The sequence below is a fragment of the Mytilus californianus genome, unplaced genomic scaffold, assembly GCF_021869535.1.
Source record: "Mytilus californianus isolate M0D057914Y unplaced genomic scaffold, xbMytCali1.0.p SCAF_2, whole genome shotgun sequence".
Lineage (NCBI taxonomy): Eukaryota > Metazoa > Mollusca > Bivalvia > Mytilida > Mytilidae > Mytilus > Mytilus californianus.
Genome location: NW_026262668.1, coordinates 127,429,405 through 127,501,493, shown reverse-complemented (window position 1 = coordinate 127,501,493; position 72,089 = coordinate 127,429,405). Strand labels below are relative to the sequence as shown.

At 33.0% G+C, this 72,089-nt stretch overlaps 2 protein-coding genes across 2 annotated transcripts; one reads left to right on the top strand and one right to left on the bottom strand.

Annotated features, from left to right (window-relative positions):
- Window positions 1–13,187: 13,187 nt before the first annotated feature.
- On the top strand, window positions 13,188–35,165 carry LOC127730965 (uncharacterized). Its single transcript, XM_052239601.1, has 3 exons — window positions 13,188–13,452; window positions 30,839–31,105; window positions 31,729–35,165. Exons 1-3 carry the CDS (start codon window positions 13,386–13,388, stop codon window positions 32,103–32,105), a joined length of 711 nt encoding a protein of 236 aa, XP_052095561.1. The 5' UTR covers window positions 13,188–13,385; the 3' UTR covers window positions 32,106–35,165.
- A 12,835-nt stretch (window positions 35,166–48,000) lies between these two features.
- Window positions 48,001–58,521, bottom strand: LOC127730958 (uncharacterized). Its single transcript, XM_052239600.1, has 4 exons — window positions 58,384–58,521; window positions 53,670–54,094; window positions 50,696–50,890; window positions 48,001–49,900 (listed from the first exon to the last, which is right to left on the bottom strand). Exons 2-4 carry the CDS (start codon window positions 54,069–54,071, stop codon window positions 49,472–49,474), a joined length of 1,026 nt encoding a protein of 341 aa, XP_052095560.1. The 5' UTR covers window positions 54,072–54,094; window positions 58,384–58,521; the 3' UTR covers window positions 48,001–49,471.
- Between the last annotated feature and the right edge of the window lie 13,568 nt (window positions 58,522–72,089).

Below are 72,089 nucleotides of genomic sequence, written 5' to 3'. Positions count from 1 at the left end.
ATAAAATTGTTCGTATATCCACTAGTGGCATCCATCATGTGGCTCATGATAAGAACGATTGTTCGTAGATCCTCTAGTGTCACCTGTCGTGTGACTTATGGTAATTAAGATTGTTCGTATATCCTCTAGTGTTACTCGACATGTGACTTATGGTAAGTAAGATCGTTCGTAGATCAACTAGTGTCACTCGACATGTGACTTATGGTAAGTAAGATTGTTTATAGATCCACTAGTGGCATCCGTCATGTGGCTTATGGTAAGTAAAATTTTCGCAGTTTCTCTAGTGTCTACTGTCATGTGACTTATGGTTAGTAAGATTGTTCGTAGATCCAATAGTGTCACTCGACATGTGACTTATGATTAATGAAATTGTTCGTAGATCCTCTAGTGTCATCTGTCATGTGACTAATGGTTAGTAAAATTGTTCGTAGATCCTCTAGTGTCATGTGGGTCAAGGTAAGTAGAATTGTTCGTTGATCCTCTACTGTCACCTGTCATGTGACTGATGGTTGTAAAATCGTTCGTAGATACTCTAGTGTCATCTGTCATGTGACTAATGGTAAGTAAAAGTGTTCGTAGATCCGCTAGTGTCATGTGTCATGTGGCTCATGGTAAGTAGAATTGTTCGTTGATCCTCTAGTGTCACCTGTCATGTGACTGATGGTTGTAAAATTGTTTGTAGATTCACTAGTGTCTTTCGTTATGTGCACATGGTACGTAAAGTTGTTCGTAGTTGCATGCGTTTTGACATCTGTAATTCTGATATCATTGGGTTAAGTGCTTTTTTAACGAAGTTATTGTGCGTTCTTTTCTGAACCTTTTGATCTGCATACCGAGATGTAAAAGCAAGAGAATAACCATAACACCACTCCCCTTCCTATCCTTAACTTAAAACGGTTTCTATTTCACAGTCGCATACTCACACCTCCTTATTTTCATCATATAGGATCCAATTCCATTATATTTCCTTATTTCCTTTCTAGTTTCCTGACAACCCATTCTTAAGTAAGTTCACCAGCTCATAATTTTTTTTAATTGTAACAAATTTTATCAAAATACTGAAGGTTTCTGGTAATCAACATCCTTAAAACATATTAACATGTACAGTGAATTACGAATGTATTAGTCGGTATACTAATGTGTTGTGACCATCAGCTATTTATTTCACCGTTGCCTTTCATTCATTTTCCCCGCGTTGCATTGTTTTTCCACAAGGTGAATAAACGGTGCAATATGTTTATCTTCTAGATAGGCTACAGAAAGATGAGCGGGAAAAAAACTAGAACATAAAAACATATCAGGCATAATTGTATTTGTTCTGACAAGATTATTAAGATAAGCAGAAGTTCTTTTCTAGTTAAATATTTTTGACAATTATTAGATATACATAGACGATTGGTTATGATAAAAATGTATTTTGGATTTTAGTTGATGCCAAACACTACACAGAAACATCTCATACTAACCACGTTTATTTTTCTCCTAGACATATCGTCGTTTTAATTTTTGCACATGTCTGTCGATCGTCATTTTGGTCTAAAGAGGGAGAGAGGCAATCACTAATTTATGATTTTTTTTAACATAAAAAGATTGTTTTCAAAAGTGAGAATTTTTGTTGTCGTTTAAGAACAGTAAGACCTTATTTATTTATATTGGAGCTCCCTGCATCTTGCCAGGAATGTGATTTTCGGAGTGTTCCTATTTTGTTTTTTAAAGTTTGTTTACTTTTTAAGTTACTAGTATGTAAAAGAACATGTACCTGTAGAAAACTTATTTCAAACGGGATAGCACATTCTTATGTTGGTTACCGAGCCCGGAAATTTAGATACGATCCGGGTAAACTTATCGATCCTTTAAATAAACTTATTCTAAAAGGTTACCAATTCAACAATGTGATTAGATCTTTGAATATTGTTTTTATTGGTATAAATATTGATTTTGTTATCAGTAAATTAAAATCAAACTAAACATTATTTTTATATGCATATGTACATTCGTGACTTCAATCTGCCGATACCTGTAGCTTGGCATTGCACAAGGGCATGTTTTCCTCTGACTGTAAATGACTTCTTTCCAACAAATCCATTGGATGTTGGATGTGTACTGATTGATATTCTAGTCTTAGATGAGCGATGTTTTTATTAGTTGTTATTGGCTTTGAACTAGCTGGCAGTAACTGCGAGTACTCTCAGATCTGTACTTAGTGTTTTTTTTATGTGGGATGTATTAATACCCTGCCACGCCCAGTCTGTGTTTTTGGTAAAAAAACGTTTTGCTCTGTACCGATCTGACGAGGTAAGCCCTTTTCAACTGATTTTTATAGTTTGTTCTTATGTTGTACTGTTACACCACTGTCTCAGGTTAGGGGGAGGGTTTGGCGCCAGCAAAATGGTTAATCCCCACCACATTCTGTATGTGTCTGTCCGAAGTCAGGAGCCTGTAATACAGTGGTTGTCGTTTGATGCTGATATATCATATTTGTTTTTCGTTATTTTTTTTGTACATAAGGCCGTTAGTTTTCTCGTTTGAATTGTTTTACATTTGTCATTTCGGGGCCTTTTATAGCTCACTATGCGGTATGGGTTTCGCTTTCATGGTTGAAGGCCGTACGGTGACTAATAGTCGTTAACTTCTATGTCATTTGGTCTCTAGTGGAGAGTTGTCTAATTGGCAATCAAACCACATCTTCTTATTTTTATGTATTGACTTTTCAGACTTAACAAGAGAAAGATGAATACATGTTTTGAGATAAGATTTTTTTCTTGATATTATTTCAAGCCTATTATTCATATTTATCCATTCCGATCAGATCTTTATGACAAAGTTATATGTCACAGTAAAACCTTAAACTGCATTGTATATAGCTCAGTGGTGGTCTTATGGTATACAGTAACCCGTACAGGAAAGATCGGAAGCTAGGTGAGGGTAGAGTGTTCATATCCGCTAAAAGTGACCTTATTACAACAGAGGTTAACACAATAACTGGTTTTGAGATAGTCTGGGCAACACTTACTGTCCAAGGAAGCTACCCAATATACATAGGTTCCTACTACAGAAGACCTTCAAGTAAAATCGATATGATAGAGGAACTGGAAAAGTCCATCGAAAAAATAACATCAAGGATGAAGAACAACATGCCACATATTATACTAGGTGGTGAACTTAACTTGCCAGATATCAACTGGGACAACGCCTCAGTGAACACCAACCCACGGTATGGAAAAGAGATCAACTCCAAATTTGTTGAGATAATAACAGAAAACGACTTTTTCATTCAGATGGTAGAAGAACCCACCAGAGGAAAAAACGTATTGAACCTGATGTTTACCACCAACCCAGGGACTGATAGAAAGTACACAAATACAGCCTGGAATGAGCGACCGTGAAATTGTGATTACAGATATCGACATCATAGCAAAAGCATACAGAAAAAAACCAAGAACTGTCTATATTTATAAAAAAGCTGTCATGAATAGTCTTCAACATGATATTGACCAAGCCGTTACAGATCATCTGAACGATAAAGACAATTTTACGAACACAGTAGAAAAGAACTGGAACTTTTTTCAAAGACACAATTGTAAACAGTGTAAACAAACATGTCCCCCAGAAAACCATCAGTGGAAAACAAGATATGCCCTGGATGAACCAAACCATCAAGCGACTAATCAGAAAACGTCAACGTAGATAAAACACAGCAAAATGATATGATACACCAGAAAATTGGAAAAATACAGAACAGCTAGAGACATTGTCCAGCAGACCATGACAGAGGCCCACGATAGATACATTAGGGGTATATTAAACGATGGCAGTGCTGATGAAGAACAGAAAAGGCCTACCATGGTAAAGAATTTTTGGGAATATATCAAGCCCAGGAAAAAAGACAGTCAATATATCAACCCTGAAGAACAGCTCAGGAACAGAAGTAAAAGACAGTAAAGGGAAAGCTTCTATACTTAACGAACAGTATGATAGTGTATTTACAGACGAAAATATGAATACAATGCCATCCCTTGGAAACAGCAACATCCAAAACATAGACAAACTAAAAGTAGCAGAAAATGGCGTAAACAAACTTCTTAGAAAGCTGGACACATCAAAAGCCATAGGGCCAGACATGATACCAACTCGAATTCTAAAAGAGGCAGCGGACCATTTCTGATATACATATTTAAAATGTTTCATCCTTAAGGTGACCAAAAACGCAACCCTGTTGTTCACAACTACAATATGATGGGGTTTAGAACTGTCAGAGGAAATGAATTAGGACCACCATATATCTAAAGCAGCATCAAAAGCTAAACGAACACTTGTATTTTTAAGAAGGAATTTAAGCAAATGTCCACAAAATATAAAAGAGAGGGCATACAAAACGTTCGACCACACCTCGAGTATGCATCTGCAGTGTGGGACCCATACAAAAAATGCCACCAAATCGAAATGGTACAACGAAGAGCTGCCCGATTTGTAACAACAACTTATGTCCGGGAACCAGGAACTGTTATCTACAGACACTTGGCTGGCCAACCCAAGCAACACGCAGAAAAGGAGCCAGGCTCATACTCCTGTATCTTGCACGGAGAAGCATTATTCCGGATTACATCAAGATACCAACCGTAACAACCAGACAATATCACAGAGACAGGTTTTCCAGAGTCAGCACATCAACGGATGCCTATAAATACAGCTTCATCCCTAGAACAATTGTTGACTGGATCCCAACTACCTGAAAGTGCCATCCAAGCCCCCACAACCGACGCCTTCCGGGTCTGTGTGTGGGAGTTCCTGACATACACGATAGTTTTTGTTTAATTTAGCGTGTTCTGGTTGACACACGCGAACAGTATATCTGCGATATGAAAATTTCGACTGCAGATTAACTTCATAGAAGTAGAAGTAGAAGGGGCAGATCCGGAATGTTTTTAAAGGGGGCGTAATCCCAGATCAAAGGAAATAAATAATCTGCCGCGTTTAGCAAGGCAAACAAAATTTATGCACGATTTTATACTAGAAAATTATATTATTCCCAACCAAAGGGGGCGTAGAATATGAATAGGGAAAGTACAAAGACAATATAGCGTTATATATCCAATTCTCGCTTCCGTCCGCCAATCTATTAGTCCATGGTTACAATACAAACAATATAGCGGTATATATCCAATCCTCATTTCCGTCCGCCAATCCATTAGTCCTTGCTTTAACACTGGTATATGTTTTTGATAACTTACTTTTATTGCAAATAAGTTATTGAATTCTTGAGAGTTTATGATATTGACTGGTTGCCAAAGATCAAAACATCCACAGACGATGTAGCAAGTCTAGATAAGTCTTTTCGATGCACCAATCTATCTTGTATATTAGCTTTTAATCCTTCCTGCCGCCGTTTGATGAATCTATGTATTTTTTAAAACAATTATGGATAATTTTTATATTGCATTGGCGACGGTTTGTCCATGCACTACAAATGTTTACTTGAAAGTTTAGAAGTGGTAGCAATTATAAGTGTCTTTCTCATGTAACATAGTTGATGTTATCCAATAACAGGTGCTTTGTACTTTATTCCTGAACATTGATTTCCCATTACCAAAATAAAGGACGGATGTACTTCATTTTACCTACACATTGTCGAAAAATTTAACGAAAATCTATTAATTCAATTAATTTTGTTATGAATTCAGAAAGTTTTTAAAACGACGAATGATGGAATCTTGATTCAGCAGTTGCTTAACGTTTATAACATGTACTATGAACCTAGTGCTAATATAAATATAAATATATATGTAAGACTCAGGTCGACGTCCGGTCTCTAATCGACGTCCGTTCCTCAAATCGACGTCCAAATCTGACGTCACAATAAAAGATTCCAAATCGACGGCCAATTTTATACCCCTCTAATCGACGTCTTTTTTGTTGTTCTCAAATCGACGTCCAATTTTTGGCTTCTCTAATCGACGTCCGTTTTATGGATTTGCCGCAATGACGCATAACTTTATTAAATGACCGATGTATACAGGTTGTAATATCAATTTTAAAATTTAAGAGATTATATAAAAATAAGCCGGTAGATGTGGTATGAAAGCCGATGGGAAAATTATCCTCCAGAGTTCAAATGAGGTGGATGTAAGCAATTATAGGCAACCGTACGGCTTTCAACAATGATAAAAACACATACCGTAAAGTCGGCTACATGTATAAAAGGCCATGACATGAAAAATGTAAACAATTCAAACTAGAAAACTAACGGTCTTATTTATAACAAAATTCCGAAAAACAAATATGACAGACATAAACCAACGACAACACTGGACTACAGGCACATAAAGAATTTAAACATGTTTGTGAGCGCTTAACCCTCCCCTAAAATGGAACAGTGGTGTAAGAGCACAATATAAAACATAATGCCAATTTCTTTTGTATATGTTTACCTCCAGGTGTAAAACTCAGAAATTTGTTGAAAAAAATCTTACAGAGTCCAAATTATAATACTCTCAAAACAGTTGGCTGTACTTCTTTATTTTGTCCATTTATGAAGACTGAATGTTGCCCTCGAGATGTCGTTTGATTTTCTATGTCGTTGGGTTGTTTTCTCATTGACGTATACTCACATGGCATTTATTAATATGAATATGAATGACATTCGACAACGTAGATCGATTGGATTAGTTTCTATCAAGATAAATATTAATATACATGTATATGTTATCAGATGTCAGTGGTTGTCATGTTGTCATTTATCGATGTTGGTCCTTTTATTTTGTTTTAGTTGATTCTTTGGGAAAAGATGTAACTAACTGTGTTGTTCCTTCTCAAACGTCTACTAAGTCATTACGATTTGTATTGTATAAAGACAATAAGTTTCTTAAAACAGCTTTACGTAAAGACAAAACGATACAGATGATATAAATAGAGATCAATCTAATAACAATAATGCTGCGTCGGATAGAAATCGACCTTATACAAATGAATATCAATACACCTGTTACCTATTTCGGGTTGAAAAAATCTCTATGGAAAGTCTGTAACTCCTTGAAAATTGGGTTGTTATAAAAAAAACAAACAGACCAAAATTCATCTTTTATTTCGTATTTGAATGTTCCAAAAATTAATCAACGTCTTATACATCTACATGTATACGTGCAGTAATTTATTATTTATTGATATTGGACATCGATTAGAGAAACTACAATCGATCGGACTTCGTTTTGACAATACATGACGTGACATTGGACGTCGATTAGAGGATCAAAATATTGGACACTGATTTGAGAATGTGACGTCGATTTGAGACCGGACGTCGATCTGAGTCTAACATATATATATGTGTGAATGTTGTATTCGTTGGCATCGCATTTATTTTACCAAAACCGTTTCAATACTTCCATTCTTTTGTATGTAAACAATTTTTAGTGATTTTCATAACCAGTTAGCAAATGACCATCTTTTAACATTTTTCTTTGTTAGATTAACAGTTGCCGTTGTCTCCAAACTTCTTGTCTTCAATGCACAAGTATAGTATCATTCAATAATTACATCGATCTGCTATATAATTCTATCTTGAAAATAGATAGCATGTTGTTCTTTATTGTCGCAACAAATATGAATACTTAAAAACAATCTGCAAATTTCTTCTCATGAAAAATAAAGTGTAAGGGATGCAGACATTACTGTCGATTGAACGGTATACTTAATGTATGTCAATCCTCTGAAAATAAGAAGATCTGGTATGATTACCAACGAGACAACTGTCCACCAGAGTTCAAATGACGTGAATTAGCAGTTATAGATAAGACTGCTTCTATTACCGAATCTGAGCGAAACTGCTTGTAAGATATCGTTAGAATTTGCCACAAATCTACATGTACTACTATAAACATGTACATAGACTATAAAAATATGTCCTTAAATAACCTGACTGCTTATAAATTCCAAACAGTGTTATCTGCAGGTGTACTGTCACTGAAGACAAAGTGTTAAAGATGACTGTAATTAATTATCATCCTCGTGTTCATTAACACGTATATCAAAATGTTTTATTTTATACTGTATAATTTATTTTTCATGTCTGACATGACCTTAAACAACCTGGTATGTCCTACATTTAGTTCAATTATACAAAAGCATCTGTATTAAGTAGGATCCTACGATCTTTGGAAAGTATGCCGTTGTAAACTTGTCAGTGCTACAGGTAACAACTAAGGTGCAAAAAAAAAAATAGACAAGAAAACAAACTGTATATTACATTTTCGTCAAGTTATATACTTAGATAGCATAAACATGTCTTTAATCATTTGCTTTTTTCAGAACTATTTACTTTTGGTCGAGCAGTTTTTGTTATTTTGTGTTTTAAAAAACATCAACACAAATACAGATGTCGTCACCATACAAGATTATGCATTCTTGGAATTGTATACAAAATCTAAACTTATAAATAATTACTTTTCCAAGTTACATAAGGCGTGCACTATGTTATAAAAACTAGAATCAAACATTGTATTAAATAAGATTTTAACAAATAAAGAGTTTTACTAAGGAAGAGCAGCTGAGTTTACTCAGAATAAACAATGTAGATGAGTTATAAGTAGGTGAATTTACTCAGAATAAACATTTATTATGAATTATAAGTAGGTGAATTTACTCAGAATGAACATTTATGATGAATCATAAGTAGGTGAATTTACCCAATAAACATTTATGATGAGTTATAAGTAGGTGAATTTACTCAGAATAAAAATTAGTGATGAATCATAAGTAGGTAAATTTACTCAAAATAAACATTTATGATGAGTTATAAGTAGGTGAATTTACTCAGAATAAACATTTATGATAAATTATAAGTAGGTGAATTTACTCAGAATAAACATTAATGATGAATCATAAGTAGGTGAATTTACTCAAAATAAACATGTTTGATGAGTTATAAGTAAGTGAATTTACTTAGAATGTATCATTCGAATAACAAAATCTACTTTTCAATGGAAATAATTTAATTCTGGATGTAACACGTCTTTTGATTGGCTGCAAGTGTTTTGTCTATCAGCTCATAGACATAATTTTGTCATGTGACCGTGACGTTTTTTTTCAAAACTTACCCCTTAAAAACGAATTTAGAATTAAATTATAAGGAATGACTGTAATATTTTTTCTGTCTATTCGAAATAACATTAAAAATATGGTGCACACTTTTAAATAACCCGCTACACGAGAGTTATTCAGTATGCACCACATTTTTTATGTTAATTCTTCATAGACAGAAAAAATGTTACAGTCATTCCTTAAGGAGACAGAATTATTTTATAAGGCAAAGGCGTTTAGAAAATAAAAACAAATTTCACATTGACGAGTAACCATGACAACACTTATATACATATATTGTTTTACGTCTTCTTTTACGTATATTGTAGAACGCATACTGGAAAAGTATGTGGGCGCCCAAGAAACAATTTTACATTTGGTACGACTATAGAATTAACTACTAGAATAAAGGTTCTCTAAATTCATTTTGTTGTTTCTTGGCTTCGCACGGTGTTTCCAGAAAGAAATATCGGTAAAAAAAAATGCATAAAAAAATTGAAAACAACACGTTTAATAGTTTCATGCGTCCGAAGCTTCTAAGCGCATAAACTCAGCATTTTCATGAATAAATTTCGCACATCATGACGTACTTGTTACGTCATATCATCAAACATCTTGTGTAAAAAGTAAAATAACAAAAATATCGAACTCCAAGGAAAATTCAAATCGGAAAGTCCCTTATCAAATGGCAAAATACATCTTTATTTCTTGACTTTATATATTTCCATATATATATTATATGCAAATTTTTAAAAAGTTCGCAAAAACTTCATTATTTTGGGCCAAAAACGGACCTTAAATGTTTATACTCCTTTCGTGTGTTTTTTCCTATTTACTATATATAATGATTCAAAAGAGATAAAACGAATTAACATTAGGCCTATATATTGCTATTTGAGTTAAAAGTTCAATTTATCAATATATAAATAAAAAGAGACATGAAGTATACGAAAAAGAGACGACAAGTTCGATGTTACTTTGGAGGTATCAGTGCAAAATACAATCAAAAATGGAAAGAGAGAGAGAGGAAAACATATGATCAAGCAAAACAGACAACACGTATAGCTTTAAGAATTGCAAAGTACCTCAAGGTAAAATTACAGAAGATTCTGGTACTTAGTATACCAAATTTGACAGGTACTTTAATGAAGGGGTTACCATTATATCCTGGTATTGCTATCAAGTGTAAAGAGGTTCGGTTTAAGAAATTGTACACGATATTACCAGATTAAACACATAATTTATAGTATAAAAATCGAAGATGTGTGTTAAACTGTGTAATTGCATAACTAACAAGTATCTGGTATTATCGTTACACCTGATTTCGATAACCATAAAGTATACTTTTACCTTCGAATTTCGATTTATTTTGAAAATAGTTACAAAGAATGTTCCAATGATAGATCTGGCACTACCAAATTGTGAAAGCATCAATAAGTTGTTTTAATGATGTGGAATTGATGGAATTAGAGGTTATCAATATGATTCTGATAGGACCAAAATTAGAAAGCACCTAGGATTTGTTTAAACGCCTTGGCTTTGTCGTTACTTTTTAAAATGGCTTCACATTTCTGCATGCATGGTAGTGTCGGAATCATTTTCAATTTTAATTTAAATTGTAGTCATTTTATGACATATTTTATAAGTTCTTGGACATCTGTGAAAAGTATTTAAAAAATTCAAATATTACATGGTGACAACTTTCAAAATAAAAAAAAAACAACCTAGTATACTTCCGAATCGTATGCAAGCAGGCACATACCTTTAGAGAAACGGAACTGTTGATATTGCATGGTTAAAACAAAAATCAAGCCGTTTGCCTTCATGCCAATTAAACATCGCAATATAACGAAATAGTATAATAAATACACTACTATAGTATCATAAATAATACTCCAATTCCAGTTTAAATCCGCAAATCTATATAGTTACTACTGATGAAAAGGTACAGCAATATAATGTTATTTCATAGTATTATGAATACCACTGCATGGATTTACAAACTTGGTAAGCAAGGTTTACGAGGAAACATAGACGAATTTGACATAATTTAATCTAATCATAGATACATAAGCAATAACCTAGGAGACAAATTAAAGAGCTGTCAGAAGCCGTCTTGAACTTTAAGTCAGGTATGAGCTTTTGCTCCATGTTGAAGGTCTCATATCGAGATCATGAAGAACAGTAAAGAAAGCGTGTTTGCTTTGCTTTTGTTTTGTCACACACATGTAGTGAAATTGTGTCCTGAATTGATACAACATATATGTATTCCATGGGACTCAGAAATAAGTACCTGGATATTATGTCCAGGATCTATAAAACTGCTGCTACTCAGAAATAAGTACCTGAATGTCATGTACACGGTCTATAAAACTGCTTAATTTGGCAATTACTTTCTGTTGAACATTTCGATAATATTGAAATTGGAAATTATTTCAAAATTGTTTGGAATATGGTGATAACTGGCAATCACAGACATATTATTTTGAAAATTGATTTATAACTGGTGGACATTTGTACCATCATAACAGAAAATCCCATGGCGGATGTTGTTATTAATAAAATGGGGAAAATAACTAATAAATATTGGTACCATCAAATTTGGTAGATGCCTTGTGGAATTGTTCCCATTAGATTTAACAAATATAGGCGGTACTAGAATTATATAAGTTGAGGTTAGATACGGTTAGTGATATTGAAAGAGCCATATCATATACACTTTATTATATACTTAAAACCGATGTTTTTCTTTTGGGATTGATAAAGCCTGTGGAACCGTGACTGGTCCATATCGTCACGGATGGCTAACACAGAGTGATTGTTATTGATCGCATTACAAGTAAAATTTATTTATATATATAATTAAGTATATAATTAATTGTAATATTGGCAGCTGAACTTGAGTTGAATTTAATAAAAAGTACAGGAAGGCACGATCCAGTGAGATGCACAGAATAACTCTGTATTATCATTAAAAACTGGATGTGTAATGCCACTTATTTTTAAATTCCTGACGGAAGAATAAATCTTCAATGTCGACAAAATGTAGCCACTTTTTAGGACAAATTTATATAAAAAATATCTTATCAGAAAATATATTACTTTAACGTGACTGCAACCACATGCATATTTAGATAACAGAAAAAGGTTAACTCATTAAAAATGACCCAATGGAACGTCTTTATCTAAGAAAGGACAATCAGCAATAGGAAAAGAAAAGAAATGGAATGGACATCTGATTCAATCTGCACAAAGTAACTTTATTGAATTTTAAAAATTCGCATCTATCTAAATTTATTATTTAGTATATTTCGAATGAAAAATGACGCCAGAAAGTTACAGCATTCGGTCCAGCGAAACAAAATATTAAAGCTTCTATTATTTCTTTTGTTAGGAGTGCGTGTTAAATATTAAGTAAGTATGCTTTGGTGTATCCTGTCCTATGGATGACAGTACTATTCATTAAAAATGTTATCTATGGATGACAGTACTATTCATTAAAAATGTTATCTATGGATGACAGTACTATTCATTAAAAATGTTATATTTGCCGCCTTTTTTAATAAGTTTCTACAAACTATTATACTGAATGCAAACAATCAGCACATGATAAATGGCATCTGTTATGATGTATATATGCATTCAAAATCGATTTCCATTAAATCAAAAGATACAAACTACATAAATGTTTCGCTTTATTGGAAAAATGTCTATCAAACAACAAAATTTTGATTAATAAAGAATAATTTTATTCATCAAATCTTTATTGAAACTGTGTGCTTCTAGTATCGCGCTATCCCGTGATGAATTGGAAAATTATTACTGCGTTTCTCAAAATTGTTGCTATCACACAAACTGCCAAAAGATAAAATAATTGATGAATTTGAAATAAAAATTTGATTGTGTTCCCATAACAACGAATCAAAAATGATTTATTTATTTCCCAAATGATCGTTTCTGTTCGTTGACATATTATGTCAAATTAGCGTTTCATCTGTCAATATTGGAAAAGAATATACATATTTTCCTCGTCTCGTTTAATATGTAAACATAACCACTCGAGAGTTATAAACACACGACCAATCAGCGCGCCGGAAACCGGGTTGTCGTCTGTCGATTAAAGACCTCCCAGTTCAAATTACACGGCGCTCCGTCAGTCAGAAAAAAACATAACACTTTAATAACCGAATGAACACACAAAAACAACACGTTGTCAGTCGTAACAAAGAAAGTGTTTTAGATTAATATAACTTGTGGATAAATGAAAAGCTTATGAACATTGGATTTTTTAGTTGGATTTATTTACCGCCATGATTTGGTGGCTAAAAATCTTAATTTGTACCTGTATTCATAGTATACTATTTTCCTTAATTACAGGTAAGTTACGATAAATTAGATGTTTGATTCACGTTAAAGAGTTCAGTTTGCTCGCATCACCACTTCTCGATGAAGCACGTTGCCAAGTAGAATATTGCGTTTCCACCACATGTCAAACTTTGTTGATATATTTTACCAGAAAGCTTTTAACATCATTTCCATAAGTTTTTTTTTAAGCAGTACTTTACTTGCTTAAGTTAGATAGAGAATAAAATATGTGGTTTGTGTATTTTTGAATTAAGTATATTATATCTCAATGATAAAGAGCTTTTAACGTTATTTTCTTCGTAGTGATATTGGAATTTTTATAAACAGGAAGGGGAAATATTTTCACTGTCACTTAAATTGTTTTTAAAATTGTAAAACTGTTTTAAAAATTGTTAAATTGTTATGAGCCTTTTATTTCCTCCACATTTATATCAGTATTAGACGCGATTTATTTAAAGTTTAAACATGTATTAAAGTATAGGTATCCATGAACATTTTAGTTGAAAATTTTGCATATATTTTAATTAAAATTCTTATGATAAGACACCAGTAAAGAAATTTCCTAGAATATGTTCTGTTAGAAGTTATCGAAATAGATAACAAGCAGAGCCAAGCCCTTTAGCAAAAGCATCGTTGAACTATGCTATGTTATGAATGTGTATTTATTTGCAATAAAATATTAAACTTATTAGAATATATCCTGATACTTTGATCGTGGTAATGTCGGCTGAATTAACTTAATGAGGTTTAGACGCCAGTAAGTTAATCTAATTTACCTATACATTAGAGAAAACAAATGTTGCCGTCGTCAGCCGCAATCATAAAGAAAAAATTACACGGTTTGTCATAAAACAGAACATAAAAATAGAAATGAAAGTGCATAAATCCTTTGAAATTCTCATAACTTTAAACAAGCTTTCACCATTTATTAACACTACAGTTTTTTTTTGTATTTTGGTATACACTTTCAAGGGAGATGTACTTGGTTCTCAGTATAAAATATAAACCATGTATAAATCACAAGTTTTGAACAAATCACTGTTTTTTGGAGTCGGTGTGTCTTATCTATTCCAAAATTTAAAACAAAAATATTCCTGATACACACAGACAAGAGCTGTGCATTTTATATTTATTGTTTATTATATTGGCCCTCTTTTGTTATGTGGTTACCATGCACGCACCGACTGTTCTGTACTCATCAGGCATCATTATTAAAAGTGTTAATATATATATATATAGAAAGTCATATTTTTAAGATAATTTAAATTTGTAACAATTCACATATGTATTTTTTTTTAAATGCAATTAATTAAATATGAATTTATCAGTGAAAACTGATGTTTGAAATCCAGGGCATTAGTCACATTCAGACACAGATAATTATAGACAAAAAAGAGCCTAAAATGTATTTGGAAACCGAATTGACCAACTTTCTGTAAAGAATAGATAATTTTTTTTTTTGAGATATGAATATCCAACTCGTGTGCCATAACACAAAAACAGTCTGTAATGTCGTCCCTTTTCTGGGACATGACCAATAACCCATGCTCCATATGATAACATAAACTAAACGTTTAACCCATTTGATTTGGACACATAAACCATGTTCTATATGATTAACAAAATGTTTATAAACCCATTTGATTTAGCTATGTAAACCATATTCCCTATGATTAACTAAATGAAATGTTTCCCCTCTTTTTATTTGGCCATCTAAACCATGTTCTAGATTATAAAATCATTGAAAAGTTTCCCTTCTTTAGATTTGGCCATCTAAACCATGCTCTATATGATAATCTTAATGAAATGTTTTTCCCTCGTTTGATGTGACCAAGAAATCATGCTGTAGATAATATAAAATCATGAAATGGTTTCCCTCTTTTGATTTGGCCAAGAAACCATCCTCTATATGATAAACTTAATGATATGTTTCCCCTCTTTTGATGTGACCAAGAAACCATGCTCCATATTTTAAAATCGAAGAAATGTTTCTCTTCTTTTGGTTTGGCCATCTTAACCATGTTCTATATTATAAAATTAATGAACTGGTTCCCCTCTTTTGATTTGGACATCTGAATTATATGCTCTTATATTATAAAATCGATGAAATGTTTCACCTCTTTGTATTTGGCCATCTAACCCATCCTTCCTCTTCCCTGAGATATGCTTATCTAGCACGTATACATCTACGTTATACTATTATTAACACAGTCCCCCTTTTAGGATACGACTATCTAAACCATGCTCGCTCTATGGTATGAAATTTAGGAACTTTCTTTCCCCGTATTATTTTATATGACCTCTGACCTATGCTTTATGTTATAAAATTATTGTTATATGATCCTCACATTTTATCTTCTTTTCTGTTTATTAATTACATTTCTCGTTTTGTTTTAAAACATTCTTGAGAGGATAAATATATGAATCTACATGGATAGATAGTTGTATGAGAATATTAAATGTCAAGAAAACGACGTGTGAGTACACCTTCGAGTTAATATTTCACTACAAGACAAGGTATACATTTCAAACAAAGAAATTCTACTTTTGTAATTTTACCAGCCTTCAGAATACCTCATTTTACTTATCGTACAAATCCAGTCTACGTGGGTTTTAAAACATTAATAGTGTTTCTTGATCGCTAATCTAGTTACTAAACACAATGAAACACGCTAGCTCGGTTCGTTGCCTCTTATTATAGATGAACTCTGCTGATAAAGTATATTTACCGCGGATTTGCACTGTAAAAACCTATTTTCGAACTCGTACCCTGTGTTCTAAGGTATTGTTACCAATCTTTCATGTCGATGCTTATTATTATCCACACAGCAATTATCCAACAAATTATACAAAATCGTTCTCCATTTATAATTTTTTTTAAATGTCTGTGTAAGAGGGTCATATTCGTAATCAGACATCAATTTGAGATATTTTGATATTTTCTTATTTAATGTGACTAAATTAAAACATCTACATAACATTATACGAGCCATTAAAGTTGTAAATCAAAATATATGAAAAAGAAATGTAAAAGTGTTAAAACATACGTCACATGATAGGATAGTAAAATAATGTTGCAAGGTTCCTAAGCTTCTGATTGATGGCGCTATTTTGATCTCTAGTTCTTAACACCTGTCGATATTTTGAAAAATTGCAACTAAATGTAAAAGCTAAATGTCGATACATTTTTTGTTTGATACATGAAGCTTTTTGATTCCACATTTTCATTCATTGAAAACCTATTACTTTCTATGTTAAATATATAGAGATGTTAGTATACCATAAAGTAGCGCAATGATGTTCTGTCTTATTTTTAAAGGTAAACCAAACATATACGGATTTTGCTAATGTATCCCTCCTAATAATCTGGGAACAGTATATCTAACATATATCAATATATGTTCCTGTAATAATGGACTGATAAAATAGAAGTTATTTGACCTCTCTCGTGTGCTGTTCAGTTTTACTCAGTTTGTGCAAGTACGAAGTCACATGCCTGAAGGGATAACGCAAGTACATAGTCTGTTTCCAAGAGATGGTCGTCAGATATCCTGTCACTTTTTCTGTTCACAATATTATCAAAACCTTTTAACATTTAATTTGTAAATGTCATTATAATATTTGGTAGTCATTTATCATTTTAACTACCTTTCCTTTTCTGAGGCTAAATGTTCCCTTTTTGACCTGGACTATTTATTAGGTTGATATACATTTTTAAAATCTACAAGAAAACATTAAAGTAAGATAGACCGTCTATAATTCTCAAATTACTAGTTAAATGTTGACTTTATATTAAAGTGATGTTATAATCTCTTTATCCAGTCTTTCATCCCTGCTTGTATGTATTGAAATTTAAACTGCGATGTCAATAGCAGGGCGGATCAATGCGTTTAAAACGTTTACCTTACTAGAAAAACAAACATTTAGTTAGGCATACAGATTTGTAAAGCTCTGCACAGCAGTTGGTCGTATTAAAGTCTATAAAAGGCTACATTAAAAAATAATAAGCTTTTTCACAGCCGTGAAACATTTATCTTGATCCCTTATGGTTTAAAAAAAAGCGAACAACCTGTCAATTTCGATGTATTGGAGATCTGTGAATATACCTCAGTATTAACCAAATGAACTACCCTTCCGTGGTATATGAAGTAGATGTACATGAGATAGTATCCCTAATACACAAAGAAAGGGCACGTAGTATATGTGTAAATAATATAGAGTGAACAAACATGTAGAGAGTCACATCAGCTCTGACAAAATAACACAATCTATCCTATCACTTAGCTTGCTCTTAACGCATGCTTTTAATTATAAGAAAGTTATGTTCACTCTGTCTCGAAGTAGAGAGGAAATGCTTGTTTGTGTACTTAAAATGTTCATTGAAGTTTGGAGGGGTAATAGAGGGCAATAAATACGCCATCTTCCTGGGTGAAATACTCGTATACAGTCAATTTTTGTTTGTTTGAATTGAGGCAATAAACTATGAAGCACACATTTTGTTTGCTTTCCTGTGACCATCATAGTAGTATAACACGATATATTGTGAAACGACAACACATTTAAGCTTTCGGCAACCATAAATTATACAATCACCTTGAGGTTATTGTGTACAAAGGAGAATGAAATGCTAAATATTTTCAAGTTCTATGTTTCCATTTTCTTTTGAAAATTTGGTATATATTCAGTTTTGTTCAACATACAAACGAAATATCATGAAAAACTGAAAGATATAAAGACATGATTGATATTTACCAGAGGGAAAAAGAAAATGTTCATTTCTCAAAATATGACAAATATTTCGAACATTAACTTTATACATTTGCATTTTTAAAGGCAATTGAACATAGTATATTTTTAGAATGTTGAAAGGTGTGGTATTTTAATTTTTTAACTTCATGGTTCACGAACACATGCTAGCATACTGTCGATTGACATAGCAGCGCCACATTACCGCTAGTTATATATTTTTGGTCACAGACCTTACATTCCACACTTGTATCACCAGGCCGGTTTAGAATGAGAACACATCACGTATTGTGTACTTTGTTTTCTCCATGGAACTGGTGCAGTTATATATTTTGTTTATGCTACTTAACATAACTTAATAACTAAAATATTTATTTTGGCATGGCGATTTGTCATTCTATCAACGATACCCTTCGTTCTGCCATAATCAACTTACACTGTTAGTTTATATAAACATAATAGAGATGCACACTGGATGCCATGCATTGCGATTTGTCTAACAGGATCTTTGTATTTTAACAACATAAGCCGAAAATTGTGTTAAGCCACGGTAGCAGGAATAGGCTACCACTAACATCTTAAGCAATGAGTAGTTTCATAGATATAATTGTATATAAAAATCTATTGCATGTAACCTTGGTTATTGCACTCTTGACTCGTGTATTAAGGGTATTACATTTAGATAAATTGATTAGACATCCTATTTGAATTATTCAGTAATAACGTAATGAGTGGATAGTATCCTAGTTGTCAGCTTTGAAGATGTTATTTTCATTACGCTAGGTCAGCTTAAAATACGTTTATTTATATTGTCCGTTAAAAAACCCAAAAGAAATCTTTTTGTCATGGCAGAGGGATGGGGTTTACAAAATAGAGAATAATGGGCAAAAAAGAAAAAAGAATAGAGAAAAATGGGCAAAAAATATAGAAAAGAGAATAATGGGGTGCTAAAATATAAAATATAATGCAAAACTTAAAGAATTGGGTAAAAATATACTGATAACAGAAAAGAACAATGTCCAGAATACAGTTATCAAGTAATTACAGAATAGCCATTATTTTTAAAGATAAAGAATAATGAGCGAAAAATTTAAAGAATACAGAAATGAAGGACCCCCCCCCCCTTTCCCCAATCCATACCCTCATAGCATGCAACTGTTTTTTTTTCCAATTTTTAGACACAGTAATTTGAAAAATACTCTATATTTTAACTAACGATATGCATCTATTCCATACATCTTTAGTTGACGATTTGCCATCATGTAAAAGGTTGCTATTCACTTAACCAGAAAAATTATGAAACATGCACAGTACCCTATACAAAAAAATAAAGCTTCAATAATTGAGTGTCTATCCTGTGCCACGTAACTAGAAATGGGAATTCGCACACGATCCCGATTGTCTCAATTTATACAAAAATGCCACTGGACGTAAACCATACAACAATCCAATTCAATTATTTTGTTTGTATTCCCAGACTTAATGAATTCCCGTCTCTAGTAACATGACTAACGGTTGACACATGAATATTAAAATTTAACAAATATATGCGTGTAACTGTATGACAAATATAACCTTTTCATTCTTTAATGTTCTTTAAATGGGTTCGTGTTCCTCAGTCTTTAGTTTTCTATTTTGTGTTTTGTGTACTGTTGTTTTGTCTTTTCGTCGTTTTTTGTTGTATTTTTTGCCAAGGCATTGTAAGTTTTTAATTTTTACTTGTGAGTTTGAAAATACCGTTGATGGCCTGGTGCAAAGCTAGATTTTTGCCCCTATCCAATATACCCCATGTTCCTGTGAAATTCCAATTTCTCCACCTTTCATCCAACTGGACTTAAAGCAAACAAAAATTAGTCAATCAGATTAAACCACTAAGAAAACCTACATGTTATGACGGAGTAGTCTATGGCGCTGGATACAGTGCGGTTGATGATGCCGATGATGTCTAAATAAGTCAAGTTAGAATCCTGCTGATGAAACTATATAAATTAATCAGTTCGAATCGAGACATACAATATATGTGTTTGAGTGAGAGTGCACATTTTAGTTGAAGTGACGTTATATTTTGATTTTAGACCTCTTTGTGGTAATGATACACAACTACACACGCAGTTACTTGGCAGTTATGTAACCTTCCTAACACCTTGATCGAGGATATGATACACAACTACACCCGTAGTTACTTGACAGTTATGTTACCTTCCTAACACCTTGATCGAGGATATGATACACAACTACACCCGCAGTTACTTGGCAGTTATGTAACCTTCCTAACACCTTGATCGAGGATATGATACACAACTACACCCACAGTTACTTGGCAGTTATGTAACCTTCCTAACACCTTGATCGAGGATATGATACACAACTACACCCAAAGTTACTTGACAGTTATGTTACATTCCTAACACCTTGATCGAGGAAATGATACACAACTACACCCGTAGTTACTTGACAGTTATGTTACCTTCCTAACACCTTGATCGAGGATATGTTACACAACTACACCCGCAGTTACTTGGCAGTTATATAACCTTCCTAACACCTTGATCGAGGATATGTTACACAACTACACCCGTAGTTACTTAACAGTTATGTAACCTTCCTAACACCTTGATCGATGATATGATACACAACTTTACCCGTAGTTACTTAACAGTTATGTAACCTTCCTAACACCTTGATCGAGGAAGATAAAGAGTTTGATTTAATATTAAGCTATAATTCAACATTTATTCTGGGTTTCTTCACACGTTTGACCCCACGGGTCAACTCAACACAACAACATAAATACTGATAACACCTTAAACGACATCTGTCATAATGTTACCTGCCTTTCAGGTGGCTTCCTGTCGTTTTACATATGTACAAGATACACAATCACGACAGTGGCATTTCTAAAACTCCAAAACCCAGCACGAACTTTCCTTAAAACCCCATCAGTTGTGAAGTTTCAAACACTATGTGAAGATTTTGTTTGACTTTGCATTTCTTTGTTGCGATGTTGATCGACTTGATAAAACACGGAATGCAATCTAATAAGAAACTTGTTTTAACTTTTCTGACGATTTTAAACTCTTATCTACGTTTTATCATGTTATGCAAGAGTTCAGTGAAGAAGCTATAATTAAGATAAAGATTAAATAGGAAAACGATCATGGATTATTCGTACTTTGTTTAACTGGATGGCAGTGTAATTTGCCTTGTCTTAAAATTAAAACAGACATTATTGAGCTATGACATTAATAGTTTTGATTATTTGAAGATATTGAAATTTTGTATTCCATTTATTGTAAAAGGAAATCTTCAACTTGAAACTATTGTACAGACTGAAGCCTGAATAATCTAAGTTCAGCTTGCGTCTTAATCCGTTTGCTTTATTTTTGCAAATAAAGTATGTTTAAACTTAGAAGTACCGTATGCAAACTGTTTTTGATTCATTTTTGTTTTTCTGATCTCATATAGTATTGCTTCACTTTTTCTGAATCAGTCATTGCTGAATTTCTAAGACGTCGGTATATATTCTGTGTTATACACACCCATAGTGGTATAATAGTGGTAAAGTCTAATTATATTCCACGCTTGTGTCAAGAGACACAGCAAAGTTCTGTTTTACGTTTATTATCTGCTCCCGGTTAATTTCAGAGTAAAGTATGATATTCATTGTGTCGCGCAAAAGTTTTACATTTATTTGTCTCAGCATTGATAATATTCCCACATTGTCATATATTTATATAGTATCTAGATTTTCTTTGGCTTCAGACTAATTGTCTCCATGTTCAAAGCCATGATAATACTTTGAGACACTTAGCCATGGTTTTATAAGTCATATTGACTATTATGGTAACGTAGATTGACAATCCAGACAATATCCAAGACTTTTTATTGGTGTAAAACAAAAAAACTTTCGGATCGATTCTGTACATTTGAGATTAGATAGAGCATTAAATGAAACAGTGTCTGACGAGTGATGATGACTTATTAATAGTAAAACACTTTTAGTCCGAGACAGAAATCTTGCAAGTTCTTTGTCTTGGAGAAACAAAGGATAGCCTTTATCCTGTATGTTTATCATCTTTCATAAATTCAGATAGCCAAGCAAAACAGTTAGTTTGTAAAAGTATTGCTGTCAAGCTGATTAAGGTATAGCCAAATTCACGATGTTTACGTGACTATTGCATTCCGAGACTGGACTACAATTATATATCTTGATAAAGGTTATATCACTGATACGAGTAACATTTCGCTCTCACCCCGTATGGAATTTACGTAGGCTGACCCCATATATATATATATCATATCAGGTCATTAGCACACTATGTAACAAATAATATGTCTCCACTCGAGAAACTTTAAATCGGCTAAGACTTAGAGAATACATATGTATAACCGAATGGTATTAGGTTTTTGTTTAAAATGATTCGACCATTTTGAACTCGTTTCCTCATTCGACAATTAAATAAGTAGTTTTAGATGGTATGGTGCCATTTCCTGTCCTCACCAGGTTGCCATAAGGTAAAAAATATCCGAAGAAATATGCAAGCATCAATCATTTCATAACATAAAGATACTATATTTTATTATCGTCATAGAACTTGTAACCATGCTATGATAAAAAAGTTCGAGCCAACATTGGGTTATAAAGATAAGTTTCTGTTGAGATGGGTTATATTAAAACATAGTCTGTCGCGTGAAATCGTGAGGCCATACTTGTATCTGTTGAGATGGGTTATATTAAAACACAGTTTGTCGCGTGAAATCGTGAGGCCATACTTGTTTCTGTTGAGATGGGTTGTATTAAAACACAGTCTGTCGCGTGCAATCGTTAGGCCATACTTCACGTGTTGATTCAGTTACTGTGAAAGCGTGATACTTTCCTGTCATAAATATCAATTTGGAATAAAGATTTTTTTTTATCTCTCATTAAAAAGCGCGTAAACAAACATTGCCTCTGATGATTAAAGATAAAGGTTTTTATTGTAATTTAAACCAGAAGGATCGCCAGAACCTACAATAACCATGACCAAGTATGTCTTCCTCTGAAATATTTTGAAACTTTTCGGTTGTGTCCATTGCCACATTCTTCCTTATGTCGTATACAACTTCAATCGTATCATGTTTCTTTTTATTTTGTCATTTGTTTTCTTCACGTTTTTTTTTTTTTTTTGCTTAATTTTTTTTTATTCAACATTTTTATGTAGGCTCTTGCGTTCGAGTTTAACAGGGATCTCAAATTAATCGGATGTGTGTACATTTGAATGAGACAAGACCATAATAAACGTTCACAATAAGGCGACATTTACCAATCACTGTGCCTACTCAACGATGATCAGCTACACATCGTGTATAAACTATAACAAGCTCCAAATCGTCCATACAAGATAGTACAGAAAAGTTGTGAATTTTTAGAATTTAACTCCTTCAAATTTTATTATAATAAATTTGCACACTATTAAATACTTCAGTTTAAGATTAGGCACCAAATGCACATACTGTCTTTTTTAACGAAAACCTCCAGTTCCTTTGAATCATATAAAACCAGACGAAACAGCTAGAAAGCACATTATGAACTATCGAAGTAATATAAATTCCATAAAACGATGTCATCGCTATCATGAAAAGGGAAACAAATAATCGACCTGTTTGTCGTTAGGTGCTGAAAAGTTTTATGTCAAGGTCCGTGTTGGTCAAGAGTTGCTGTTTAAACTAAAATTGTAAGTGAAAGTTTGAGTAGATAAATTGTGGATAGCCGACATTACAATTAACATATATCAATGTATGTTTCGTTAGTTCCTAATAAAGTTTGACCTTGTATGTAAGTTAAGGGTAGAGTAAAGGTGTCCATGTTGGAATACAAGTAAGTTGGCGATAAATTTTAATTTTGAAATTGAAGAAATTTAGAAGAACTAAAATCAATTGCTTTGATCCCTCCATCTGTATGTTTAAGTCATTCTAAACATAAGTTGCAGAGATCTCTTTTCAAAAGTGCATATCTGTGTACAATCAAGAAGCAAATATCATTGCATATGACAGATTAATGATTCATTACATGGTTTGGTGTTAAAAGTAGCCAAAGGGGACTTTACACTTGGGCAAATATAAAGTACAAAAGTAACAGAAGGCGTGAAAAGGTTAACATTTGCAATTTTTCTCATGTAAAAAGGATTTTGAAATATCTCGTGGTTAATAGCATAGAACAATCTTTAAAAAGTAGAACATATGATTAAGTATTTTCCTCCTGGTTACTGGTGTTTCTTTTAATATTATTTAATGAAATAGAGATATGTATCATTTCTTACAAGAATAAAGGCTAATGTGTTTTGATTGACTGTACAGATAGTTTTACCCTGTTAATGGTGTTACTAATAGCTATCCTATAGATCACCCTAAGCGTTTATACGTGTAGCACTTTCTTTATTTTACTTTCTAAATAATAATTAAAAAAATCTAACCATACATGCTTGAGTTATTATAAAGATACATAAAGAAGATACCAATTTTTCGAGATATCCTTTTTACATAAAGAGGTAAGCCCAATTTCACGGATTTTTTTTTACACAAGGGCTATTTTTGAAAAGTCTTATAAAATTAAGTTTCGTAATTTTGTGTGTATACTTTGAAGTTTAAGCAACATCATTGGTTATTTCAAAACAGAAGAACAAATCGTAAACGCTCGAAGGTAGCTAACTGAAAACAGAACTTTTGACAGATATAGACAAATTTTTGGTCTTTATGAGAAAAAATGTACAAAAAGGACATTCTTAACAAAAACCAAAAGTTCTGTTGAAAGTAAAGTTATGTATTACCTTTAAGGTACACATCAATTCATTTTGGTTAAAGATGTCCTTTGATACAATTTTTTTTACCAAAAAAACTAAATCACAGTTTTGTGAAACTAGTATGTATTAAACCGCAAGATGTATAGCTATTGCTGATTAAGATTTAAATATTATGAAAAAATGTAAACTGCATCTTTAATAAGAATATGGTATATACTCTTTGATAATCAAATTGCTGTAGGTTTTTAACCACTATAAAATGTTGTGAGTGAAATAATTACAGGGGAAATCACTTTACCTCTGGCTTTTACTGTTCGTCAACTAAGTGGGCAAAACCATGTATTTTCCATGTACGGTCAGAGCCGTAAAACTTAGTATTTTATACTAAAAAAATATGCTTTTATGAAATTATCATTATTTCAGTGGTTTGTATTACCAAAATTTGATAAAACATCCTTTTTTGTTTGGATCAGAAAGGTTCACATGTTTTATTTAATATTGTATATATACTTTTAACCCCTCCAAGAAAGCAACAGACTATGAAAATTCTCAATAAAGAATGTTCATAAACTTTGTGGTCATCAGTCTATTTTGTGTTCAAGACTTTGACTTTGACACGTACTATGCCCTGAGCTTAATTTGTTCAATTCAATTCTTTATTTACACGCAGACATAAAATATGTGTTACACGAGGACAAATTACAAATCAAACTCTATAAATGACAGAATACACAGGAAACTAATAACAAAAGTATACCTTCTAAAGATTACACAACTTATAAGGTACATGTATCTAACTAGATGAGAGTAGATAGTTTCTTGATAAATTATGCAATAACTAACAGTGAAATCTTTTGCATTTTCAATACAGATGGGTATGTTGTATAATATTTCGGTATATATTTCTTCCGAAGTTTAGTGATAGTAGTTTTATTACATACATATAAATAATGTTATTCATCACCAACACATTCATACCATAAGGTACATAAACGATCGATTCTATGCGATGTTGTTACATCTGCCAGTTTCTATAGGAATTTTAAGATTGTTAGATATACATTGTATATATCGTCGTGAATATGCATGAAATAATTGCCACTGGACGTTATAAGCAAAACATCGACCAATAGGTCTACATTTGAAGGAATTCACTCGATTGTGTGCAAAGGTATTGGAACAAAATGAAATAAAATATTGAATTCTACTACTAATTTAAATGTAATAAATTTTAATTAGATATGAACACCAAATACAGTTTTTGTCAAATTTGAACATCGTTTTACTAAAGCATAGGACAGTAATTCCAAATATACATATAAATATCAATTATGGAAAACTAAATACAAACATGGTTTCCTTTCAGTTATGAATTGTTAAACTTGCCTTTGTAATTAATAAGTATTAAATCTGAAATTTCAAACTTCTATAATTTGTCCTATCTGTAAAGGTTTTGTGAAACCTGACTATGACGTGATAATGTGGTAGTACACATCCTTGTTAACGGTAATTTTGAATTGATTAAATGAAAGCCTTGTGAAATAAGAACTGTTCATCCTTTATAATAACACAAATTTTACATAACTACGTGATTCCACTAATGAAGTAATTATGGTCTGTAGTCAGTCTGTCTTCTCATGAAAAGGGTTAGAGAATAATCACTGATAACCAGTCACCCCAAACTGCTTTTGGCGACTACACATGCAGCTGTCGTGTCAAGTGGGATACTAATTTTCGTATGAAATTTAAAAATTACCTTCGAATTCCATTTACTACAATGAAAGTATAGAATTTTCCATTGTACTCGCAAAATCAATTTGTCATAACTTGTAAAAAAATGTAGTAATTTCCTATAATTTCGAAACAACGGAGTAATTTTTATTTCAATATAAATTCATTACTTACTGTAGAAATTTAATATTAATTTTAAAATGGATCATTTTACATTTAAGTCTATTTAATTTCCTCTTACTTTAAATCAACATTTTAAAAATTGAATCGATGGTAAGAACTGATAAAATTGTTATTTGGCGATTTAGCGAATTAATGCGTCTCCTAGACCAGATTACAAGCGCCAACTAGATTATGTCATTGAAGATTAAAAAGTTTATTCTTTTTGGAGACCAAAGGTGAAATGAACGGGTGGTTGTTAGATAGATGATATACATGTTTTCTATTTAAATTTTGATAATTATTTTTTTTTGTACATGTAATGTATAAAATATATGACAGATTTGTATCTAGACAAATAAGATGTCAAAACATATTGTCAAAAGACTAAAAATCTGTCACTTCGTTTGTAAGCATAATAAGCGATCAAAAATTTCACTCCAAGTAAACTACAATTTCAGTTTGTTTTGTGGTTGAGCAGTATCCGTATACATATTTAAAATGCAAAAACTAAAAAAATCTTACACTGTATCTGTCTGTTTATTCTCAAAACAAAAAGTCAAAAAGCAGAAAATGTATTTTTCAGAGGGCATTTGAAGATAAAAAAAGTCACAGTTTAATTTGCTATTTATGTGAGGTTACAGTGTATGTACAAATGCATTGAATGAAATATTCAAACTTAAAGTAAATGTCTTGTTTAAATGTACAAATTGTTTGACAGATAATTTTATTGCATTTTCAAACCAGTTAAATGGCTTGGAACCGGCAAGTTTACAGTCTTAATTTAGTTGTAAATACTGTATGCATCAAATGGTAAAGCAATGGTTTTTACAATTATCTCCAAAAAAATCAACATGAAATATCGAAGACTATTAAAAACACATTACTTCAAGATAAATCATAGAGATAATTTTTTCATCTGTTGATTTTTAGACACGTGGTGCGTAATTTAAATTGCACTCAGTTTTTAATTTAATGACGCAATGTAATTTGTTTTAATGAAATTATCAAAACTGTATCGGAATACCGGATACAAATATCCTTAAAACGTTTTTAAAAATTTTAATTGATACAAAAATAAGTTTGAAATTTCTTTCACATTTTTAGTTGTAAAGTTGCAAAAATTAAATATATAAATTTTGAAACACAATGGAAAATACCAGCGTACACAATTTCATGCAAATACAACCTCTCTAAATTCTATGACACTTCAATGCATTACAACATTTGTATGAGCACATGATCTCCCGGTCGTGCACTACATATATCAATATTATATGTAAACTAATGACAGCTTTATGTTTACAAAAAAAATTAAACGGTATTCTTTATTACAAAAATGGTGCCTAATATCCCACTGCAATAATAAAAACCAATCTTAATCGTCCTTTTGTAAATTTGAATTCCTAAGAACTGTTTTCATTATCTTAAACATGCTTTATATTGCATTTTTGTAAACTTAGAAATTGCTTCCAAAAAAAAAGAATTGAAAAACTGTCGATGATACCACTATTTTTGTTTTAATTCTGATTCCAAAATTTTTGTTTTTTATTTACCGTAACATGTTGAATGGTTAGTTTAAGGGGGTGATTCATGGGCGGACAAATAAACGAAAAATTATCAAGTTAATTGAAATTTATTATATTTCAAATTATTTATAATGCACATATGTAAGTAATTATCATAAAGTACTAGTAGATAAAAAGATAATTTATCAATAAATCTTCACCTATTGCATAACAAGTGCATGCAGAAACAATAAATTATTTTCTGAATTTTAGTGATAACATGAAGTTATTTTTGCAAGAGTTAAAAGAAATAATGCATATATTTTGTGAACACTCTTCATCTTTATTATATATCCGCTAGAGTGCAACTTAATAAGATACTTCTGTTATATTAAGAACATATACTTTGCCTCCATTTTGTATTTAACATGTTAAGGCTGAGGTACTTTGTATACCGCTGTTTTCATTTTGAGTCTCAATGAGACGCCCAGTAAATGTCGAAGGAGGACATTTTTTAAAACTTGTGTATGATATCTATCCTTAAAATCTATTCCTGTTGTCAGTGTAAGACGTTTGACCGCGACACGAGTGGTCATTTATTGTCCTTAATAGCATTAGCCTTTTTGCCAATGACCACTGAACAGTGACAGCGAGGTTAAGCTATGAATCACTGGTCACTGTTAATGTTGTTAGGAAAAGTTTACTGGTCTTATTTAATTTCAATCTGATTGTCTACTGATGCTATGTAAGAATACGCGACCGACTTTTTTTCAGGTGTTAACCAATTCAGGGGTGGATCTAGGGTCTGAAGAAGGGGGAGCTTAATTGTCAAAAATGGGTTAAATACCGATTTTATTTTTTACGATTTTATACATAAACATAATTTTTCCGATTAAAAAAGGGGGTGGGGGGTTGTACGACTCCAACCCCCACTTTATCTCTGAATTCGACACTTCAATTCTTCCTTACTTTAATTACATTTCATGACATCAAACATAATGTCACTTTATCTTTTCATACATTGGGCATAAGTTGGTTTAATTTATTATCATAGGGCGTGATTGCTTGCTCCTTTATGTTATACCGAGGTATAGTAAGAGAATGCAATCTGACCCGAGGTATAGTAAGACGATGATCTGTGCCACTTTCCTTGTACGCGAAGCATGAACACATTATCTATATATTTTTATTAGCTTGTAAGACAATAGGAAGTGGAAAACATGAATTACACCTTTAAAATTGTAATACATTTTAATTTCAACTTGAAATATACTCAAAATGTTTTATTCACCCGAATATCAGAAAGTTATATAAAATGCTCCGTGACTGACGATCATTAAAATTTTGTCGACTAATGTCTTGTTGCTTATTGATCCTTTCGAATATACACTCGTCTAAAACGGTAAATAGATATTTCCTCGGATACCTCCTCGTCATTCAGCTTCAAACCATGCACGTATTGAAGTTTTCCGAAGGTTTTGTTATTTAACAATCAGTCTGGTAGAAACGTGATATGGCATCTGTTTATCATTGACAAAGCAATAATTACAATATAAGTACATGTTCTGTTGCATGCAATATAGTTATTAATTTTGTCAAATTGATTGTAACTCGACTAAGAGGCACGATAAGGTATCATTGTTTATTTCTATACCTATATTCGGCGAAAGAAAATGCATGGATTTTTTATGTTGGTAACACGTTTCAAAGAATAGTGGTTTCTTTGTATATTGCTTATGGTGTTGTCGGGTACTTAAATGATCAGCAATATAATTTATTATGTTTCCGCCTATTATGCCTTTTCAATATATTAATAATGATACATGTAGTAGTATTTCTGTGTATAACTTACACCGACTCTTGAATTAGATTCAAAATGTTTTCCATTCATCACTTTGAATTACTAACTATGATCAGATCGCTTAAATATACTGAGCGTTTTTCGCTACCGTAGTATGTTTATATTTTCATTTCGATTTTTATGTTACAAATAACAACATACATTTTCCATTAGTGTACCCCTTGATATATTATAATGAATATCCTACATCACCCCAACTGTAGTAAGCGAAATACAAACTTATTAAGATGCATCTTTTTACTTTTACTACATCCGTGATGGTTTCGTTTATAGTTGTAAAGCAATGACAGATTTAAATCTGTAGATCTTTTTTTCAGTTGTACTGAAAAATTTATTAAAATATAACCTTTCTGCGTTAGTCCTGTATTATTTACCACTGGACATTTCGTGGAGTTAATTCGCACAAAACAGAACATTATTTGACATCAGAAAATACAACGCCAGATTTGGTTCAGTGATATAAACAACTGTACAAAAACACATGAATGCAAGGTAAAACTCAATACTGAAGTTAATCATGTGAGAATAGACTCATATAAGTATATACATGTACTGCTCTAAATGCTATTCCTTCTTTGAAAGCCAACTGTTTACAAGTAAATCATTATTTACAGGTTTAGAATGTGAATGTACAACTTATGAATGTTTGTCAGAAAGAAGAAGAATATGTACAGCTAGTCATTCGTGTTATAGTCAGATGACCAACGATATTGTAGAGAGAGGATGTATAGATAGGAAAACACCCTTGTTATGCGAAAATCAACGTCCAAACAAGAAGAAGATAGCTAAATTAATGGCTGGTTGGCCTGTTTTACATTGTTGCCGTGACAAAGACTTTTGTAATAAAGGTGTTATACCAACAGAACCTCCCCGAAGTAAGGGTAAGTAAAACATACATCGTCATTTAGAATTATACAAACACTAATATACTTTAGATATATAATAATACTGTAGAGAAACCTCCCCAAAATAAGGGCGAGCAAGACATACTTCGTCATTTAGAATTTTACAAACACTAGTACACGTTTAGATATAAATTAACATTGAGAGAAATATTTTTTTTATAGAAATGTGAATTCATGAAGTTAAAAAAATATATATTATTTCAAAACAACAAATTGCAATCCTTTTCTTATTGAATATGGATATAATCTTGGATGTTAATGTATATATGTAGACTTATACGTAAGAAATAACTGTGTGCCTCATGATGAAATTAACAAGGTACTAACACTATGTATGAATTAGTATTATGTCGATACGACCTCTAGTGAAGATTGCGGCAACTCCGGTGCCAATAGTTTCAAATATATAAAGTTGATCTACATTATGCATAAGGTAGTGATGTATTTACCCTGATGACACGCATACATACATTAGTACATTGATGAGAGCAGATTGCTGGGGCAATTACGTTTAAAGCCAAATACTTACTATGAATACAATATTGTAAATAAATCCTTTTGAACAAACAAATTATAATGGATAATGTTTCTGTTTTCAGATCTTCCTGTTTTGCCATCTCAAGAAGACACAAACGATTATTTGGATGAAAATCAAATAGAGACAATAACAGTAAAGACAAACTGTCCTCAGTCCGTTTTAAATTCCGGAAACGGCAGCTCCGGGATGATAAATCCTATCTACATTGCAGTTCCAGTTGCAGGACTGTGTGTACTTCTAGCCCTAATTATTTTTGCGATGTATCTTTTAAGACGGAGAGGGGACTATTATGAACGATATCCCTATCCTCCAGTAGTGACAATTCCACGTCACCATGTTAGTTGCAAAGACTCAAAATGTGCGCCATCGTGTAAGCTGAATCGATGTACAGACAGTGAACGATCTTCTTCCGGAAGTGAAACTAAATTATTTTTATAAAATCAATTCTTCTTCATTATTTCCATTTATTAAAAAGTTCTGAAAAAATGATAGACGACAAAACATTTACTGCACTGGATACAGAGATCACTATTAATGCAAGTCCATTACAATTACATATAAGTATAATTTCTTCTATTTCGATAACTTGCTTTTAATTGACATTGTTTATACATAGCATTATATGCAATGAAATTCTACAACGTAGTACTTAACGGAACTTTAGATTTAGCCAAGTATCTGTAAAACACTTGGATCTTAAAATGAAGACCAATTTTCAGGGATGCATATATCCTATCATGTTTATGATACTACCTTTATATAGAGATATTTATGTTTAAATGATCTTCTGATAAATGGCATTGATAGAACGAACGTTATTTATATACGTGGACATATGTGTGTGTGCTTGTTTGTGGGAAAATAGCAAAAATGACAAATAATATATCATTGGAATATGTGAACCGATTTGTATGGGATAACTAGTTTTGTATGCAGTTGTAGTGGTGTGTGTGTTTGTTTGTGTGTGTGTGTGTGTGTGTGTGTGTGCAAGTGTAATAAACAGTTTACAAACATATGTGAGTGCCTTGTACATGTGCAAGATAAGTGCTAGATTTGATTTAATTGTTATTGTAAGTTAAATGCTGTGATAAATCTACCTGTTTTTAAATGATAAGGAATCGCGTTTGGTGCAACTCTAAAATCGATACAGTTGATGAAACAAATGATAAAAGAGAGAAATATAATATGATTTCCATTCTAGAAGGTACATGGGAATGGCTGATATTCCATTAAACAGCATGTATTGTCATGCTTTGGAAGCTTCTCGTATTGTTATATCATATATATTGTTATTACATTTTCAATTTTATTTGACAAGATTTTTAAAACATTGCCAACAGTCCCATTCATGCTCAGAACGAAGTCAACTTCAAGAAGGATAAAACAAAAAAAAACAAAAAAAACAAACAAAGTTGTTAAATTACTACCAATATTAAAAACTCAATACCTTTTTTATCAAAGAAATAATAAGCTTTTATATATCGAGGTAAAACTTTGGACCAAGAATGTCATGCTTATTGAAACTTCAATTTTTTAAAAGGCAGCGCTTTCGTCACTCATTATAAATACAATTTTATAATCTCAGGGTTTTATATGTCTCACTTCCACTGGACGGAAGTAACTATTAGTCATCATTGCGCACGATTTATTTCTAGGAATCTGTATTACAAATTTTCATATTATTGTCATAAATTTACAGAGTTATTTAATGGATAACAGATATATTTTGCACGTTCATAATTTTGTGTTGTTTTAAGTTAAACCATTGTATTAGTGTGCAAATGTTTGTATATTTCAACAATATTAATTGTAAATGGAGTTTGGGTGGTAAACCATTTAATGAATTTAAATGAGAACACTTTTTGAAATGTATTAACATTAATCATTTTAATATTTAGTTTTGAGATCTTTTCAGTACTACTTCAGACATCGGCCGTCAGATTCAAATTATTTAGGCATGTCACAAGCGACATGTACAGTTTAATTGCAATATTTGCACTAACTATATATAAAAAATGCATGCATTAATTCGATTAAAGCAGCCGAAAAAAGATGAACATAACAACATGTTATAATAACTCTCAAGATGGCTGAAACCGAGATCGCGGGTTTAAGTATTTTTCTTTTCATTTTACACCCAAGGAAATTATTTATATCAAAACTTTAGAATGATCTTTTTGTCTCGTGGAAGATTTACATATGTGGTTGTTAACAAGAAATTAAAAGTTATTTGTGTTCGTTCTTCACGCGATCAAAATGGTTACATTCAAATTGGGACAAATACGTGACTGAAAAGATAAGACCCTTGAAGGCAGTCACAACTGCATGATGGATAATCAATATTTCCTTTCAAAGTAAAAAACAAAACCAAAAGTATTTGCACTAACATTTGTTAGAATTAAATGTTAAGTCATTGCTCCACAATATGTATAATTTACGCATTTCGTATCCCAATAACCCGGTTTTTTTTTTGTTTTATTTTTTTGTTTTTTTTTTTTGGGGGGGGGGGTAAAAATGACGTTACAATCATAGGTTTGATGTATCACTCCGTTTAAAGTTCGTGCAATTCCGATTGTTTAAGCTAACATTTTCTCTGTTTTACGATTAGCCGAACCTTGATAAACTATCTTTATGTTAATGTCAAGAAACAAAGTTTCTCTGAATTTTGTAGTCGACTGTTATTACGTTGAAAATGGTTCAACTTAATTTTCTTCACAAACGCCAAGTATTTCGAAATGCATTATTTTGAATTAAATGGTAACTAATATGCATGACACTTCAATGAAACAATAGCTTTCAAGTAACTTTCATCTATAAATTTTAATAAAGTCATATGAAAAATTAATTTAAACCGCACCTCTAATATTCGCAGTACGAAAAAAAAAAATCATGATCGACGTTTTATCGCTTTCAAGAAAAAAATCACATTATTACACAAAATTATGGTCATTCACTTTCCAATAGAACGAGTGATAGTGCTATATGCTCTGTTACAAACTAAAACATTTGCATGTCATTTATATTTTATCTTTTTAAAATTTTATAAGAAGATATGAGCAAAATAATCAAACCATTGAAATACTTTAACTAATATAGAGATACATGTATTCACCTATATTTTTTTCTTTTTTTAAAACGATCTCAATTCGTCTTTAATCTCAGTGTGGAACTTCACTCTTCATTTAAGTTTCAATTTTATTTCTGCACAAATTAAACGATTAATTTCGTGTAAATTCTCAGCAATGACATAAATATTTAATGCATTTATACATTACTGTTATTTGAAACTTATCTTATATCATGTAACTCACATCTAGTAAGTGTAAATAGACACACTCAAACAATGAATTAAGCTATTTAAATGTGCCATTTATTCATCTATATTTTGCCGGTATTTTGCAATCATTGTTTTCTGTTGTATTTTGTTGTCTAAAATGTATATTAAAAGAGATGGGATAGTGGGGATTTTTTAATAAATAAAATGAATTCTTAAATAAATGTTATTTTGTTTTATTTTTTCCACTTAAACATTACAAGAAGCAAGTTATATCTGTATCAAAAACATTTTACTTCTGAAAAAACTTACTGTGTGAATACCTGAACTGATTCCAAAAACAAATACACATACAAATAACATCAAAATACTTGACTTTTTGATCGACAGCATATTTACTAAGTTTGGTGGATATATATTTCACCACGCAGTCGGTATTCCAATGTGTACTAATTGTGCACCCAACTGATCGATTTGTTTTTGTACCTTTATGAAGCAGAATTCATAAAATTCTTCTCAAAAACAAGAAATAAAATAATCTTGCAAAATTCTTTAATTTCCCTTCCTGATATATTTATGAGGTCCTGTCAATCAATAACCCACATTTCAGTGAGTGCTTGCATCTCAAACATCCAAGTGAACTTCAGATTAAGGATGGTACCGAAACTGGAAGGTCTCCTTCATATTTTAGTCTTTTCCGCGACATTGACACAGATGCACGACTTCAAAACTAAAAGCTAAATAGGATACAATTTTTCAATCAATCAAGGATCATGAATCGTCAATATCGAACGTGAACTCCATTTTGACCCACATCTACGTCATTTGGTCTCTGGTTGATACTAGTAGCTGTTTCATTGACAATCATACCATATCTTCTTATCTTTATATAATATGTTGCACAGAAACGACACAAATATCCAATATTCCAATCATACAAGGACCATCGCGTCTGAACGTCGTTTAAATATCGAATTTGACTTCCATTTTGTCACTAGAAACAACATAATAAAATTTGAAAATCATTGGTAGAAACTGTTTGTAAGGGATTGCATGGAGGCAACTTGAGCCGATCAACCGTCCACCAGCCGTACAACCCCAAACCAATAACCGGCTTTTTGTCAGAAAACCCGATAAAAAACTGGCAAAACAAAAATCAATATCTTGAATGACCGTTATGACAAAACATTCAGTATCACAACACATAAAATAACATGTACATAGCTAAGAGGTGATAGAGCAGATTGTGAGCCCTTGCTTCACATCGGTTGACATAATATGATGTTTCATAGCTTAATAAACACGTTATGATCGTGCATGCTCAAAATATACAGACTACTAAATGGTTGTTCTTTTTACACCAAAAATGCTCTAACAGAATTATGAGGAAGAATGACTGAAATCGACATAGCTTAAGTTTTACGGTCAACATCACGAATTGGTTGACCGATAAGATATGTCTTTGTGTCAACTCACATGTTTTGGAGGTGTTAGATCTTGAGATACCAGAATAATCGTCTGATCTGTAATTGTATCGATTGTGTCCTATTCCCGATTATAATATTTTAAATGAGTCGCTCCTTTTGAAATTCATGTGATTCCCTCATTTTTATGTTTTTACCATGATTTGTAGCTTCTTCATCGATTGATTGAACATTGACTACTGTTGCCTAAAAGAGAGGCGAAGGATACGAAAGGGACATTCAAACTCCCAAGTCGAAAATAAACTGACAACGCTATGGCTAAAAAAAAAAAGACAAACAAACAACAGTACACAAAACACAACATAAAAAACTAAAGACTGAGCAACACAAACCCTACCAAAAACTGGGAGTGATCACATGCGCTCCGAAAGGGTAAGCAGATCCTGCTCCACATTTGACACCCGTCGTGTTGCTCATGTTAGGACAAACCCGGTGATAAGTCTAATTCGGTAGGTCACATTCGGAGAAAAGGCGACAGGATTGTAGTTACGACAATTGGAAGCATATCCGTTGTCATCTGTGAAAGGGACGATTTCAACTTCACCACTTGGAATTCTTGGTTTAACAGCTTCCTTGTGAGCAGCAACCATCAAGAAAATCATGATAGGAAATACAAGCCCGGGAATATCGTATCAACTAGGAGATACGTATGCAGGTGCTGCTTGAATGTTGGTACATAAAAATGGGAAGTTCACAATTGGGAAGCTGAAATCATCACTTTTGTCGTAAAGTTTTGTTTTCAACCGACAATCATTGTCAAATTATAGATGTAAGTCAAGATATGAGGCCGACTTAAATTATCATTTTAATCAGTTCATTCAAAATTGAAAGTAGATGAATATTCAAGTTTTTTTTTATACTCACATGTTCCTCGGAAATTGTCAGTACCAAATCAATATGGCAGTTGCTTTTCACTTGTCTCAATCATTTAACATGTTCAGATTATCATAACTGGCCTAGCGGACAATTGTACTAGATCAATACAGTTGAATAATAATTAACAAATAACTTTATAACAATTTTGTTTGATCAAAGAGGCAATAGGAAGAGTCACACAAGTGAAGATACAAATGAAACAGAGCCTAAACAATTATGCAGTTACATATGTCGATACGAACAATGACAATAAAATTACATTTTAAAAATAAAAGAAGAATGTGTCTGAGGACAGGAATACCCCCGCTCCAGCTTTGCAATTTTCCAGGTTGAAAAGGAGGATAACACTAGAACTGCAAGTGACTTGATTCCAAAATTCGAACTCTGTTTGCAAATTTTGGTTCTTAGCATTGTGTATGAGTTTCATAAAACTTGGATGAGGAAAACTTAAGTCAGAGTGTGGAAATAAAAATGGGACGGGCGGACGGATGGAAGGACGGACGATCAAGAGTAACACTTACTTCCCCCGTTGCCTTAAAAAAACGAGATGAAAATAAGACCAACAATTTGTGAGTCAGTGAGCATAGGAAATTGAAGTCAATGAACATAAAAAATTGAAGTATCACATATGCAAAACTATAGATGTGAACGCAGACATTTCAAAAACTATTCGTTAATGTGGTATAATTTGCAAATTATTTTGCTTCCATTCATTTTGAGACTCAGTAATCATTTGTATGAGGACGGAAACGTTCCTTAAAAGTAAACATTTATATCGTAGAAAGAGGCAGAAGATACCAAGAGGAAATCCAAGATTATAAGTCGTAAAAAAACTGACAACGCCATGGCAAACTTTGGCAAGAGAAAACTCGAGAATAATTTCACCTTTTGATTGATATCGGAACTTTTGCAGTGGTAACCTTTGAATCAATATTATCCTGATTTACTCCTTGAATCCCTGATAATCATTTTCATTTAAAATTATCGCTAAAACTCATTTTTCCCTATAACATTAGTGGCAAAAATATAAATTAACGGTGTTTGTCTTATATTCGAATCATTTGACGATTGTTTCAAAACTCCACGGATCGAATGTTTCGAATGTTGGTTCAAAGTTTTAAAAGACTAATTTCAACCTAAATACTAACAATTATGGCAATTGATATCCTACTTCGATTTACTTTGATCATGGCATGTAGTGAAGTGAAACAACATTTTGATACAGTAAGAAGAGAAGCACATTTTGTTTTTTTTTCATTTACTGCATGTATAAAACAGATCTAAAACAGCAATAGCCAATACTGATTTAATCAATTCTGGCGATTGATTTCGAAAATCAAAAATGTGACTTCACATGTACCTACGCCTAGAAGTATAGGAGTCCAATACAAATCTTACCAATACGCAAAATACATTATGTCGTCTTTGTTAAGATTTGAATGTATATACAAAAGGATTTTGTTCTTCAATCGGTCTGTCGATCATTTTACAGAGATTAAAATAAAGATAAAAACTTGTTGTTATAATTGATGTTGATTTGATTTATTGTCCAAACTCTGACATAACTGATTGGGAGATTTTTTGAATATGGAATAATTCGTTCTCACGCAAAATATTGAGTTCAAAAGAGGAAAATTTTTAATATCTTTTACGCATAAAAAATTCTATAGATTATCAATACCAGAAAAGGTTTTTAAAACAATGTTTGGCAATGTTCTGCTACATATTTTTTTTCAGCTAGGCTATATATTTTTACCAACTGATAGTGGTGATACTTTTACCTAAATGTGCCCCATTTATACCTTGAACCAGCAAAAAGGGCAACCGCGATAATTGGAAAAATGTTACCGTAAATTATCTTCAAACATATAATACAGTAGGGTAATTATACATTTTAAAGAAATATTGTCATCGGTTGTGACTCGTTTTCGTCCATTGTATAATTAAGGATGGGAACTGCTTATTAAGAACGAAAGGGATATTGAAAGTATTGTCATACTGAATTATCAAACGATAACTCCAGAAAAATTCATTATTCTACTTTTAAAAGGGCTCTTTATATTGTGAAATACTGTCGTTTACAATAAATTGATATATACAAGCAGCTGCATTAGGGCATAATTAGTGCTAAATCCTCGGGACTACACTTTAATTTTTAATTCTATTAATTTTCGTATTTTCAGTACGTTTTCATGGATTAAAATTCTTATGTCTTGTGACAAAAATTGGTTTTATTAGATACTTAGATTTAAAGTAATTCTTGGTTTACAAGTTTCAGGTTTCTGAAGTATGAATTTTATAAATTTCGAGTTTCCACTCAAGTTTCTGACTTGGAACGGCACTTGGGTGCAATTGTTTACCACGAAACACCCATCCGTGGCCATAGTTTACATATCTTATCTCAATGGTCATAGGGAAAAATCATACTACTACTATCTAATCTGCTGTAATATGGATAGGGTTCCAAGCCTAATTCATCCTATGTTTTAAGTAATACTGTATTTTTTTAAATACTGCAGACGAAGGAGTATTAGAAAGTGATAGTTAATCTTTCCGTATACATTAGTTGATTATTTATAATCTTCTTTAAAAATGAAAGTGAAGATTCTTGTCCATATTTTGTAGTTTTCAAATATAAATGGTTGTATTGTGAGGCAAGCCACAAGCTGCTCAACAATCTCCCACCATGTTGTTATATTTCAGATTACATGGTGACTTGGGAAAATACCTTGTTATTTTGTACTGCTCATACCATTCCTGTATGAAACACATAAGGAAGTACAGTGCGTATTGTGCTACACAAAAGAATAAACTCTATATTTGCAGATAAAGTGTTGGAGTATGTTTTCAGTAACTGCCAACCTTCTTGATTAACCTATACATTTAACTCGACTTCATTCTTTATGCGCATGTCCCAAGTCAGCAGTCATTTATTTAGTGGTAGCGGTTCGTTGCTGTCTGTCATATTTATTTTTTTTCTTTTATTGAATCTTGCAAAAATCAGGCCGCTTGCTTACTATTTTTTCTTGTTTCACATTTTGTCATGCTAGGGCCTTTTATAGCTTACTATACAATATGGAGTTTTCTCATTGTTGAAGGCCATATGGTGACCTATTAAAGTTGTTTACATCGTCCTTTGGGCTGTGGGCAGTTGTCTCATTGGGAATCATACAACATCTCCTTAGTTTACGCTCATGCATGTTGAAACTATATTGACTTCATTAACAGGGATGTGGTCTTTGTACACAAAAGATGTTCCAACAAAATTTTGAGGAAAAATGACTTGACTCGACATTCCATAAGTTGTACGGTCAACATTACGAATTGGTTGACCCATACGATATATCTATGACTCAACTCTCTAGCGACATGTTTTGGGGTATTTTGATCTTTGGATACCAGTTGTAATTTTACCAATTAAGATTTTTCGACTGAGTGTAGATTTCCATTTTTCGATGATGCATAGCTTGCTGGATTAGCTTACCTTGTAGACACAACTGGTCTTGGTCCTTTTTGGGTTCATGCGAATCCCTCGTTTTTTCAACCTTGGTTTGTATCTTTTTAATGGAGTAACGAAATTTGAACATGGGTAAACTACTATTGCCTCTAACTTGTCCTTAAGTGATGTTAATACTGGTGTCAAACCCTGCTATCATATTCTGAACATAAATGAATAAGCATTTCTAAATTATAATAAAATATTGTACGCTGAAATAAACTGAATGTTTTATTCGCCCTTAAAATCTGGTAAACAGGAGAAGCTCGAACGTATTAAACATGGCGTTGTCTCTTTTAGTGGACTTATGATTTTTTATAACCTCCTGGGTTTGTAAGAGTGTAACCCTTACGGATTGGTTTATGTCGATGAAACGAAAAGAAAGCTTAATAAATGTATGTGCGGCCATAGATCAGGCATTAACAACAATGAAAATGACATTGTTTATACGCATTTTAATCAGTCTGATCATTCAATCCTTTCTATGCGAGTTCGTATCGTCGAATAATAATACCACAGGACTAACAATCCTCATCTCGCAACACGTACCTCTCCGTAGACAAAAGCAAGATTACTGGATTCAGGAATTGGGAATTGCGACACCATACGGTTGCAATGACAAAATTGATGGTAAATGTATTATATCTAGTCCTTCATGTAGCTCGGGAATGTGATGAATATGTTTAACTTTGCTCCTCAACGTAGACGCAGTCATGGGCATTGTCTTTATGTATCACCTCACCTACTCTCCATGATATCTCTATAAATACCCTTCTGTCATTTATCCAAAAGCCGTTGGGTATTCATCATGTACAACATGTTTGGAAACCAGTTGCAAACCCTGCATTCAAACCAATACAATCTTACAGCTATCATCTCGGATATTGCCAGTCAAAGACTTTTCAGACCGGTTCGCATTGGAAAAGACGAAAAGGAGAATAGATCCTTTCTAAAACTTTCCTTTGCTAACAAAGGTCTTGATGCCTTCAACTTTGGCAATATCCTTCATCAAAAATCAGTTTACTCGAAAATATATCCGACTTTAAAGATCATGCAGTTTGTACCGATCATTGCTTATACCTATACTAAACCAATTGCAAACTAAAATGTTTAATTACTGACACGAGTTGCAGGATCTCAATATTGACGAGTTCAAGTCTAAAACTTTAAATTGCTTGTGCTAGCTCCCAGTTGATATGTAATCCGGCTGGCCACGGTACTACTGGCGACCTGAACATTGTCGATAACACTTCTCTGCCAAATGTGTTATCCAAAGAAATATCGCGAGTCTAAATCCATCAATTGGAAACACAACTTTAAATACTGATGGATTCAGTCGAGTATTATGCCAGGCAATGGGCTAAATGACAGAAAGAAGACGTATATACTCTTTCCGAATGGGTTATGGCTGTGAGGTCGATGCTACGACTTAGAATTATAAAACTGAATGGGTCTATGAATACGCATGCTACATCGACCTTTAAAGACCCAAATGCTTCTAAGCACTTATCCTACCTCCATGACAAAAATGTTATTGTTCCCGTTGATAAAGCCCCAAACAACATAGTTTTTGTGTGTAAATCACACTACATAAACGGCTTGATAAAGGAATTAGGTACCCCGGTATTGATCGGTATTGACAATTCACTTGGAAACTATACATAAACTCCAACAACACTTACCAAGGAGGAAATCCTGAATAATCATAGGTCTGTTCTATCTTCCTTTGGAATTTCAACCAAAGATGAAGAACTGGATCTTCCTTCACTGCATTGCTTACCTTAATTACATAAATGTCCTTACAAACACCGTTAAATTTCTGTTCTTCCAATTGCCCCTCCAAACCACTTTCTAAATTATTAACATCAATTTTATCAGCAGTCAAAGCCGGGCTTCACAGTTATTGTGAAACTACCTACTTTAGGGACGGCGCAAATCAGAAGTGGATACTTAAAAAATCCAAAGATCTGTTAAAAGTACATAAATCTAAGTCTCTTTCCTCTTGCTGTAGTTTTAAAATAATTGGTTTTTCTATCCTTTACACAAGTATTCCCCATTCCAAACTAAAAGATAAATTGAATGAATTGGTTCTACTTTGTTACGTAAAAAAGAATGGCCCACATAAAACCAAATATCTTGTTTTAAGGAGGGATAAGTCTTTTGTGTTTTGTAAAAAATCACTCTGATTCAAACAAACAATTTTGTGAAACCTGAAATCATATAAAAGCTTGATTTCGTGATTGACAACATATTTGCTATGTTTGGAGACGTGTTTTTCAACAAAACAATCGGCTTTCCCATCGAACCAACTGTCCGTCTCTTCTTGTCGACTTGTTCCTTTATTCATATGCGTCTGACTTCATACATGAGCTTCTTAGGAAGAATGTAAAGAAGCTAGCATTATCCTTTAACTTCACGTTCCGCTATATAGATGATGTCCTCTCACTAAATAATTCAAAGTTTGGCGACTATGTTGAACGCATCTATCCCCTCGAACTTAAAATACAGGATACAATAGATACAGTTAAGTCTGCCTCATAACATTTTTTTGGTACAGAAAAATATCTGGAATTAAAAAGAATTTAAAGATAGACAAGCACTGCGCAAGATCAGAATAAGTGCATACCCCTTAAAATAGAGACGGACAGATATGCAAAAAACTATATGGATAAATATAGATTATGTAAAAAATGCACGTTGGATAAAGTTGAAGAACATTTTATATGTAAATGTCCCCTTTATAATCTCTTGAGAAAAGAGTTTTTTTTATGAAAAAAATTCGAAATGTTAAACACAAATGCCAAGTTTAATTGACTTTTTATTCAAGAAAACCTAGAGGTATTGAAAATTATTGCAATTTATATTAATAAATGTTTTGAACTCAGAAAACTATCAATATAGTACAGATATGTTTATATATAACCCACTGAGAATATTTGCGTGTTAATATTAAATATAATAGGTATGCTATTTTACTTATATGTGTATGACTCTGATCTGGCTGTGGTTTAAGTTCTTAGAATTGAGATGATTATATTCATATTTATATATGATTATCAAAATTATTGTCAATTATCTACATCATTGTAATAAATTACTTTGCTCTTCATGGGCCCTTTAATTGGAATAAAAATATCTCATCTTACCTTATCTTATCTTGACTAACATTTGGAAATTGACAATGAGGATGGGTTGTGAACAAAACTTAACGACAAGAGAGATGATTTCGTCTCTCCAATTGAGTATTTTCCATTTATAGGTAGCAGCATTCCAGGAGCACCTGCATATATATGGAGTATATATCTCCCAGTTGATACTATATTCAAGAGCTAGCATTTCCTATCATGATTTCCTTGACAGAGGGTTGTTGCTTACAAGGAAACTATTGAACCAAGAGTTCCAAATGGTGAAGTTGAAATCGTCCCTTCCAAATTTTAAATACCCTATCAAGAGTTGTTTAACCGTTATGGAATATCTGTTTCAGATGACGGATATGTTCCAATTGTTGTACTACAATCCTGTCCTCTTTTTCTTGAATATGACCTACTAAATTAGATTTATCACCAGATTTGTACATGATCAACACAATGGGGGTAACATGTGGAGCAGGATTTGCTTACCCGTCCAGAGCAACCGAGATCACCCCGGTTTTTGTGGGGTTCGTGTTGCTCAATCTTTAGTTTTCTATGTTGTGTTTTGTGTATTCGTTGTTTTTTTGTTTTTACCATGGCATTGTCAGTTTGTTTTCGACTTATGGGTTTTAATATCTCTTTGGTATCTTTTGCCTCTCTTTTGGTGTCTTCTCTCTTTTCATTTGTAAAGTTATTGTTATAGATGAGCTGAGGCTTACAATTTAATCTTAATTTTTAATACTAACCACAACAATTATGGTTCTTCTTAAAAAATCTGTTTTAATTAACCACATAAAATATTATCTAATTTATTAAAACATGTATCTACAAACAAAAAACTACAACCACTGAACAGAGCCCACAAACGCATACTCCCCAACTTCCCATTTGTAATATAGAATTAAAAATTTTGCTATTTGGAAACCCCAAAAACCTCTTCAAAAAAATAAAATGACGGAGATGCTAATTAGAATAACAGAAAAAACATTCTGTGAACTTTTAAATGTGCATATTTAATAAGAAGTTCTGGATACAAGATGCTTTTGCAAATTTGTATAAATCAGTGACATGCTATAGGAAACTCAAAAGTAAATATAATAAAAGACGCACAATAATAATGGGTACTAATTATTCTCTGAAATCTCTTAGTTGGATCCAGTCAGTGGTATCGGAGTTTTAGATACAAAGAGTTGAGGGAGGGACACTTAAAACGAGCAAAACTATCACTTTTAATATACCACACTTTTAATTGAGTGTGGTATACTAAATTAATAAAAACATAATGTTGAGTGCACTTACTTGTGAATTACTGATTCAACTAATTCAAAGTCTGATACACAATGCAACATTAATAGGAAACAGCATATATAGTAATAAACTGTTATCACAGAGATATGTCTCGCCTTTTTGTAATTTTGATAATGCAAAAGTTGAAATAAAAATAGCAATACTTTAACATGTAAGTTATGCAAATATTCAAAGTCGATGAACCATGACTGAAGGTACATCATCATGGCTAAACAATCTCCATGGAATGATTTGTGCCAATGCTAATACAACTGCATACCAAATACCATTGACTTATTATAAGTCATTCACTTTAAAATAAAATACTCCGCTGGGGCGCAGCTTGATACGACCGCAGAGGTCAAACCCGGAACAGTTGGGGCAAGTATGGACACAACATTCAAGCTTGATACAGTACTGAATTTGGATTGTATTTAAATATTTGACACAGCATAGGTTTCTGACACAGAATGCATGTGGTCTAAGAACTTAAAAATTTTTAATTTACCTATTCAAACCATATCATTATTATTTGCTTTTATATATAAATCAGAAATAACCAATTTAAAATGGAAAATTTTAAAGAAAAAAAATGAAAAAAAAATCCCCCCAAATTTTTTGAACCCCCTTATGATTCATCACCCCCTAACTCAATCCCAGCCTTCCCTTTGTGGTATGGTACCTTGCACTACAATTTCAGAGAGATCCATACACTTGAACACAAGTTATTGTCTGGAAACTAGAAAAATGCTTATTTTTGGTCCCTTTTTGGCCCCAAATTCCTAAACATTTAGGGCAATTACCCCCAAACTCAAACCTAGCTTTCCCTTCGTGATATGGAACCTTGCAGTACAATTTCATAAAGATCCATACACTTGCACACAAGTTATTGTCCTGAAACTAGAAAAGTGCTTTTTTTTTGCCCCTTTATGGCCCCTAATTCCTAAAATTTTGAGGGAATTACCCCAAAAATCAATCCCAGCCTTCCCTTTGTAGTATGGTACCTTGCAGTACAATTTCAGAGGGAGATCCATACACTTGAACACAAGTTATTGTCTGGAAACTAGAAAAATGCATATTTTTGGCCCCTTTTTGGCCCCTTATTCCTAAATGTTTTGGGCAATTACCCCCAAACTCAATTCCAGCTTTTCCTTTGTGATATGGAACCTTGTAGTACAATTTCATAAAGATCCATACACTTACACACAAGTTATTGTCATGAAACTAGAAAAATGCTTGTTTTTTGGCCCCTTATTCCTAAAATTTGGAGGCAGTTACCCCCAAAATCAATCTCAGCATTCCCTTTGTGAAATGGAACCTTGTGGTACAATGTCAGAGAGATCCATACACTTACACACAAGTTATTGTCATAAAACTAGAAAAATGCTTGTTTTTTGCCCCTTTTTGGCCCCTAATTCCTTAAATTTGGAGGCAATTACCCCCAAAATCAATCCCAGCATTCCCTTTGTGATATGGAACCTTGTGGTACAATGTCAGAGAGATCCATACACTAACACACAAGTTATGTCTGGAAGTTACAAAAATGCTTATTTTTGGCCCCTTTTTGGCCCCTAATTCCTTAACTATCGGTACCATAACCCCCAAAATCAATCCCCACCTTCCTTTTGTGGTATTGAACCTGATGGTAACATTTCATAGAGATCTATTTACTTAAACTAAAGTTAGAGTGCGAAAACCAATGTGTCTTCGGACGACGACGACGACGACGCCAACGTCATACCAATATACGACCACAAAATTTTTTGCGGTCGTACAAAAAACCTAAACTCAAACATTCACTTGTAAACTATGTAAAAGTTTCAAAGTCAATGAACCATGACCAGGAGTGGGCTATATAATCTCCATGGAAAAGAGACTTGCAAATGCCAATACATTTGCATACCAAATATCATTGACTTAACATTAGCAGTTCATCTTAAACTGATCTAATCACCAACTAATACATGTAAACTAAGCAAAAGTTTCAAGGTCAATAGACCATGACTGAGGGGTCGGGGCCAAATATTCTCCATGGAAATGAGATGTGCTAATGCTTATACAACTGAACACCAATTAACATTGGCCTTCCACTAATGGTTCCCCTTGAACTGACCTAATCACAAACTAATACATGTTAACTTAGCAAAATTTTCAAAGTCTATACACCATGACTTAGTGGGCGGAGCAAAAATAATCTCCATGGAAATGAGATATGCCAATGCTTATACAACTGCATACCAAATATCATTGACCTACCACTAGTGGTTCCCCATAAATTGACCTAATCACAAACTAATACATGTAATCTATGAAAAGTTTCAAAGTCAATAGACCTTGACTGAGGGGTGGGGCCAAATAATCTCCATGGTAATGAGATGTGCCAATGCTAATACAACTGCATACCAAATATCATTGACGAGACAAAAATAGCTTAGAAGTAATACTTCATGAACATTGTAGTGTATGTAGCATTAAAATTATGTGAACACAAAGAGGCATAACTGTACTATGGACTTAGTCAAACTTTTTCATAAGAATATTAGTTTGAACACAAACAAAACTTCAATATTTATTGATTTTAGAAACTTCATGTAGATATTTCTTTAAAAACAAAATTGTGTTGCTTATTCTGTGTATTTTTTCAACTTGACAGAAGACAAATATACAATAAAACAATTTTGTTCATGATTTAGATTTACCTTTAGTGTTTTGAATGATTTTATATCAGTCTTTAATTCGTTTCATGAATCATTTGCAAAATTCAAACTGAAATGAAAAGATCATGAAGAGGTTGATGTTTTTATTTTCGTTCTAAAATTAAACATGATAAATGGTGCACAGAATGATCATACCCTACAACTAACTGTCAAACAGAATCATATCCTATATTCTATATATCAAAAAAATGAAAAAACACGCTTTATAATATATATTTCATTCGTCCAAAGTGTTTTTCTGGATTTACCTTCATCAGGAATGCTCAAAGTCGAATATTTGAAAGCTAAGGATGTATAATAACCGAAACAGTTGAAGAGCTATATAACTAATAAAGACCTAAAATAATAACCAGCTCCATCCAAGAGTTAGTTTCTTTATAATTTCTAAATTTATTATCACACATTTTAATAAAGGTTTGTTATCAATCATTTTAGGACCGAAGTATCTAGTTATTTATGTTGTTGAATTGAATGAACTATCTATCCGTATATAAATGTTTTTATTATTGAATGGAATGGAACAACTTGTGCGTATCCCCAACATTCAAAAAGTCAGCTGTTCTGGCAATGTGAAATAAGAAGGAAAACAATGGATTAATGTCTGTCGGTCTTCTCAATAAACATTTTCTGAATTTAATTTGCTATAGCATAATTTGAAAGAAGATAAAAAAAAACTACAGTGTCACTAGGTATTCAAAATTCTATGAAAACCTTATTGCAATCCAGTCAAGATTATGGATACAATTATTTTATTGGACTGATAATAATCTCATATACAATGCAATTTATAAATAACAGAAAACAGTACAAGTCATAGGGGGTCTCATTGGGGGGTTCTGATCTCGGATCCCGCTTACTGTTTTGTCAGATTCCCGTATCCTGCTTACACTATGTGTGTAAGCAATTCTCATTTTTTTTTAATTTCCCATTTCCCGCTAGACTTCATTTCCCGTTTTCACGGCACAATAATTTGACTTTCACATGTCACACCTACAAAAAATCGGCAATCCCGCGTCACGCTTAGACCCCAATGAGACCCACGTCATAAACAATACACATACCAGATTAATGTTGCAGTCTTGTTTCAAATCTGGATGTGGTGTACATTTAAAATAATATATGTTCACCTAAAGAGGCATAACTCTAAATGTAAAACTGTATCATAATTATATAGTTAACATACAGACAAAATACAATCAAGAAATTGTAAGCTTCTTTTTTTCGGATATATAAGAAACTATTGGTTACGAACAAATATTTGTTTAAGAGTTTTGACACAAAGAGAAAATGACAAATACATGATGATTAACAGTGGAAAAGGCATTTGAAACTATAAACTTTCAGGAACTTCCAGTAGATAATTCTTAAAGATTAAAAATTCAATTGCATATTCAGGGTAAATTTTAATGTGGAAGACAACTATAGGATATACAGCATTGCTGCATGGATGAGGTTCATGTTAAGTGATTTTTAAATGTTTTAAATCTGTTTTAAATTCTTTCAATGCTTTAAATACATATATAAACAAAAATGAAAAGATCATAATGAGATTGTTGACTTTCTCTTCCTATAATAATTTGATACATATAAATATACAACTAGACTAACACAAGATATCAAAATAACACACAAAACAATTGATGTAAACCAGGATTCTCTTCTTTTTAATATTAAATGATGCACAGAATCATCATCCTCTTTTACTAACTTTAAAACAGTATCATATCCAATATTCTCCAAATACAGCTGGATTTCTGATTTATAATGTCGGATTTCTCCTTGGAATCTAACTGTCAGTATTTCAATTTTTATTCTATTGAATGGAATAGCCTTCACAATAGATAACTCGTCAATTCCACCAACATCCAAGGCGAAAAAGTCAATTGTTTTTCTCTCAAGTGCTGCCATTATGGAATACAAAGGGAAGCAATGGATTTCTGTCTGTTTGTCTTTCACAGTAAACATTTTCTGAATTGAATACCATATCAACAATTACTTTCAAGTACAAACAATGTATTAATTGACATGCTTTCGTATTTAATTTAGCCTTTCATGTTTGGTTCAAGGGCTACAGATGAATCTTATGTAGATAAAACGCAAGTCTGGCATACCTAATTATATCTTTAATAGCTTACTATTTGGTATGGGTTTTGCTCATTGTTGGAGGCCGTATGGTGACCTATAATTGTTAACTTCTACGTCATTTGATCTAGGGTGGAGAGTTCTTCATATAATTATATATAAGACTGGTAAATGAGTTTTTATGTAAGGATTCTTTGATAGATGAGCACTCTCAAATAGAAAAAAAAATTTCCTCATGATATAACCATGACGTATGCTTTAGGAACAGAGAAACAGGGACAGAGCAAAACGATTCAAAGACAAGTAGCTTGAGATGGAAATTAATGGTCAAAGCAAAAGTTTGAAAATAGCAATAAGTAAACATCTATTTTACATTGAACTTAATGATTTATTCACATTTCAGACTAGACTACCCATGTTGTATATATATTTCATAAATATTTGAATTTCCTAAATTTTGGCTTCAAACCTTCAAAGTAAAGAGGCAGACATTGTGGGCTTCAGTCAAAAGCATTGGCATCTGATTACATATAGTTTGATTTAAACTGTTCACCACTTACAAACTTTATATTATTCCTAAGGAAGGAAATTATTTCTGGAATTCAAATATATTTAAAAATGATTTGTGAAATTACAAATATTTTTTTGATAGAATTTTTAAAAATAATTAAAAAGATATACCTTTACTGGGTGCTCAGCATCACTTAAACAACTGTTCATGATTGCAGCTTTTCTGTGTTTCATTTGAAGAGCTGTGAACTTTTCTGGTTCTGTTGCAATAACTAATCCATTCCACTGCCGTACTCGTTCGAAAAATAATGAAGTGGAACCTTTTTCACCATCTGTAGCACAACATTCAACATAAAATCCGTCCTCCTAATAACATATAAAAGTTTGAAAAAAACATCTTGATATAATTATTATTTAACAGATGAAAAAAAAGTATAAAAGTATGGAACATTTTAACCTCTTTTTAATATATATATATATATAGTCTAAATTGAAAACAACGTTCAAACCTATGATTGCGTTGGATACGTGTGCATGCAAAACAAATTTCTTGTTAGAGGGGTCTAAATACAGCACAAACAACATTTTCCAAAAGACCAAATGAGTGAAAAAGTATATTTTAACAAAATGCATTTGACTAACAGGTCAAACAACGGATGTTCTTAAACCCTGCTGACTGCCATTGGCAATTGCCAAATAAATTGATCACCAGATTTAACAAAATGGATCTTAATATTAATTTAATACCAAACAGAAAACAATTAACTTGCGGAAAGATGGTATTCCACAAACTTGAGCTGCAAAAATGTGTACACCATATCTGGATTTTGACAATTAATGTCTCTTCAGTGATGTTAGGGATTGAAACGGTATTTGGAAGGCCATATAATTTATATATATATACTTTTTATACTATATTTTGATATAGGATGGTGGCTATATATATATATATACATATATGTAAGACTCAGAGGTGCGATGGTCCACACCAAAGTACAATGGTCCTTTTGCTGAAGTGCGATGGTCCACACCAAAGTACAATGGTCCTTTTGCTGAAGTGCGATGGTCCACACCAAAGTACAATGGTCCTTTTGCTGAAGTGCGATGGTCCACACCAAAGTACAATGGTCCTTTTGCTGAAGTGCGATGGTCCACACCAAAGTACAATGGTCCTTTTGCTGAAGTGCGATGGTCCACACCAAAGTACAATGGTCCTTTTGCTGAAGTGCGATGGTCCACACCAAAGTACAATGGTCCTTTTGCTGAAGTGCGATGGTCCACACCGAAGTACAATGGTCCTTTTGCTGAAGTGCGATGGTCCACACCGAAGTACAATGGTCCTTTCCCTGAAGTGTGATGGTTTGGCATGACATTTGAATACTGGGATGTTTTCAAATACAACGTTACTTTGAATACAACAGGAATTCACAGGCAGGAGGATAAGATATTGTAAATGATAGTTTCATGTTAACAAAGGAAAGGAAAGGAAAAAGAAAGTAACGAACGATTCAAGTCCTGAACAGTTTTGAGCAGTGCAGGTGGAGGTTACAAAAATATGTAAAACCAAATCAGGCAGCAAATCCTGGGGGCAAAGCGGTTGAAAGATGAACTTGGTCTGCAGATGGGCTAACTAGTGTTTGGAAATATGCCACAAACTTTTTGTACCACAAATAAAATATATTGCTCTAAATATTAATTTTGACTCCTCTTCAAGTATGCTTCACATGATTTTTTGTGGACAATTAAATAGTAAAATTAATTATTAGGCTTTGTTTTATTTTTTAGTTTTTAGTTATATCAAGTTGAGATAAATCCTGCTTTGTGAGAAGACTGGCACTCTAGCCTACTTTTATTGTGGTTACAGTGTTAATCTTCTACCACAAGTTAGGCCAAAATAAACCCGACTGGTCCCTATGTGTGAAACCCATTTTCTCCTGTTCAGCATAGAAGCAGCTAATTTTAAAGTTTTTGGTGGAACATGTGACACGCCTCGACATAAATCAACCATAAATGTACTTGACTGGTTTTTGTTCTCTTTAAAACTGTTATGACATCAGATAAATGGATGAATGAGTGTCGTAATTATCAGCTATGACATGACGAGAACAAGTTACATTTGATAAAATGAGATGGACCCTGCTTAGTACTATAGACTAACATGCTAATTTTTTTAGTATCGCACTTGAACACTCCATATAAAGACTTGTCCTCCCACTCGAAACATTATACTTAATCTGAGCCACCCAGTCTATTTTCTGGTTCCATACTGCTGCATGCTAGGCGGAGAATTAGAAAATTTAAGTTTTAAAGTCTTTGGTTTCACCAGATTAAATATCAAAATCGACCTTCCAAATTAGAGGCTAGCATGCTAACCAATACAACACCACTACAGATCTTACTTCAGACCATTGCATTAGTTTAGCTAGAATACAACATCGCACTCCAACATAAAAATCAACGTCAACATCACAGTTAGACCATCGCACTTCAACGTAGCTATATAATAACAAGTTAGCATCACAATGTCACCATCGCACTTCAACATGGACGATCGCACTTCAGTGTGACCATCGCAATTCGGAGTACTATCACGGTTCAGAGTCCTATATATATATGTTCTATGAAATCTTCCTTTGATCATGTTGTAAGAATATTGTTAAGGATGAAACAGGCTTAAGGCAAACGGTGTTACTGGGGTAATTTTAATAATGACTTCCCACTATGGCATTGTTTAGGCTGGGTTAATGAAATTTTGCCATGAATGGTGTCAACATTCCAAATGGGGTTTGATCAAGCATACTTCAGACACTTATATTGTTTTAAACCTCTTTAAAATGCCTTGAAAAATATATACTTAAATCATTTCTTTATGCATAAATTAGTGTAATATTAGTTTTGTTTTGTTTTTTTGTTGTTTTTTTTTTTTTGGGGGGGGGGGGAATTGTAATTTCTATAACAGATATAGTTAACACCTGTTTCTATTAAAGATCATAATTATAATATAAGGAAAATTCTGTTCTAAACTCTTTTCTCCCTTTAATTTTGCTTGTTATAAATTTCGTCTATTTTTTAATTTTTGAGTTGCCTTTGCTGTTGTAAAATAAAAACTTGATGATCAGACAGATGCACTCAAAGACACACTAACCTTAAATCTTAAGATATTGTCAACTGCAGCTGACTGACCGCCAGAAACATCAAACAAGTCTTTATTATCTAGTCTATACCCTTCCAGAGTTGGCTGATAAATGATATAGTTTCTAATAATAGCTATCATTTGTTTATCATACATGGCAGCCTGTTGATCGATCAGTTCTTGTGTTGTTCGTCTAATATTAAAGTGTGGATCAACTGTTTGTTCGAATGTGTCTGGCTTGAAATCTTGGTGTTTAATTAGCTTGCGTCTTGTGTATGGATATAATGGTGTTAATGCTTTCATACTAAGTTGAGCTTCACTGGAAGATGTATAATGTAGGTATATAAATAAAAGGATAAAGAAGATTGTAACCGATACTATTATTAAAGGAATGCTGGATTTATTGCCTCTCATCGTTGGAACAAAGTCATCTGGCCCTGAAATAGTAAAAACAAAAATTTTAAATCTAAAATTGTATTGTGTGTAATGGAAAAAACTAAATCCTCTGAAGATAGCCTTTATTGTTTTACTCTTACAATCAGAATATCAATGACATAAAGTATAATTAGAAGTAGATAATCAAGGAAGTTTCTTCAGTCCTACAAATACAACTTCTTCATGATTGCATCTTGACTATAAGCTATTTTATTTAACCAACACAATAGTCATGGAAACATAACAGTTGTTACAGGGGTGTTTCATCTTCTTGAATTACTGTGAGGCTTCAGCACAATAAGTTAAAAAACCGGGGTCAGACCTATAATCCAACAGTCCCATAATCCGACAGTCCTGTAGTCCGACAGTCCTATAATCTGACAACCCGATAGTCCGACAGTCCTATAATCTGACAGCTCGATAGTCCGACGCGCAGTCACTTGTCTCTGAAATATATGCCTATATAGACATTTAACATTTGAAAATTGATATATTTTTTTACACAGAAAATTATCAAATCAGTCTATATGACGTCTTGTACAGGGCCGCACTGATACCATATGAATCGGATGAAGTTTTGCACCCTACACGTTCGCACCAAAAAGTCCGTTCGTACCCTACACGTTTGGTTTTGTTTCTTTATGAAACAATAAAAAAAAATATTTATAGCAATACACTCACCAAAACTCGATATTTTTTTCATTGCTTCATAATAAATTGACATTCTGAAAATGTTTTTTGTGTTGAATAAATCTACTCCTGTTTTGGTTAGAGAATTGATATTATCATATTTTTTTTTCCCATTGGAAGTACAGCGATTTATATTGCCATGCAAGAGCAGTGATAAGGTATTATTTTGTTGACAGAAAAATTGACGCAATTTAGTTAAGATTTCATCCCAAATCATGAAATATGCAACATCTTCTGAAAGTGTTATTGCATCTTGAAAATTTGAGATAATGACACTATTCCTATTTTATCAAAACTTATTGCTCTTTTAAGAACAAGAGAAAACATAAAAAAAATTATAATCCTATGAACTATCGTGGTATTACTTTAGTGTCCGTTCCTAGCAAAATATACTGTCATGTTTTAAATTCACGATTGAATGAGTGGATGGAAGCTAATAAAACTCTATGCAACGATCAGAACGGTTTTCGTGAGAAAAGAAGTTGCGAAAGGCATATACATATGCTCCATACTGTCATCAATGATAGAAAGATATCGAAACTTTCAACTTTTGTGTGCTTCATAGGTATGCGAAAGGCGTTCGACTCCGTCCCTAGAAATCTTCTTTGTACTTTATTTGGCCTTTTCAACTTTTTTGGATTCGAGCGTCACTGATGAGTCTTTTGTAGATGAAATGTGCATCTGGCGTAAGTACAAAATTTAATCCTGGTATCTATGATGAGTTTATTTGGTATAAAATGTTTAAAGCTGGAATACTTGGAAAGTTCCCTATCTCAATACAATCTCTGTACGATGATGTTAAATGATCCGTTAAAGTTAACGACTGTCTTACACCATGGTTCAACGTCGATTCCGGGGTTAAACAATGATGTTTGATGTCGCCTATTCCTTTTGCAGTGTACATAAATGACCTGGCCGAACGAGTAAACAACTTTAACTGTGGTATTATGATTGACGATATTGCCTTAAGCATACTACTATATGCCGACGACATCGCTGTTATGCGCCGGACGAACACAAACTACAGAGAATGCTAAATGAGGTTGCGTCTTGGTGTGATGACTGGAAACTTGGAGTCAATCGGTCGAAAACCAAAGTATTGCATTAGGTCTAGTTTATGGTAAACCACAAGTGGTAGGTCAATGATATTTGATATGCAGTTGTATTAGCATTGGCACATCTCATTTCCATGGATATTATTTGGCCCTGCCCCCTCAGTCATAGTCTATTGACTTTGAAACTTTTGCTTATTTTACATGTATTAGTTTGTGATTAGGTAAGTGTATGGGGAACCACTAGTGGTAGGTCAATGATACTTGGTATGCAGTTGTATACGCATTGGCATATCTCCTTTCCATGAAAATTATTTGGCTCCGTCCCCTTAGTCATGGTCTACCTACTCTGAAAATGTTGCTAAGTTTACATGTATTAGTTTGTGATTAGGTCAGTTCAAGGGGAACCATTTACGGTAGGCAAATGTTAATTGGTATTCAGTTGTATAAATATTAGCACATCTCATTACCATGGAGAATATTTGGCCCCCCCCCCATCAGTCACAGTCTATCGACTTATAAACTTTTGCTTAGTTTACATGTATTAGTAAATTCAGTGTGAGCCAGGGCTCTGTGTTGAAGACTGTACCTTGACCTATAATGGTTTACTTTTATAAATTGTGACTTGGAAGGAGAGTTATCTCATTGGCACTCATACCACATCTTCCTATATCTATTTAGTTTGTGATTAGATCAGTTTAAGATGAACTGCTAATGTTAAGGCAATGATATTTGGTATGCAAATTTTTTGGCATTTGCAAGTATCGTTCCTATGGAGATTATATAGCCCCACCCCCTCTTCATGGTTCATTGACTTTGAAACTTTTACATAGTTTACAAGTTAATGTTTGTGTTTAGGTTTGTTTAAAGGAATCTTTGCAGCAACACCTCTTCGTGTCGGACCATCAGACTGTCGGATTATTAGACTGTCAGACTATTGGTCTGTCGGACTACTGAACCGTCGGAATTTCGATGTGTCGGATTATAGCTACGCTCCCAAAAAAACATGGCACTGGCTACGGTTACATGGAAATGTAACAATAATATAAAAATTATTGTTACATTGGAGACTAATTGCCGGAATGGAGGGTTGGGTAAGGAACCGATTAATTACGAATGTAACAATAATATTTGGGTCTACGGTTACAGCGAATAAGTATTGATTGTTTTGGTGTTGTTAAAAATCATGACTACTACAGTTTAGTTCAATATTCTACACTATTGATGAATACTTAATGAACTGTTCAATAGAGCATGTACTGTCACGACTGAAGAGATCACAAAATATCTGGACTCTGAAAATGAAAACACTGTTTCCACCAATTTCAATCTGTCGGTAAATGTCAATATTAATAGCTTTCACAATTGACTTGTATTTAAACACCCTAACATGCTTCCAAAAAAAATATTAGTACGAAAATGTAAACATCGCAAGAGTAACAAAATATTTTTCACCTGAAGCATGGCATTCAGACATTGAAAGTTTCTCAAACTTCTTAAAGGGAAAATGCAGAATGGAATTGTACGGTATGCAATATAGAGCGTGCACATTGCTGTATCACTGGTTTGTGATGGCTGCTTAGAGTGGTTTCACCGAAAATGCGTCGGACTAAAACATGCTCCAAAAACAACATACTGGATTTGTAGAAACTGTCATTGTAAATAAAAAATCAAAATATTGTATGCAATATTGTAAATATCAAATAAAATTTTTAAGTTTTATTTTAATACATATTTATTAGTATTCCAATCGTACATTGCAGTGCGTTAATGTAACAATAACGCAATGTAACCGTAGACCCAAATATTATTGTTACATTCGTAATTAATAGTTTCCTTACCCAACCCTGCATTCCGGCAATTAGTCTCCAATGTAACAATAATTTTCATATTATTGTTACATTTCCATGTAACCGTAGCCATTGCAAAAAAACATAGCCAAAAGGAGAGAAAAGATAATTTTTAAAGGATCTTCTTCTTTGCAATATATATATGCAGTCAAAATAATCCTATTCTTCAGTTGAACAACAACATTTTCAATACATAGATTAAACTCCGTTTGGTGAACCAACGCCTGTGTGAATCATTTCGATAGAGTTCCTGAAGTGGATACCTTGGTACGTGGGGTTGTCAAATCATGCAAAGAATGCAACTTTTAAATAATACTCAAAATTGACAACAACACTTCAAATGGTCTGCAATTTTATTTGCTATGGTCTACATGTTTCGCCTGCAGGGCAGGCATCATCAGGACAATTTTCATACAGAAATTAATTACTGAAGTACTCAAAGTGGTACATTGAATTTGACGTTGTCAAGGTGAGAGAAAAAAATAATATGGTGAGCTCTCTCTCTCTCCTTACAAACACTTTTTTAAGTGAGATCAAAGTCATGTACCTAAATTAGTAATCATGAATTCATTATACTGTTATATTCTTTCTGGGAGTCAAAATGTACGATGTTTATGAAGAGGGTCACCGCTTTCTTATATCATTTGAATAATTTCTCTTCGTGAAAAAATCTTAATGAGTTTCTTAGTAAATACCTACGTTGAGTAAGAGTTTATTAGTTCATACACCCATCTGTGCCTAATAAGAAATGGAAGTCTCTGCCCTTTTTAATTTCATCACTTGCATCTTCATCCATAATAATAATTTTATCCGATGCGACTGCTAAAAATAGCACGGTGAACGATCACAAAATACAGATAATAACGAGTATTGATTTATAGTCCGCCAATTTGAACGAATTCTTTCATATCACTTTGTATCATTTAGTTATTCAGGAGTACCTTTTTATTGTCTATTAATATTTTTTTTTAATTCAGTAATGAACATAGCTGATAGAGTGGGGCGCACATATTCGCCGTGGTCACAATTTCGCCGTTTTATGATTTTGAGGTGTAGAAACTTCAAAGGATTGCTTAAATGGAAGAAATATGCCGGTTTATTATATTTTTATAACAAATATGATTATTTTTTAAACTTAGAAAAAAATTCGGCATTTACTGCAAAGGACCGAAAAACGGACGACGATTTTCGGCCAATTTCCTGAATGAAAAAAAAAAAAAGATTTCAAAGAAGTATTTCTTAGTAATTCTATGACTGATTGCCCTAAATTTCAGTTCTTTACACCTTTGAAATGTCTGCTGTTCATCTATAATGAAATTGATTTGATAAATATTGTTTAAAGCTGCAGTTATATGGTTTTAAATAGCCTGATGATGTGTAAAAACGGCGAATATGTGTCCCCTATGACAAAACATCAGGAAATTTCAAATAGCCTTTAATCTAACTTTTCAGATGAATTTTTTCAGAGAAACACTTTTTCAAGCTAAGAATATTTTGCTTTTGATGTTATCTTCATATAGAAATATCAGTATACTTCAAAAGGTCTGAACATAAACTGCAGAAAACATGGAAAATTATTGCGAAAATGAGCACCCCACTCTATTCGCATTAAACATTTTAAAGAACATGTTACTCCTAACAACAAGGAATTTTTTGTCCTGGCTGATAAGGCTGCCAATAATATCATTATCGTTTGACGTAATTTTACATTGCGGTTCTGCAAAAGGAAATCACGAATTCACCAACATTCAAACTGACTCCATTTTCGGAAAATGACATCTGTAACAAACATTAACTTTTAGCGACCTCTTTACAAGAAGAACCAAATACAATGAAAGTTCCAACTATGTACTGGCTTCCGAATCTGCTCACAAAACACCTTACAAATATAGATTTATTTCGTCTTCAAGTCATTGTTCCAATACTAAACTGTCTGTTTTACTTACTAGATATAAGAAGATGTGGTATGAGTGCCAATGAGACAACTCTCCATCCAAGTCAAAATTTATAAAAGTAAACCATTATAGGTCACAGTACGGTCTTCAACACGGAGCCTTGGCTCACGCCGAACAGTAAGCTATAAAGGGCCCCAAAAAATTACTAGTGTAAAACCATTCAAACGAGAAAACCAACGGTCTAATCTATATAAAAAACGAGAAACGAGAAACACTTGGTACAATCAAAAACCTGGTAATAAATTGTTCAAATAAGGCCTTTGAAAATAGTGGAATTAATTACTTTTGGAAGTATTTGATAAATTGCATGCTTATATTGGTGATTTCGAATCTTTTCAAAGTTTTGATTTTTCTACCCTATATACTACTTTGCCTCATAATCTCTTCAAGAAAAAAATCACACATTAATTAAATGGGCATTTAAAAAGTCAGAATGCTAATATATATGTTAAACTCTTTTAGGTCATTTTTTTTAGTAACAACAAACAAAAGAACTATGTCAATTGGACCTGCTTTGATACGATAACTGCACTTAAATTTTTACTAGAAAACATTTGTGTTCGCTATGGAGATTCCGTATATCGTCAAGTTATCGGAATTCCAATGGGGACTAACTGTGCACCACTTCTTGCGGATCTGTTTCTGTATTGTTATGAGTTACAATTTATAACTAAAATCAGTAAAAACCCATCGAAACAACATCTGATACAAAAATTTAATAACACTTTTAGATATTTGGATGATATATTGGCTCTCAATAATGACGACTTCTGTATGTCACTAAAGAGATTTATCCTGCTGAACTGACTTTAACAAAGCTAATACTAACAATGAACACTGTCCTTTCCTGGATCTTGATATCTATATCTTTAACGGGAAGCTTAATACCAAAATTTACGATAAAAGAGATGATTTTTCATTTCCTATTGTTAATTATACATTTTTAGATGGTGACGTCTTATGGTAACTATATATATATAATTTAATTTTGGATGTAACGCGTCTTCTGATTGGCTGACGTTGTTTTGTTTATCAGCTCATAGACATAATTTTGTCATGTGACCGTGACGTCATCAACGTTTTTTTACTGTTTACTCCGGTTTAAAATGGAATTTAGAATTAAATTATAAGAAATGACTGTAATATACTAAATTTTTATCACATCCAATCTTGGTTTTATGGTAATATTCTATACAAAGCACAAAAATGTCGTCATTTACCTCAAAAGCTAACCAAACCTTTAAACAGACTTATTCAGAAGGGATATAGTCACGATGCTGTAGTCAGGTTATTAAAGATGGCATATTTTGGAATTAATATTGATTCACTCATAGGGTCTTTGCATAGGAAATAAACACATTTGATTCTAAAACCAGTTGTTGGCATGATACGGGTTATGTTCTTCTCATATATTTTATGACGGTATGATACTACACCCCTAACGGGAGGGATTGTACTTGATTTTCATAGGATGAATACATAATCTTTCAATCAGTTTAATTGAGGTCTGGAGCTGGCATGTCAGTAACTGCTAGTAGTCCTTGGTTAATTTATGTATCATTGTCATGTTACTTAGTTTCTTCTGTTACCTATTCTGACATCGGACTCGGACTTCTTTTAAACTGAGTTTTACTGTGCGTATTGCCGTGTGTTTGTTTCTTCTACATTGGCTAGAGGTATAGGGGGAGGGTTGAGATCTCACAAAACAAGTTTAACCCCGCCGCATTTTAGCGCTTGGCCCAAGTCAGGAGCCTCTGGCCTTTGTTAGTCTTGTATGTTTTTAAAAATTTTAGTTCATTTATATGTTTCGGAGTTTAGTGTGACGTCCATTTTCACTGAACTAGTACACATTTTTGTTTAGGGGTCAGCTGAAGCCCGCCTCCGGGTGCGGAATTTTCTCGCTGTGTTGAAGACCCATTGGTGGCTTTGGGCTGTTTTCTGCTCTTTGGTCGGCTTGATGTCTCTTTCACACATTCCCCATTTCCATTCTCAATTTTATGTTGTACTTCAAAATTTCAAATCATACCATATTTTATAAATTTCACATAGATATATTGCAATTATCGGATTGTGTTCAAATTTGTCTCAAGTCGGGTTTCCAGTTTGATAAGGTGAAGTTTCCACTGTGCTGGTAAGATAACCTGATCGATCTCTTGAAAAGGCTCAAATATTAGATTGATGCATATTTAATTGGAGTAAATTTACCTAGTTTAATTTGCTCCTTGATACATCTCTATTTTTGATAATAGTTTACATTGCTAAATTATACCATAGATATAATAGTTATTATATCTATGATTATACTTACAATCAAATATTTTTTTTAACTAACCTTGTCCAATGGGTCAGTGTGAACAATACTAAATTGTTATCACTTGAAGTCCGCCGTCTGTCGCCCGTCATTATCGTCCCTTAACTTTTAATTAAATCTTCTTCTATGAAATGCTAGGCCAAATCGAATCAAACTGGGCCACAATTATCCTTGGGATATCTTGTTTTAAAATTGTGTGAAGTGATCAGGCCTTCCGACCAACATGCCCACCAAGGCTACAAATAGAACGTAAGGATAAAATGCAACTATTGTCTGTTATCTTGTAAATGGCTATAGATTGAGAAAGTCTGACAAGTTCAGAGAAATAAGATATACCTAACTAGATATAAGAAGATGTGGTATGAGTGCCAATGAGACAACTCTCCATCCAAGTCAAAATTTATAAAAGTAAACCATTATAGGTCACAGTACGGTCTTCAACACGGAGCCTTGGCTCACGCCGAACAGTAAGCTATAAAGGGCCCCAAAAAATTACTAGTGTAAAACCATTCAAACGGGAAAACCAACGGTCTAATCTATATAAAAACGAGAAACGAGAAACACTTATGAATCACATCAACAGACGACAACTACTGAACATCAGATTCCTGACTTAGGACAGGTGCAAACAAATGCAGCGGGTTTAAACGTTTTAATGGTACCAAACCTTCACCCTTTTTCTGAAACAATAGTGTAACATCACAACATAGAAAGACACAGTATAAAATATCAAATGAAATAGCTTAACTCAATAAAAGGAAACGTCTGTTTAGACCAAAATTTCCAAACGACTCTTTATAGAAGTTATTAAACTTAAACAAACACTTTAGTAGCTAAACAGAACTTCAGACAGCAAAAATTATCAACAAGACAAGATCTACAAATAAGCCACATAGCTGAAATTGTCAGTCCACTTCTTATCGGAGTTATTGTCCTTATATAATGATTTTTAACCCATGTTTGGCACTTTTTTTACGGAAAGGTATAGAAAGAGAGAAACTGAAAACAACAAAGTTATCAACAAAAACGAGAATTTTAGAATTATTTCTAGTCTATAATCTTTGAGAGTGATGCACATAGATCCTGGTAAGCGACACAAGCTCTTTAGAACCTCTTGTTGTTATTTTGTATATTCATATAGTTTACACATGGGTACTTAAAGAGAAATGACCAGTACTAAGAGGCATAGAAAGAATCAGTACTAAGAGATATAGAAATATAATCAGTACTAAGAAGCATATAGTATAAGAATAATAGAAATATTCAGTAATAAGAGTCATAGAAATAATCAATGATAAGAGTTATAAAAATAATCAGTACTAAGAGTAATAGAAATAGTTAGTAGTAAGAGTCATAGAAATAATCTGTACTAAGAGTTTTAGAAAAAATCAGTCTAAGAGTTTTAGAAGTAATCAGTCTAAGAGTTTTAGAAATAATCAGTCTAAGAGTTTTAGAAATAATCAGTACTAAGAGGCATAAAATAATCAGTTCTAAGAGTCGGAGAAATAGTCAGTAATAAGAGTCATAGAAATAATCTATACAAAGAGTTTTAGAAATAATTAGTCTAAGAGTTTTAGAAATAATCAGTACTAAGAGTCATAAAATAATCAGTACTAAGAGTCATAAAATAATCAGTACTAAGAGTCATAAAATAATCAGTACTAAGAGTCATAGAAATAATCACGAATAAGAGTCATAGAAAAGTACTAAGAAGCGTAATATTAATCAGTACTAAGAGTCAAAGAAATAATCGAACACATTTGTCAAAGTTGAATCATTCCAAACTAGAATAAATAGTTATCGTCCAATGATAATTTTTATTACTGAAGTTTAACCAAAAAAAACAGTGTATATAAATTGAACCCGGCAGAGTTCAACTTAGATTTAATAGACAATTATGATCTTATCTCAGTTAACATTGACAGTGACAAAGGAAGAGGTACAATACTATATTACACAAATCACTAGTGTGAAAGAAATAAATATGGAAATAAACTACGAAGAAAACATTTTGTGAAAATTGCGCTAAATAACAATAACGCTCTCTTACTGGGGCTTCTATATAGACCACCGTCAGAACCTGCACTCAGCAACAATAATTCAAATCTATTAGAATTAATCACTGAGTCAACAAGAAAGAATTTTTCACATATACTAATAATGGGAGATATAAACTACCCTAATACTGACTGGAAAACACATAGCTGTAAGAGTGATAACATAGAGTCAGATGACTACAAATTTACACAGTGCGTTCAAGATAATTATTTGTTTCAACATGTAACAAAAACAACTAGATGGAGTGGATCAGACACACCACATATCTTAGACCTAATATTCACAAACGAAGAAAACATGGTAAGCGATATTGAGTACCTAAGTCCACTGGGGAAAAGTGATCACTGTGTGATACAATTTCAATATAATTGTAACACAAATTTGAAAATTGACAATAGAACAAAAATATGCTACGATAGATAATCTATACAGACTTTAATAAAGAAATATCGGAGACAAATTGGGAAGTGCTACAGAACCAAAGTGACCATATATAGATAAAAATTGGACTAAATTTCATGAAAAATTATTAGAGATGTTACCCTGTCAAGAAAATAAAAACTTCAACTAAAAGAAAAAGTGAATTTTATATGGACAAAAAACATTGAGAAAAATAAGAGAAAAAAACTCTCTCTGTAGGAAATCAATAGCCACTAAAGATCCAAGTATAAGATTGGAATATAATAAAGTACGCAGTCAAGTAAAGACTATGACAAATATACTGAAAAGGGAACATGAAAAGAAACTTTCAACAAATGCCAAGAAAAATCCAAAAGCAATTTGGAAATACATAAAGTCAAAGTCTAAAACAAGATCAGGGATATGAGAACTGTTAACCGACCAAAACGATGAAACGTCTAGAAAGACTGATGACGACAAAGAAAAGGCTGAAATTTTAGCAACGTTCTTAAACAGCGTATTTTCAAAAGAACCAGAAGGAGAGGTACCTACCTTACCAATAAGAGAAATTAAAAATCAAATGCTATAAATGAATATAAAGAAGGAAGAAATAGTTCAGATACTTAAGGGACCGAAGGTTGATAAATCTCCGGGACCAGATAGGATACACCCAAGAATACTCAAAGAGTTAGCTGAAACAATATCAGCACCATTATGCCTAATTTTCAACAAATAAATTAGAACTAGCACTGTTCCAAGTAGTTGGAAAGATGCAAAAATTAGCGCTATTTTCAAAAAGGGCAAACAATGTTTTGCTGGTAACGATAGACCTGTAAGCCTGACTTCAGTGGTGTGCAAAGTAATGGAAACATTGGTACGTGAACACATTGTCAAACATATGAAAAGCAACAAGTTCTTTATTACTAATCGTCAATATGGATTTATATCAGGCAGATCGACATCTCTTCTATTATCAAATGTCCTAGACAAATGGCTAGAAGCTCTTGATAATGGTAAATCTATTGATGTTATCTACACGGACTACATGAAAGCATCGACACAGTTCCACATAAACGACTAATGAACAATCTAAGAGCATACGGCACAGAACATTCAGTACTAAAATGGGTAGATAGTTTTCTAAGTGACAGGATACAACACGTGTCGATAAACAACAAAACTTCATCATGATCAAAAGTAACTTCAGGTATACCCCAAGGATCTGTGTTGGGGCCTTTACTTTTTGTAATTTTTATAAACGACTTACCAAACCTTGTCGATTCCGACGTATACCTCTTTGCAAATGATACTAAAATTTTTAGCACAATTAGTCAAAAAGATGATAAAACACAACTACAAAGTGACTTAAATAAACTATCGCAATGGAGTGAAACCTGGCTATTAAAATTTTACCCTGACAAGTGAAAACATATGTATAAAGGTAAACCGGGACCGGACCCAGACTCAAAGAATACACTGAAGGCTACAATACTACAAAAAGCTACTGATGGAAAAGACATTGGAGTAATTATTGACTCTGAACTCAATTTCGAAAAAAACATATCAGCAAAAAAATGAATAAGGCAAATTCCATGTTTGCACTATTGAGAAGGACATTCCGATATTTAGATACAGATACCTTTGTACCACTATACAAGACACTTGTAAAAACACATTTAGAGTTTGCAAGCTCAGTATGGCATCCATATAAAATAAAATATATTGACATGATTGAGAATGTGCAGCGCCGGGCAACGAAACAACTACCAGGTTAAAGAACTTAACATATCCAGAAAGATTACAGACATTAAAACTGCTAAAATCCCTTAGTTTTAGAAGGGTACGAGGGGACATGATCGACCTATACAAAATAATAAACGGAAAATATGACAGAGAGGCGGCACAGTTTGTAAAATTATGGAAGGATATGACCACAAGAACAGGGGTACGAGGCAACAGTCTGAAAATATTCCCTCAGAGATCCAGAACAGAATTAAGGAGGAATGCCTTTGCTCTACGAGTGGTAAAAACATGGAACACGCTACCAGATAATACGGTGACATCACCAACCACAAATACATTTTAAAATATACTTGATAAATACTGGATGAACCAAACAATGATGTAGGAAGACTATAAAGCAACCATCACCGGAAATGGAGAAGAATTAGATGAAGAGACTGATGAAGAGGAACCCAGTTCCTGTATCAGTAACAAAACCTAAGTAAACCTAAGTTAGTAATAGTACGTTATATTTTCGAGCCGAAAACTTTCTAAACGTTAGACAGTTACTCATATAAATGTCCTAGCCAAACGGATCAAAACTATAATTTTAAAGTCTTTGTTTCGACACAAACGGAGATCACATCCTCAAACTTCTATATTCGTGGCGATTAATCTTCTACGATACCATAGAGGCGGTTCATGCTGTTTTAAGGAGCACTACCAATACAAATGTTTAGAACAGACGTTGATGTTGTTTATAGAGCTCGTAAACTAAGACACGATCCATACAAACTTATTGTTCTTTTGAATAAACTCATTCTTAAATGTTATAATTTGAACATTGCAATAAGATCTTTGAATATTGTCTTTAGCTCGTAAAATAAGATAGGATCCATATAAACTTATTGTTCTTTTGAATAAAGTCATTTTTAATGTGCCTGTCCCAAGTCAGGAGCCTGTAATTCAGTGGTTGTCGTTTGTTGCTGTGTATCATATTTGTTTTCGTTCATTATTTTGTACATTAATTAGGCCGTTAGTTTTGTTACACCACCGTCCGAGGTTGCAGGGACGGTTAAGAGATCACAAATATGTTAAGCCCGCCATATTCGTTATGTGTCTGTCCAAAGTCAGTAACTAATAAACCAGTGATTTTTGTTGGTTGCTGTCTGCTATATATGCTTTTCGTTCATTGTTGTAGTACAAATCAGGCTACTGATTTTAACTTTTGAATTGTTTGTGAATTTTGTTATACCGGGACCTTTTATAGCTTACTTTACGGTATGTATATCTTTGCTCATTATTGACCTAGGACAGGAACATAAAGAATGTAGCAGTTTTTACCATGCTTGTGAGCCCTCTCCTAACATGGGACAGTTGTATAACAGCACAACATAATCACAATCTGTAAAAATCAGTCGGAGAGGGCTTGAATAAATAGATCGTCTCGAAGCGTACAAAACTAGCAAATACTGAAGCTAGTTATGTTTTCCCAAACTTTAATATCAATATGTACACATCCAACGGAATAAGTGTAAAGACAGGACCTTGTACATGCCAAGATATAAAGATCGACAGGATATAATTACATACATGTTCATAAATGTATTGCAATAAAACAAAATCACTGTTTAGTCTTATAAAGACAATATTCAAAGATCTACGTACTATGTTACTAGGATTGCTGCTCACAAGGAATCTATTAAGCCAAGAGTTCCAAATGGTGAAGTTGAAGTCATCCCTTCGTAAATTTTACGGGCGCCATCACGAGTTGGTTGACCGTTATGGAATAACCGTTTCACAGATGATATCGGATATGTTCCTTATGTCGTAACTACAATACCCTTCCCTTTTCACGAATGTGACTTACCGAATTAGACTATTTACCGAATTTGTAATAACATAAGCAACACGACGGGTGCCACATGTGGAGCAGGATCTGCTTACCCTTCCGGAGCACCTGAGATCACCCCCAGTTTTTGGTGGGGTTCGTGTTGTTTAGTCTTTAGTTTTCTATGTTGTGTCATCTGTACTATTATTTGTCTGTTTGTCTTTTTATATTTGGCCATGGCGTTGTAAGTTTGTTTTCGATCTATGAGTTTGACTGTCCCTCTGGTATCTTTCGTCCCTCTTTTAAATTGTTAACATTTACGAATGAGTTTATTCAAAGAATCAATAGGTTTACCTGAATCGTATCTAAACTTATGGATAAATTATAAACAACATCACCAAAATTAATATCCCGTTTGAAATAAGATTTCTATAAGTACAGGCAAATATCCCGATTAAATCTTCATATCTATGAAAGCATTGAGTAAATGTTCTGTACCAAGTCAGGAATATGGCAGTTGTTATCAAGTAGTCCATTTCTATGTATGTTGGCGTTTGTTTTTGTAGCAGTTCAGTGTTTCTGTTGTTCCGTTGTTTTCATCTTATAGTTTATGTGTTATCCGCGAATTTGTTTCAGTTAAATCGATTTATGACTATTGAAAAGCGGTATACTATTGTTGCCTTTATTTAATTATTTTGTGATAACAGATTTAAGAAATTACCAGTTGTACAGAGGTAACGTCCAATTAAATCTTAACCGTTTCTAAAGACACGAACATAGCGAACGAGCTTGCAGATGTACTCACCGCAAGAAGAGGCCAAAGTACCATTACCGTTTAAAAAACTAAAAATAACAATAGGGAACGAAACTCGTCTATTCAGCCGTAATTTTTTGTGTTTCCCGTGTGAAATAAAATTAACAAATCTAGAAGAGAGGCGAAAGATACTAAAGGGATATTCAAACTCATAAGTCGACAACAAACTGACAACGCCATTGCAAAAAACGAAAATCGACGAAAAAACAAATAACATTAAACAAAACACAACATAGAAGACTAAAGACTGAGGAACACGAACCCCATCCAAAAACCGGGGGTGATCTCAGGTGCTACGGAAGGGTAAGTAGATCCTGCTCCAAATGTGGCACCCGTCGTGTTGCTGATGTAAGTACAAACCCTGTGATAAGTCTAATTCGGTAGGTCAAATTCGAGAAAAAAGAGGACGGGACCAATTGAAACATATCCGCCGTCATCTGTGAAACAAATATTCCATAACGGCAAACCAACTGATTTCAACTTCACCACTTGTAACTCTTGGTTCAAAAGCTTCCTTGTAAGCAGCAACCCTCTTTCAAGGAAATCACGATATCAAATGCACTCTCTGGAATATCGTATCAAACTGGAGATATATACTCCATTATGCAGGTGGTGCTGGAATGTTGCTATATAAAAATGGAGAGTGCACAATTGGGAAGCTGAATTCATCTCTTTCGTCGTAAAGTTTTGTTCTCAACCGATTCTCATTGTCAATTTTTAGATGTCAAGATATGAGCAGACTTAACTGTATCTGTTGTATCCTTTATTTCAAGTTCGATGAAAAAGATGCGTTCAACATAATCACCAAACTTTGAATTATTTAACGAGACGACATCACCTATATAGCGGAACGTGAAGTTAATGGATAATGCTAGCTTCTTTTCATTCTTTCAAAGAAGTTCCTGTATGAAGTCAGCTTCATGTGAATAAAGAAACAAGTCAGCAAGAAGCACAGTTAGTTCCCATGGGAATGCCGATTGTTTGCTGAAAAAACACGTCATCCAAACATAAAAACTATAGTGTCAATCAAGAAATCTTGAAAATGTCAGTTTTAGAAATTTTTTTGTCGGAATCAGGGTGATTTTTTTTACAAAGTACGATTTATACCCCATAAGTCAAGATACTTGTATCTACGTTGACCATTCTTTTTTATGAAACAAAGGAAGGCCTATTTTTCTTTTAGTTTGGAATAGGGAATACTAGTGTAAAGAGTAGAAAATTCAAATAGTTTAATACTATTGCAAGAGGAAAGAGACATAGATTATATATACTCTAACATATCTTTCGAATTTTTAAGTATCCACATCTGATTACGCCGACCCTAGAGTAGGTAATTTTAAAATAACTTTGATTGCTGATAAAACTAATGTTATTTATTTAGAACAAGGTTTCGTGGAGCACTTGGAAGACCCAGCAATATAACGTTGTTTGTAAGGACCTTTATGTAGTTTAGGTATCCAATACAGTGATGGAAGATCCAGTTCTTCATCTTTGGTTGAAATTCCAAAGGAACATAGAACAGACCTATGATTATCCAGGATTTCCTCTTTGGTAAGTGTCGTGGGGGTATATGTTGAGTTTCTAAGTGAATTGTCAATACATAATTCCTTTATCAAGCAGTTTAAGAAATGTGATTTAAGCACAAAAACGGTGTTGTTTGGGGCTTTATCTGCGGGGACAATAACATATTTGTCATGGAGATTGGACAGGTGCTTAGCAACATTTGGGTCTTCGAAGATTGATGTAGCATGTATGTTCATAGACCCATTCAGTTTTTTAATTCGAATTTGTATCAACGATCTCACAGCCGTAACCCATTCGGAAAGAGTATCTACGTATTCTTTTTCGCGGTTATTATGTATTGCATAATCCTCGACTGAATCCATCAGTATTTTGAAGTTGTGTTTCCAATTGATGGATTTAGGCTCACGATAGAAGTCGTCAATGTTGAGATCCTGCAACACGGGTTTGTAATTGAACATTTAAGTTGCAATTGGTTTTGTTTTGGTATAAGAGATGATAGGTACAGACTGATATTTAAAGAAGGGAGGTATTTTTGAGTGAACTGATTTATGATAAAGGATATTTCCCAAGTTGATGGCATCGAGACCTTAGTTGGCAAAGGAAGGTTTAAGAAGGATCTTTTCTTCTTTTCATCTTTTGCAATGCGAACCGATCTGAATAGTCTTTGACTGGCAATATCCGGGATGATAGGTGTAAGTTTGTATTGGTTTAAAGGGGGTTGTTACAGTGGTTTCCAAACATATGTTGTACAAAATACAGAGAATGAAGCTTTGAATGGGGTAGTGATTAAAGATTAAAGTGATGAATACCCAACGACTTTTGTATAAATGGCAGAAGGTCATTACTAGAGAAATCAAGGAGAGAAGGTGATGTATAATGACAATGACAATGACTGTTTCTACGTCGAGGAGCAGAGCTGAAAATATTCATCATATTCACCGAGCTACATGAAGGACTAGATAGAATACCTATACCATCATTTTTTTTCATTTCAACCTTATGGTGTCGCAGTTCCCAATTATCGAATCCAGTAGTCTTCCTTTTGTCTACTTAGAGGTGTTGCAAGATGAGGATTGTTAGTCCTGTGGAATATTTTTTCGATGATGCGAACTCGCATAGAAAGGATTGAATGATCAAACTGATTAAAATGCTGACAATTATATTAGATTTATGTAAATTAAATGTCAATTCACTTGAGTTTTTCGAAGTACAAATAGAGAATTCTTGATTATTTAAAACAAAAATATCGCCAAAGTAACGGTAAGTGTTATAAAATGTTTGTAATCTGGAATTTAGATGGAGTTTGGCCATACACTATGATAATCATTGACAATAATACAAAAACATGCCTGCTATTAAAGTGGCGCAATTTGTCCCTACAGTTATACTCACAACCAGTCGATAAACATGTTTAACCCCGCCACATTCTGTATGTGCCTGTCCCAAGTCAGGGGCTTGTAATTCAGTGGTTGTCGTTTGTTTCTGTATATCACACTTGTTTTTCGTTTATTGTTTGTACATAAATCAGGACGTTTTAATTGAATTGAAAGGCCTTTTATACCCTGTTATGCGATATGGGTTTTGCTCATTGCTGAAGGCCGTAAGGTGACCTATAGTTGTTAAATTCTACGTCATTTGGTGTCAAGTGGAGAGTTGTCTCCTTTGCAATCATACCACGTCTTCTTATTTTAACATTAATAACCAAAGCGTACATAGATGTAAGAGGAAATTTACAGACATTTTTGTTGTCTCTATATTGTTTTTTGTTTTGAAGCTCACGAACGTGTTATA

Excerpts from the sequence above, each read along its gene's own strand:
- LOC127730958 (XM_052239600.1), bottom strand. The coding sequence starts at position 54,071 with ATGAGAGGCAATAAATCCAGCATTCCTTTAATAATAGTATCGGTTACA. Across the intron at positions 50,891-53,669 it reads ACAATATCTTAAGATTTAAG|GAGGACGGATTTTATGTTGA; the intron begins GTTAGTGTGTCT and ends ATATGTTATTAG. Across the intron at positions 49,901-50,695 it reads ATGCTGAGCACCCAGTAAAG|AAAATGTTTACTGTGAAAGA; the intron begins GTATATCTTTTT and ends TATTCAATTCAG.
- LOC127730965 (XM_052239601.1), top strand. The coding sequence starts at position 13,386 with ATGATTTGGTGGCTAAAAATCTTAATTTGTACCTGTATTCATAGTATA. Across the intron at positions 13,453-30,838 it reads ACTATTTTCCTTAATTACAG|GTTTAGAATGTGAATGTACA; the intron begins GTAAGTTACGAT and ends CATTATTTACAG. Across the intron at positions 31,106-31,728 it reads AGAACCTCCCCGAAGTAAGG|ATCTTCCTGTTTTGCCATCT; the intron begins GTAAGTAAAACA and ends TTCTGTTTTCAG.